General features: G+C 42.5%; 1 protein-coding gene across 1 annotated transcript; it reads right to left on the bottom strand.

Annotated features, from left to right (window-relative positions):
- Positions 1–24,209: 24,209 nt before the first annotated feature.
- Positions 24,210–56,001, bottom strand: TNFAIP3 (TNF alpha induced protein 3). The gene is made up of 9 exons (XM_088453075.1): positions 55,720–56,001; positions 46,529–46,830; positions 39,378–39,568; positions 38,010–38,157; positions 35,649–35,819; positions 34,902–35,082; positions 33,534–34,429; positions 31,873–32,081; positions 24,210–28,388 (listed from the first exon to the last, which is right to left on the bottom strand). The coding sequence occupies exons 2-9, from the start codon at positions 46,824–46,826 to the stop codon at positions 28,146–28,148; spliced, it is 2,337 nt and encodes a 778-aa protein (XP_088309201.1). The 5' UTR covers positions 46,827–46,830; positions 55,720–56,001; the 3' UTR covers positions 24,210–28,145.
- Positions 56,002–72,089: the final 16,088 nt, after the last annotated feature.

Here is a 72,089-nt window from a genome sequence, read left to right as displayed (position 1 = left end):
TCTATTCTGCATTCTGTGGTGATGGATCCCTATTTCTATAGAGTTCTGCTAGCCTATGCTGGGGCTAAGGTGGTAAATGAGAGGGCCCAGCAAAGGAGGATAGCATGCTGGACGACGGAGTGGCTGCAGCAGAGGTATACTCACTCTCACATGTCCCTGCTGATGGAGATTCGGGAGAATAATCCAAATGACTACAACTTCCTGCACATGGATGACAACAACTTTTAGGATTTGCTGAATCTGCGTCCCTATATCCGGAGGCAGGATACTAAGCTGCGGAGGGCCATCCCCGAGGAGAGGCTGGTGGCTACCCTGAGGTTCCTGGCTAAAGGAAGGTTCCTGGCTGACCTGAAGTTTGGGTCCCTCAGCTCCCCTCAAGCTTTGGGCCTCATCATCCCGGAGACCTGCAAAGCTATTGTGAAAGTGCTGCAGTACCAGTATTGCAAGGTAAGAAAAAACACATATTTATTTCTGGTGAAAGAAAATTTTTTTAGTAATACATTTTTTTTATTATTACTGTAGAAAATTTCAAAATACATTTTTTTTTTCAAATTCTTTTTATTGACAGGTTTCTAGCACAAGGTACATAGTACACAATCAAAGTATTTCAATATAACAATCATGTTACAACATAGTAGAAAGAAGAACAATTCTTATATAAAATTTTCACATAGTGGTATGGAAAACAATCGAAATAAATGTAAACAGATAATACATACTGTATATTCATCCAAAAATTTGCCAAATCCGTGTTAAACAAAGTACACAAAAGTAATAAAAAAATATTTCGAAGTTCAAAAAGGGTTCCCAGAGTTTAGTATTTCCATATTATACCAGGATGTGAGAGCAAAACATTTCCTTAGGGCCTCTCATAATGTGGCTGATAGGGTGTGTATATAAGGAAGCCAGGTGTCCCTGCTAGTTTCTCTTTTTGTAAAGTGGTGTTTGTCCAATCCATTGAAAATAGGAATGAGAGCCTAGGATACATTAGTGAGATAGGGATTGGTTCAGGGGTAATCCACTGGGAAAGTATGGTTTTCTTTGTGGCTGCAGCTAGCTTATTAAGCAAGATGCGGTTACCTTTTGTCAAAATAGTCGAGTGAGTACTTGGGTAGATTCCCCAAAAAGCCCAAGTTTTGTCAATATTGAACTGCATTTTTAATTTGCTAGTGATATAGGTTTGAAGTAATTCCCATATTGTCTGCACCTGTGGACAAGTCCACAAACAATGTACAATATCTGCCTCTGGTTATCCGCCTTTGTAGCAGTTAGAGTTGGGAGCATCTCCAATAAGAAATTTTAACTTGGGCGTAAAATAGGATCTATGTAGAATTTTTTTATGGATTTCAGTGTATGAAATAGAAACTAATTGCTTGTCTAATTATGTGTTGGCCTCCAAAATCTTATTTATTGTAAGTTCAGGTAAATCTGACTGCCATTTCAACAGTTCCACATTACCAGACTCTAAATTAAGCAATGGTCGGGAGTGAGTGTAGATGAGAGAAGTGGAAAAGGAAGTCCTTGTTTTATGTCGCACCATCCCATCCAACCAACAATCCCTGTCTTTATCGGTTAGGGATGAAAGAAGAGTTGAAATATAACTGTTAGCTTGTAGAACTTGAAATAGTGGGATAGTTAGTGGAGGATATTTCTCCTGTATCTGGGAGTGGGTGAGCAGGGTCAAGGTCTCGTCTTGTAAAAATTGGTAAGCATAACGAAGACCCCTATTATACCATGTCCTAAAAATCGGAGATTTATACGGGGCAAATTTAGGATTACCCCATAAGGACAAAAAAATAGCGGAATATCTTGATGCCTTTAGTTTTACACGAATCTCTCTCCACGCCATACAGGTAGTTGACAATAACATATTGTTTTTAACATGTTCTGGGATGGCCTGTGGGGGTATGTGTAGAAGTGATACTAAATACCAATGTGGTGAAAAGGTTTGTTCCAGACCTAGTGTTGTATATATATTATAACCTCCTATCCAGTCTAGAGCAATTCTGTAATTAGCTGCCAGCGCATAAGTGCGTATGAAAGGTATGTTAAGGCCTCCCATATCTTTTGATTGTTGCAGCTTAAATAGAGAAACTCTTGGACGTTTCCCTGCCCAAATAAATTTAGATAATGTTTTATTAAGTTGATCAATAGCAGATTTGGGCGGAATTATAGGGAACATTTGTAGTACATATAAAAACCTGGGGAAACAGATAATTTTGTATAAGTGACATCGGCCTGTGTATGTCAGAGGGAGATGGGCCCATTTTATAAAATCAGAATAAGTTCTAGTAAAGAGAGATAAGTAGTTTGAAGTATGTAGCTTAGAAGGGTGGTTAGGAACTTTTATGCCTAAGTAAGTAAGACAGTTGGCAGTGGCCCAATGGAATGGAAAGGAGGCACCCCATCTCAATTTTGCAGACGGAAAAAAGCTAAGGCTTCTGTCTTATTATAATTAATTTAAAATCCAGATACCAAATTGAAAACTTCTAATATCTTTAATAGATGAGGAATAGCGGCCCGTGGATTCCTGAAGTAAAGCAGTATGTCATTGGCAAATGCCGAAAATGTAATTTCTAAATGATTCAATTTGATACCCTGCCATCTATCCTCCTTTAAAAAGTGCCAAAATAGGGGGTCAAGCGCCAAGTTAAATAATAGTGGGGAGAGTGGGCATCCCTGTCTTGTACCTTGGGGTAAATGAAAGTAACTAGTATTCTGAGCGTTTATAGTCAGGAAAGCTCTTGGTGTCTGGTATATTGTGTGAAATACGTGTAGGAATTCAGGGCCAAATTCCTGAAGTTGGAGAATTCTGGTTAAATGGGACCAGGAGATTCTGTCAAACACTTTATCAGCGTCACAGCTGACAACTATATTTTCTTGTTCTTGTGAGTTATGTGTGTGAAGCATAGCGCCCAGCAAGGTGAAGACATTATGTACAGAGTGTCTGTTTTTAAGGAAACCTGTTTGTGCTGGGTGTAATAGTTTAGGTAATATCAACTGGAGGTTAGAAGCCATAATTTTTGTAAAGATTTTTAAATCCTGGTTTAACAGGGAAATTGGCCTGTATGAAAACATAAGTGTTGACTCTTTGTTTGGTTTGGGGATCAATATTACTCTGGCAGTGTTAAAATCTGGGGGAGCAGGATTGCCGGTGAGAATAGAGTTGAATAGCGTAGAGAGATAGGGTTGAATCTGAGAAGAAAGGATTTTATAATAAGCGGCCGAAGGGCCATCAGGACCTGGTGTTTTCCCAGTGGGTAGGGACTTAATAATCGTGTGTATTTCCATTTCCGTAATTGGAGATATGAGTAATTCTCTATCTGCAGTAGAAAGTGTTGTGAGTTCTGCTTGTTCCAGAAATGTTAAACCTTGAATAGGGTCATCAGGGGGAGCAGTATATAAAGATTTAAAAAAATTCCCAAAATAATTTGTTAATGTGTTCTGGGTCAGTTATGGTTACATCTTGAGCTGTCCGGAGCGAAGATATGCATTTATAAACATTAGAGGATCTTGCCATACCAGCTAACAACTTCCCTGGGTGATTACCCCATCTGAAAAAATTGTTTTTCTGGTATGATAAACAAAGTTGAGCTTGTTCAGTGCATAGTGTGTCATAGACAGATCTAGCATCTTTATACAGCAATCTATGAGCCTCTGATGGATTAGCCAATACATTTGAGTATGCTGTTGTTACTTCATGAGTAGCCTGGGAAAGTCTCTGTTGCAATTGCTTCTTTTTTGAAGCCACATAGGACAACAAATGACCTCTCAACACTGACTTTGAAGATTGCCAAAACAGGTTAATGTTCTCAGTGTGAGCTTGGTTATCTTGTGTGTAATTATGAAAGGATTGAAGTAGATGATTTTTAAAATCGTCAGTGGAGGCTAGGTAGTCGGGAAACCTCCAGTTGAAAGAACTATAGTGTGGTGTAGTTAAATAGATTACAAACAAAAATGGCAGCTGCTCAATCAATCTAGCAGTACTAATCAGGTGCATGAAAGGGAGGGGTCAGACTAAGTAGAAAAAGGAGGGGGATTTAACCCCCTATTGTACCTCAGCACACTGAATAATACCTGCAACAATATATGAAGACTATATGGTCATAGAAATTCAGAGATATTAGTTGCATGCATTTGCAAATACATGGGAGGCTGCTGGGCCACGTCACGGCTTCTCTGTTACCAGCAGTCCCTAACACTAAGGGGTTATGTGCCTTTATCATGAGGCCTTATAATTGGTATATTTTACATTTGGGGTGAGCGTTTGGGTGTAGGGCCCCCGGGACTGGTCTGGTTGGGCCTCCTCAGGGCATCACCACTTAATACACATAGTTGCTTTTCACATCACCTTTTATGTTTGTTTATTATTCATGTATTTTTTCACATATATTTTAACCTCTCATTCCACACTTAATGATTACTCACACACAGCTATACTTTACACTGCACTGTCACTCTTTTTCCATTTTCGTGTGATGCCCTGTGGGGGTCCTGGGCTGGACGTTTTTTGGGGTGCACTGTGCCCCGGACGTGAACCCCTTAGTGTTAGGGACTGCTGGTAACAGAGAAGCCATGACGTGGCCCAGCAGCCTCCCATGTATTTGCAAATGCATGCAACTAATATCTCTGAATTTCTATGACCATATAGTCTTCATATATTGTTGCAGGTATTATTCAGTGTGCTGAGATACAATAGGGGGTTAAATCCCCCTCCTTTTTCTACGTAGTTAAATAGATTGTAAGACTAATTGGTGCGTGGTCAGAGAGGAGGATTTCAGCAATCTTTGAATCTTCAACCCTGTGTAACAAAGAGTCTGATATGAGCCAGTAGTCTAGTCTATAGAAAGATTTGTGTGGGTGTGAGAAAAAGGAAAATTCTCTAGAAAGGGGGTGTAAAAATCGCCATGGGTCTAATAATTGTAGTGACTCAATCATTAAAGGTAATGTGGGTGCGGCATTACGAGAGTGTCCTGTTTGTCTGGGACCACATAAGGTATCTAAGGAGGGATCGAGAATGGCATTTAGATCCCCGCCAAAAATTAAAGAGCCCTCTGTCCAACCCTGTAAATAAACAAATAATCTGAAAAAAAAGTGGCATTTGGGCCTGTAGGGGCGTAAACACAGGCCAAAGTAAACATTTTGTGTTCAATATCAACTTTTAAGAATATAAATCTTCCCTCTGAGTCTATCCACTCATCTTTATTCTCATAATGTAAAGATTGCCAAATAAAATAAGTACACCGTGAGATTTTATGACAAAAGATGCACATTTGTATTCACTAATCCAGGTGTCTTTTAATGTGTTAGGATCATCCGCCTTCCAATGTGTCTCTTGCAAGAACACTACATCAGGGCAGAATTTCCTTAAATGTTTTAATATCTTCTTTCTCTTAATTGGGGTATTCAACCCTTATGGAGCATACACACGGTCAGATTTGTCAGACTTGTCAGATTTGTCAGATGAACGATTGAACGATTTTACCAAAGTTTTGAACGATTTGAACGATTGAACGATTTTTGACTGCATTAAAATGAATGGAATCGTCCAAGTCTGACTGCAAACACATCAAATGTCAGTTATCGTTATCTGACAAACGGGAACGCGCATTGTAAATCGTCCATTGTTCAGGCATATGTCAGATTTTCCTTCAGATATGAACGACTGAACGATTTTTAAATCGTTATCGTTCATATCTGAAGGAAAAATCTGACCGTGTGTATGCACCATTACACGTTCCAAGAGACTAATTTAAGAGTGTTTTTGGCAACAGTGTCAGAGACAGCACTATCAGGTGTCACCGACATCAACCAATACCCAATCTATGGAAATAAGAAGGGCAAAGCCACATTATAAACACCGTCCGCCCGTCCCAGCTAGCGAGCGTGAGGTCATTTAAAACTCTAAAAAAGTTGAACGTTAAATTTTGTGAAATAGAATTGTGTACCTTGGTGTGTGCAAATCTATCAGAAATCCAAACAAATTGTAACCTGTCAAAACTTTAAAAACATTTTTTAACCCAAAAAGACGATTTCAAAAATCGTCGTTTCATAAGAAGAAAAATTATTTGTTTAGAAAAAATTAGTAAATAAAGAAAATAGAACAGGAGTGAGAGAACATACCTACCCCACTCAACCATCCAGGGTGGGCATAAAAACATTGTATCTCAACAACATCATCAATATGAGCAATACCATATTGCGCCATAATAGTAATAGCAATATTATAGACAAGAACATAATTAGAAAGGACAAATATATAAACGATACTTATCAATCTTTTATGTGTTCAGTCATTGCCATCCATCTGTAAACCAGAGGAAGCAGAATTCAAAGAGGTAAGGAAGGTCTTCGCCGTGTTGGGGGAGTCAAGGTAATACGGCTTGCCCGCGTTTGTAAGCCGCAGCTTCGCGGGATACAGTAGGGCAAAACGGATTCCCTTAGAGAAGAGTTCCTTACAGATTGGAGAGAATTCAAGTATCCTCAAGAAGACGAGAAAAGAAAAGTCTAGAAAAAGAAGTAATTTATTGCCATCATCGCACGAGTTCCAGTGGGTAGAATGGCTGGAAGCCAGTGCGTATATGTGCACTTTTCTAGGACTTATCCCCAGATGTTTGTCTGACAGTCCCCTTGTGGATCACCAATTCTGGAGCAGGATTAGTGCCTTGGATTTGCTTTTCGCAGGGGAGTGAGTGGGGGGCTCTTTTTAAAATGCAGCCGCTAGGTTGGGTCCGCTCACCAGAAATGTTAAAGAGCAGTGCCTTAGACTCCCTGTTGTTAAAATTCACCACCCACTACCACTTCGGGATTTTCAATACGTCACGCCTGAAATAGGCACCGCTATCAAGTGTCAACGACAGACATCCATTACATCTCCCTGAGATCAGGATATTCCTACACAGTAATTACTGGTAGATTTGATAGTAGTTGTGCTTGTGCTGAAATGACAGCCTGCATTATTCCCAAAATGGTGACCCCACAGCTGTTGATCCCACGGTAGGCTTGATTGTGCTGGGGTTAATGTGCACCACTCAGTTGAGGTTTAGGGATGGGGGACAAACAGGAGGGGAACAATCTCAAGCCCCTCTTGATTCTGAGGCAGCTCAAGTCATTCGCTCACACCAGGCCCTGTTCTCAGCAGCAGCAGCACAGGTCAGCTGTAGGCCTGGAGGGGGTTAACTGCAGGACTCCCGGCCGCACAGATAGCTGTCACCAGGAACCATGTAATCATCCGTCTAATGGGCGGGGTAAGCATCAGCGTTGGGAAAGAGGGCAGCTGCAGTGGGGGGTCACTAGGCAGGAGAATTTGCAGGAAGATGGCGGCTCTCCACGGCTCGTGGGCCCGATCACGGGTGTCTTCAGGGGCCCCCTGGGGTATGTGTGGTCTCACCTGGGGTCTTGGCTAGCCAGTGAAGGTTCAGAGGGTGCCTGGGGATCGCGGCAACGTCCAGCGGCGACCGCGATCGCTCCAGTCCGCGGAACTCCAAAATTGAGGCCGGGGCTTCTGGAGGAGGTGTAGGCCTCAGTATCTCCGGGGCCACAAAACCCCCGCTCCGGGTGCGGACAGAAGGCCAGCGGGGCCGCAGGCGGCCAGGTGAGGTGAGTAGGACCCGTAAAGGCAGCGGGGTCCAGCCCAAATCGGGTAAGTAAAGGGGTAGCCTGGGGAGCTGTAAAGAAACACGGCAGAAGTCACAAAAGCAGATCAGCAGTCACAAAAGCTTTTTCCTTCAAAATACATTTTAAAAGAGTTAAATATTTGCTGCGAACATGGCTACATATAATCAAATTGTCTTTATGACAAAAATATGAAAATTTAATTCCAAACATGGAATATTAAACTTTGCAAATGCATATTTTTTACATTTATTATGCGTAAATAATATAAAAGGCAATTATCAACAAGTTTTATCAGTCAAGTATGCAGCTCTATGATATATGGTGGGTCTGACGCTGATGTGAATAGGCCAAGAAACGAGTGTCACAAGTCCAGATTGTGGCCTCGACATCCAACAATCTACCCTTCTGCCATGTGTTTAGTGACCGTGTTCAATCTGCGTCAGACGCACCATATACCATAGAGTAACTATAGGGAAGGATAAAACTTTTTTTTAAATTGGACAACAGCAGCAATAAAACATTTTTGGAATAAATTATCCATTTCTGGAATATGTGTAAACATAATGTAAAAGGCAATTATCAACAAGTTTTATCAGTCCCAATAGCTATGCAGCTCTATGATATATGGTGGGTGTGACACAGATGTGAATAGGCCCAGAAACACAAGGTGCAAGTCCAGATTGTAGCCCTGGCATCCAACAATCTGTCCTTATGCCATGTGTTTAATGACCGTGTTCAATCTGTGTCAGACGCACCATATACAATAGAGTAGCTGTTGGGAAAGATAAAATTTGTTGATAATTGGACAACAACAGCATTAAAACTTTTATAAAATATAAAAGCCCGGAGTCTCCTCCTGGAATTCTATTAGGGCACTGTAAATTTCCTGGGCTGAGGTGGATGGGTAAGTGGGTGGGGGAATAGGATCTGATAGGGTGGGAGCCATCTCAAAGACGGGAGGGGCAGGTGGGTATGGATGAGGGTCTGCTATGTAGGTGTGGGGAGACAAATTATTTTTTTTGCCCCAGATTACCAGGTCATATAGCAGACGGTCGAATTCCAACTGTACATCAGGCCTCATATGCCTCATAGAGCTGCTGATGTGAGTTACAAGGTGTTCGGAGGGCTTTTTTAATACCTCTTCTGCCTGCCTCAAAATATCGTCAGAGGACTGGGAGGTGTGTTGTTGCTTTTTACCCTGCCAATGCCTTCTCTTCTGAGATGCTGGTGGTGGGCATGGAGGCAGAGATACCTTCCCCTCACTTTCTCCACTGAGGCTTAGGTCTGGTGACTCCGCCAACTCCAGTTCTTGGGTGGCAGTCTGTTGATAAAAAATAAACAAAAAATTAATGAACATGTTTTAACCAATATTTTCATTCATTCTAGTTTCCTACAACCAAGGAGGAGTGGAAAACCATCGCTGAGGAATTCGAAAAGCATTGGAATTTCCCTAACTGCGGGGGAGCCATTGATGGGAAACATATCCGCATAAGCCCACCTGCCAACAGCAGATCCTACTATTATAATTATAAGGGGTACTTCAGTATCATTCTCATGGCGGTGGTGAATGCCAATTACGAATTTCTGTTTGTGGATGTTGGCAAGAATGGTCGTACTTTGGATGATGGGTCCTTTAAATAAATGGCATTCTACAATAGGCTCACCTCCAAGACCCTAATCCGACTGTGGAGGAAACAAAGCATGGCCTAAACTTGTGTTTGTTGCTGACGAGGCGTCGCACTACACGAACACATCATGAAGACATACACGCAAAGGGGCCTAACCAAAGAGAAGCGCATCTACAATTACAGACTTTCCAGGGCACGTCATATTGTAGAGAACGCCTTTGGAATTCTCAGCAACCGGTTCTGCATCTTCCACACCTCCCTAAACCTGCATTGGAACAAAATAGACTGGGTCGTTTTGGCATGCTGTGTCCTGCACAACTTTCTCAGGTGCCAAACCACCCAACAAAGAACATCAGGTACAGCTATGCCAGAAGACCCAGACCAGCCAGAGCATATTGTCCAATTCTCGTCTGTGGCAACATCTGGACTACAATACATGGGGACTGCACGGGCAAAACAGGTGAGGGAGGAATACGTGGCCTATTTTAATGGACATGGGGCAGTGCCATGGCAGGATAACTGTCTCTGATAAGGTGGAGTGGGCATTTGGGGATGTGACTTAAAAAAAAAACAAAAAAAAAAAACATGGTGTGTATACACTGTCTCTACTTACCAAACCTGTCTTGGACATCTTCGCCGCCTCCTTCTCTCCCTGTTGTTCGGCCATCAGGACAACTGACTCTCACTGAGGCTCTTGCTCCAGAAGAAAGGAGATCAGATTATAGTACCACATCCTCAGCGGTGGCTCCAGACCTTTTGGACTCTTCTACCTTCTTTCCTTAACAAAAACGGTCCTGAGGTTCTGGATCTTCCTCCTCACCCATGGAACTGATGCGGCGCTGTAGTACTGGCTACTAAATTTGGCCAACTCCTCCAATGCCAATAGCTTTTTATTTTTGTTGGCGTAATCCCAACAGCTAAACCTCCAGACACATTCGTGGGACTGATACAGCTCCAGGAAGTCAGTAATGAAATCTCGCTCCTTATCCAAAGACATGTCTATGAGAAAACAAAAAAAATTAAGTTAATGGACATTTGTGAAAAATATTTGTAGTAATTTTAAAGAGTTAGATTTTCTATAGTATTTTTAATGTTGCCGTGTGTTGTATTTTTTAATGTTGCTTATAGTTACAGCCTTTTTAATGTTGATTTAAGTTATGGTGTTTTAATGTTATGGTGAGTTAATGGTGTTTTAATGTTATGGTGTTTTAATGTTGACTTTATTTTTGGGGGGGATTTAAAATAAAGTTTTAATTAGAATACATTCATTATTTGAGTATGTTTATAATATGCATTATAATGGTTATTTATATACACGATAGGGCCAGCCACACATTGGTGGTCAGTGTGTCATTGTTACAGATGTCGGGGATCCGACACCCAAGAATCCCTGTGGAAGAGTGGTGCAGACAAGGTGGAAGGAAAAGTCTTATCAATGGTAAGCGGACACTAATAGAGGCCTTTGCGCCTGATTGCTGTAACAGTCGGCCAACCGGTGAAGATGAAGCTGGGGCCGAGGATTTGGCTGAGTAGCTGGGCGGGACAGCTGAGGCCAAGGTAGCAACTTGCGGCCGATGTTTCGGCTTGAGGCGGATGGATCGGCTTGAGGCCGGTGTTGTTACCGATGCAAATATTGCAGTTTGAGGCCGATGTTGTGACTTGAGGCCGATGGAGCGGCTTGAGGCTGGTGTTGTTACCGAGGCCGATGTTGTGGCTAGAGCCCGATGTTATGGCCTGAGGCCGATGTTGCAGCTTGAGGCCGATGTTGCAGCTTGAGGCCGATGTTGTGGCTAGAGCACGATGTTATGGCCAGAGGCCGATGTTGCGGCTTGAGGCCGATGCTTTGACTAGAGCCCGAAGTTATGGCCTGAGGCCGATGTTGCGGCTTGAGGCCGATGTTGTGGCTAGAGCCAGAAGTTATGGCCTGAGGCCAATGTTGCAGCTTGAGTCCGATGTTGTGGCTTGAGGGCCTGGTTCAGAGCTGCTCGTAAGCAGACGCTCGTTCTCTCTGAGCGATGTTCGCACAACTGCGCATGCATACGGCTCGTAATACGCATGCGCGAACCAGTCAGTGCGGTCGAAATTCATGTGCTCGCAAAAGAGCGAATGCCTGCTAATTTGAGTGACAGGACGAGGCGTTTGTGGGTGGTAACAGGGGAAGGTGCTTGAAAACGGGGAGTGGAGATCCGAACGCAGGCGTGCCAAAAGGTCAAAACGGGCGTTTTAAGGGTGTGCATAATTAAAAAAGCAGCGTCATCGACCACGTCACTTGGTTATTTAGGAAAATCCAACCACAAGCACTGCGAGCAGTTCATACGCCTTTCGATGTACTCGATTAATCAAATAAATAGCGGAGATGATGTTGGATGCGAGCGGCCAGGGGGCGTTTTTTACAAAATAGCGAGCACATGTTTCGTTCGCTCGTTCAGACATAGAGGCGTCAACAGACCGCAAAGAGCGAGCGCTCTATTTAAATATCCGGTCCCTTTTTCTGAACGACCGTTTGCAAATAGCGTCCGGCTCTGAATCAGGCCCTGAGTCCGATGGTGTGGCTTGAGGCCGAAGTGCAGGCTGCGGGAGAATGGCTGCTGGAGTGGCTAAGAAGCCGGGTATGCGGGCTGTGGGAGAACGGCTGCTGGAGTGGCTAAGAAGCCGGGTATACGGGCTGTGGGAGAACAGCTGCTGGAGTGGCTAAGAAGCCGGATATGCAGGCTGTGGGAGAACGGCTGCTGGAGTGGCTAAGAAGCCGGATATGCAGGCTGTGGGAGAACGGCTGCTGGAGTGGCTAAGAAGCCGGATATGCAGACTGTGGGAGAACGGCTGCTGGAGTGGCTAAGAAGCCGGATATGCAGGCTGTGGGAGAATGGCTGCTGGAGTGGCTAAGAAGCCGGATATGCAGGCTGTGGGAGAACGGCTGCTGGAGTGGCTAAGAAGCCGGGTAACAGTCCATGGTGAAATAGCTGGAAGAAAATAGCTGACCATGCAGCTGAGCCGAGCGCTGTGAAATAAACGCTATAGCCGGCAAGGCAGTTAGACTCCAGTGTGTAAAAATAGAGGAAGGACTCATCAGGTGACCTGGGAGGAACCCAGTCCAGGTCTCAGCTGTCCTGATCTCCTGGGAGCAGATCCAGTGGAGAGAGGAGCAGGAGAATCTTGAGCCATGTGCAAGTCCTGGACTGGACTTGTAACAGTCATGTATTTATAAACATTGATGGACAGGGGCGGGCACATATTGGTTGTCTGGGTTTGCAATAAGAACACATTTTGGTGTTCAGTGGGTCATGCTTTGACACATAGGTGGTCAGGGATAGGCACACATTGGTGGTCAGTGAGTTATCTATTTATAAACATTGGTGGTCAGTGGGGGGTGTATTTATAAATATTGGTGTGACAGGGGTGGGCACACATTGGTGGTTAGTGCTTTTTTAGACATTGGTGGTCATGGTTTGCAATAAGAACACATTGGTGTTCATTGGGACATGCTTTGACACATAGGTGTTCAGGGACAGGCACACATTGGTGGTCAGTGGGTTATCTATTTATAAACACTGGTGATCAGTGGGTCATGTATTTATAAACATTGGTGGTCAATGCTTTATAGACATTGGTGGTCAGGGTTTGCAATAAGTACAAATTGGTGGTCAGTGGGTCGTGTATTTATAAACATTGGTGGACAGGGGTGGGCACACATTGGTGGTCAGTAGGTCATGTATTTATAATCATTGGTGGTCAGTGGAACATGCTTTAACACATAGGTGGTCAGGGGCGGGCACACATTGGTGGTCAGTCTGTCATGCTTTATAGGGAGGTTAGGTTTAGGCGCTAGGGAGGAAGGTTAGGTTCAGGCACCAAGGAGGGAGGGTTAGGGTACCTACCGACAGGTGTCGGTATCCTAACCCTGACGGGATGCCGGCATAGGGATTGTTACCACCAGTATCCCGAGCACCAGCATCCCTTACCCAACCCTTGTCAGACACATTTGGAGGTGGTGATTGTGTAGGAGGACATGGAGGAGGAACATTTGGTGCAGCAGCAGTGACCACCACCATCATCATCCACAGTTGTTTCCCCTGTGTTGTCCTCCTGCCTAAGGCACTATATAAATTAATCTAGGAATTGGCCAAAAACACATGCAGGGGTTTTTCATAATTTTAAAAAAAGGTAAAACTTTTATGTTTGCCCCATAATGGCTTAATATAGAAAAAGAAAAACTTATTTTTTGAAGTTTATGAATTGTATGTGTCTTTAATTTTTAAAGCTAATATTTACCTGCTGCTGGTTTTGGAACATTACTCCAGGAATTTTTTGGCAATTTTAGAATGGTGCAAAACACATTATGTTTGTGTTTTAATATATTTAAAAAATAAATTGAGAAATGAACTCCATTAGTGTATTTAGAAAATACTTAAATCCATATTTGGGTTTTTGAATAACAAATGTTTGGTTAAAAGGATTTTTGTATTCAGGAATGAATGTATTTTATGTTGTAACATTATACATTTTACTACAAAAGGCTAAAGTGGTACTAATCAATGAGTTATAGACCAAATACTTTAATGTGTAAACTTTTAAATGAGTAGTATCCTTACAAATATATAAACTGTTGTACAATAATTATAAGGAAGTGGTAATCAGGTGAAGATTAAGTATAGAAACATGTTTTTTTTTCTAGAAAAGATCGAGTAAAGTGCAACATGTGGCATTAGAAATGAAAGTAACAATGTTTGTTTAAAAAATAACCAAATAAGATAAATTATATTAAGTGTGATTAAAATCAGTCCCATATGTGGTCATTAAATAGGTTGTTAAAGTAAATAATGTGTACCATATTTAAAAAAAATGCACTATTCCAGAACTTACTGCTATGATCACTTTTAAATCTCAGTAAACAATAATATAGTGCTAAAAGATCTATGCATTATACTGTATGTATGCAATATGCAATAAGATTGCATTGCATATGCATTAGTACTTTAAGCATATGAAGGAGCAGGTATCCACCATCGATGATTTCATGGAGCAATCAGGGACATTAAGAGCCGACACAGGCCCGGAGGCAGGGGCGTGGCCTAACCGTGGGAGGCGGCACGTCCCCTTAGGGAAAAAATGCAGTTGCAGTGAAGCAGCGCTGGGGAGGGGGAGTGCTGTGAGCCCCACAGCCAGGTGCAAATCCAGAAGGGAGCGCTATCAGTGTGATCACTCCCCCCCACAGGCAGAATGCTGGGCTGCAGTGGGAGTAGTCTCTCACTGCAGCCCAGCGCATAGCAGCATGTGCTGGGCTACTGATAGGAAAGAGGGAGGGGAGGCGGCGTTGGACCAGAGCCCCCACCGGGCCCCTCCAGTAAGTCCGGGCCCGAGTAATTATTACTCGCTCCCCCCCTCTCGGCGCCCCTGGGAGCAGTGAAGCACTAGTCATCATTAGTGCTGCTTACCGCAGACCTACTCTAGCTAGGGGTCACAGAAGCTCACTTACATCACTTTTACACTGAAACCCGGGATATTGCCATCACTTCCCTCAGCTAGCGCTTGGAGATTGCATTATCTCCAAGCACCCAGAACGCGGCACTCTGCATGCAGTTAACGGGACCCTTCTCGGCACCTGGGTTGGAATGCTGGGTCACTGGACTCGGGTTAACCCCTTTACACTGAGTAGCAACCTGGGTTACCCCAGCAATAGTCCGGGTTTTAGCTGTAATGTAAAAGGGGTATTACAGAGGCACTTCTTCTGTAACTGTTCCCAGGTGTGATCTCAGACATACCCATGTTGCCGCCCATGTTTGTGTTAAAAATTTGTCTACACCCATCCCTGCCCAGGAACTCCTCTCACAGTAGCTTGTCAGTCTCTGTGCAGCACTGCAGGAATTACGTTTGCTTTTGCATACATCCATTCGCCCATATGTATTCTTCATGCCCTCGCCAGGCCAAGCATGCGCAGGTGATAAAATTGCCCACTTGTGTATATCTCTAAATCAGTCCCTAAATCTGTTTTTTTTTTATACCAGGGAATTAAAGTTATAGTATGACAGATTGGCTAAATGTCACATTTCCTGTTCGCCCACAACAAACATCCCCACCTTCATGTTTAGAAAGAATCAGTCTATTTACTGGTGCGTTAAACATACTTTCCTTCACCCCTGTTCAACTGTTGCTCAGGAAGACAAGAAGGAGGGGGCAGCCTGTAACATTTTCTGTGCTGTACTGTAGGCAGGCTTTCGTTATTAGAAGTGTGGAGTTTTTCAGACTGGAACATTCACCCAGTTACATATTTTAAATTAAATAAAGAAATCCCTTCATTGCCTTTTTACTGCATAGCGCAAAAGCATTTGAATAGAGAGAACAAAATAAAATGTGTTAAGAAACTGAGAAATGAATCCTATTGTAGTTACACAGTATATCAAATACTATTTTTACTTAAAACTAAAAAAAAATAAATGTAGATGTATCCTCTTACATCCTTGCAGATCGTGCTACAAATGTGCGCACACATCCCATCATGCGATTACCCACAGCAGCATACGCTACGGTACGCTATGGCACTGCAATCACACCATGCAATCCTATGGAGTCGCGGGTGCGAAAGCAGTGCGTGTTTCAGCTCGCCCATAGCAACCAATCAGACTCTAGCTATTATCTTCTAGAACATGCTAGTTAAATGTTAAGTAGAATCTGATTGGTTGCTCTCACTTTAGTAAATATACTGCATTGTCTTAAATTAATTAAATCAAAGAGTACATTGTGAATGCAGTGCACCTGAATGCAAGTATAAATGTGAATGGGCAAGCTGATTTTGGAAATAATGGGTTCCATTGGCATACCCGTTTACATTTTTTGGTGTTTAGAGACCTAAACTAATTTAATCAAATACATTAAATCATAATATATGTTTTAGTTGTGTGATGAATAAGTAAAACTCCCAAGGTGTTAGTTTATGGACTTTATAACAACTGTTTTCAGCTTAAAATAATGGGAGCCCTAATATGGAGGCACAGCATAAATAACACAGACACATTTACCAATGAAAATTATTCACTTATGGGCTGATAAACACAGAACTGCACAAGTCTTTATTTTTTGTTACTGTGTAAATATAACTAATTCACTCCCCAGTTACAGTTCTCGCAGGACTCCACGATCCTGCATAAAGAGAAGCCAGCAGCAAGAACTTGGCATACCCACGGATCGTTCGTCACTAGTGTTGGACTGGGATATGAAGGGCCCTCTGGGGGAATGCAGTACCAGAGGCCCATGCTTAAAGGGGTGTGATCAGCCACCCAAGTGGGTGTGGCCAGTCACCACAGAGGATTGACTAAGGATTACAGAATACATGGTCTGGGCCCCTTTATAAATATATATAGTAGAAACATTTGCTAGAAATCTTTAACATTTTCTTGCAAGGACACCTCCGAGATACCCAGCTGTCCCAACGATGCCATCACCTCCGGGGGTATGACCTACGTGATGTAATGTGCATAAGCAGCCATTGGCCTGTGCTAGTAGCCACATTTGGAGAAAGATCCTTCATATCTTTCTCTGGGCCAATTTGCTGAATTGTAACCAATAGGCTACAAAGGCTAATGCCATCAAATAATATTGGGTACAAACTTGCTGCAGACAGGCACATCACAGCCCTATAGAGTCCTATGGGGCCTGCTGTGCCTTGGGACAGCAGTAGATATCTCTGATATGTGCTGCGATCCCTGTTCTTACATATGGGGATGGGAATACAGTAAAACCTCCAAAAACTGCATTTTTTGTAACTTACTGTTACAGCCATGCTTCTCTTCCCCTCCCAAGCAACACAGGTGGGTGATCCACAGGATCACCCATCCCCTACTGGTGACTGCTCTTCCTGCAGGCATATGAAGTCCTACAAGAAGTAGCTATTACATGTACATATGCATAACCACTTTAAAAAAAACTTAAGTATATCAAATTATTGTTTCCAAAAGTGTTTTTTTTAATCAAATTGTATAAATTAGAGCTATTCAAACCTAAATCAGTAACATTTTATTATCAAATCTGCATATTTATTAAAATATATATTGTCAGGTTTAAATAGCTATTATTTACATAATTTGATAAAAAATGTACAATTTTGGGGACATTTTAGAAAGAAATATTAGTCAGTTAAGTGGTTATAGCCACTCTTACTTTACAATAAAGAAAAGTGGGATCTAGGACGGTGGCGTAAGAGGTCTACCTGAAATTCTAGAGTCCCCAAGGCTTCCTACTCTCTTGGACATTACATTACAAGGATGCGCTTATTACTTGCAACAGTTAACAAAGATAAGAAAATGTAATATCAATGTAGACATTAATGTGTAACAGCTATACCAGTGAGGCCAGAACAAGACAAAATACAGTCAGGTGCATAAATATTGGGACATTGACAGAATTTTCATATTTTGGCCTCTATTCACCACCACAATGGCTTTGAAATGAAACAAACAAGATGTGCTTTAACTGCAGACTTTCAGATTTAATTTGAGGGTAATTACATCCAAATCAGGTGAACGGTGTAGGAATTACAACGGTTTCTATATGTGCCTCCCACTTTTTAAGGGGCCAAAAGTAATGGGACAAACTAAACAATCCTAAATCTAACTTTCACTTTTTAATACTTTGTTGCAAATCCTTTGCAGGTAATTACAGCCTGAAGTCTGGAACGCATAGACATCACCAGACGCTGGGTTTCATCCCTGGTGATGCTCTGCCAGGCCTCTACTGCAAATGTCTTCAGTTCCTGCTTGTTCTTGGGGCATTTTCCCTTCAGTTTTGTCTTCATCAAGTGAAATGCATGCTCAATCGGATTCATGTCAGGGGATTGACATGGCCATTGCATAACAGTCCACTTTTTAGCCTTAAAAAACTCTTTGGTTGCTTTTGCAGTATGCTTCGGGTCATTGTCCATCTGCACTGTGAAGCGCCATCCAACGAGTTCTGAAGTATTTGACTGAATATGAACATATAATATTGCCCGAAACACTTCAGAATTCATTCTGCTGCTTTTGTCAGCAGTCACATCATCAATAAATGCAAGGGAACCAGTTCCATTGGCAGCCATACATGCCCACGCCATGACACTACCACCACCATGCTTCACTGATGAGGTGGTATGTTTTGGATCATGAGCAGTTCCTTTCCTTCTCCATACTCTTCTCTTCCCATCACTCTGGTACAAGTTGATCTTTGTCTCATCTGTCCTAAGGATGTTGTTCCAGGACTGAAATGGCTTTTTTAGATGTTGTTTGGCAAACTCTAATCTGGTCTTCCTGTTTTTGTGGCTCACCAATGGTTTACATCTTGTGGTGAACCCTCTATATTCACTCTTGTGAAGTCTTCTCTTGATTGTTGACTTTGACACATGTACACCTACCTCCTGGCGAGTGTTCTTGATTTGGCCAACTGTTGTGAAGGGGTTTTTCTTCACCAGGGAAATAATTCTTCTGTCATTCACCATAGTTGTTTTCCGTGGTCTTCCGGGTCTTTTGGTGTTGCTGAGCTCTCCGGTGCATTCTTTCTTTTTAAGAATGTTCCAAACAGTTGATTTGGCCACACCTAATGTTTTTGCTATCTCTCTGATGGGTTTATTTAGATTTTTCAGCCTAATGATGGCTTGCTTCACTGATAGTGACAGCTCTTTGGATCTCATATTGAGAGTCGACAGCAACTGATTCCAAATGCAAATGTCACACCTAGAATCAACTCCAGACCTTATACCTGCTTAATTGATAATGAAATAACGAGGGAATAGCCCACACCTGTCCATGAAATAGCTTTTGACTTGATAGTCCCATTAGTTTTGGCCCCTTAAAAAGTGGGAGGCACATATAGAAACTGTTATAATTCCTACACCGTTCACCTGATTTGGATGTAATTACCCTCAAATGAAATCTGAAAGTCTGCAGGTAAAGCACATCTTGTTTGTTTCATTTCAAAGCGATTGTGGTGGTGAATAGAGGCAAAAATATGAAAATTCTGTCAATGTCCCAATATTTATGCACCTGACTGTAGGGATCTTTATCATAGTCAGCTATATTACTGTGTAGTATACCTTTTGAGACTGCTGGACCAGCCCATACAGTAGGATCTAGGAGGGTGATCCCTAACAGTGAAGACAGCGCTCCTATTGATGAGAATAACGCTGTTATAACCGTACATACAGGCAGTGGCAAACGCAGGATCTCCAGAGGGGGGTTTCCAAATGCTTAATTTTGGAGTGAGTGTGGCTAGTCCATGAAGAGGGCAGAATTAGTTCTCAACCAGTTTTAATAAGCATCATACAAAGTGTATTGTGTGTCATAATTCCAGCATATAGAGGACAAGAGATCACAATAAGCCATTAGATGCGGCAGTAGGCCATCCTGCCTGAGCTGAATGTATTTATTTTAGATGTGGGCACCATTCCAGAGTATTGGAACAAGTCTGGGAGCCTGGAGGAGCAGCAGAAGAACCTAGCACTGCCCTGGACATACTGTATATGTATATATTGGGCTCTATAGCAGTGCATGTTTTCCAGATCTTCTAGTTGGTGCACAGGTTATTTATTACTAGCTGATACATGTTGAAAGATCCACAGGTGGTGCTAATTATTTCATTTGTGATACTGAGAACAGCATGCAGCACTAGTAACAATCTATTATATTACTATTTCTATTATGGTCATGGTGTGGGCTGGGGAGGGGGGTTTCCAGGCAGACGGAAACCCCCCCTGCGTTTGCCTATGCATACAGGGACAGTTATGTGTAGCTGAAGTGAAAATCACACAGAGCTAGCTAGCTCAGAATATACTGAGAGCGCTATTGAACTGCCATTGAGCAGAAGAAAGTGATATGTTACTGTTGTCATTATTTTTCAGACTGCTAACCGTGATTTGATACATTATAATTCAGTGGTTACAGGACCTGTTGCACTACAGTAGCTGCAGCAGAATGCCCTATTACAAATAAAATATGCTGATACAGTGTAATGTAGATAAACTGACAAACCTGTATGTAATATATAAGTGATATTATAAGGATACTGTGAGCTATTAAACATTAGAAGAGAAATACATATATTTAACCAGTGGTAACAAATATAAGTTTTAAATACACTTTTTCTTTTGTATGCACATATCTATTTATCTTTTGACTATATTTAAAATATTTAGCCTAATTGGTAACCCCATTAGATATAGGCCCTGATTCAGACCCACTCGCGAGCGGCTGTCCGCTCGCAAGTGGGTCGATGTTCTGCACTGAGCATGCGCACGACGGAGGGAACTCCGTCGTGCGCATGCGCCAGACGCGACGAGCGAAGGAAAGTCCTTCGCTCGTTGTGTCTGATCAAAGGGGGCGTGCTGTCGATGTTGATTGACAGCACGCCCCCTTTGGTGGGCGTGCCGGGGGCGTGCCTCCCTGACTGGGGCGTTCCCACGGGAACGCCTCCCGTCAGAAGCCGGCCCACTGACATCACTAGTGATGTCAGTGGGAGTGATTTTGGCTCTGATAGAGCCAAAATCACCCCGGAGCTTGCGGTTGAAAACCTCAACCGCAGGCTCCGGCTCGCAGTTTCGATGGTCGCGATGGTCACGACCATCGCGGCCATCAAAATGCACGCAAATATAGGCTGTGGGTGGTGACCCACAGCTATACGAGCGTCCAGGAGGACGCTCCATTTTTATGGAGGGCGGCCCTCATTCAGAGCGCGCGCTCTGCTCAGAGCGTATGGCTCTGAATGAGGGCCATAGTTTTAATGATAAATCAATAAAGACTGATTAATATTAACAGTACAATTGAATATTCAGTGTGAGCTGAATATATTGCACCAGAATGAAAACTCTTCTTTTCTTGTTAATTTTCATTAATAGGACTATTGCAGATTTTAGCTGTCATTTATCTAGTACAGTCTATAACATTTTAGCTAGTGTCACAATCCAGCACAAGGAACTCAGTTGGAGGACTGGAAGCCGGGAGGGTTAGGGTGGCTAGGAAACAAGTGGTGAGGTAACAGTAATAATGTCCTCCTTAATGGTCAAACCCAGGTGTTGGCTAGACCTAACCAGAGGCGCGGAGTCTAACCCACTTGGTGGTCTTCACCAGTGACTCCTCCTATTGGGATTTGGGTTTCGCCACACCAAGTGAGCAGGTCTGGGCCTCTGGTCAGGTACCTGGGAATGACTATATGGAGCAGAGATGAGTACACAGAATAATGAATGCAAAGAATACTGTGGATTCATACACTGGTCTGTACTAAAGGAAGAGAGAACATTGGGAATCCAAGCCTGGGCTGCACTATGGAGTATGTCTGGAGATCCAGACACAGGACTGGTACAGGAGAATAGCTTTAGAAGTCAGTACACGGATGCTGTACCGAGTACACAAGCTGGTGATCCAGATGCAGGATTGACACAGGAGAATGGCACTAGGAGTCAGTACACAGATGCTGTACTGAGTACACACGCTGGTGATCCAGACGCAGGATACACACAGGAGAATGGCACTAGGAATCAGTGCACAGATGTTGTACTGAGTACACGCGCTGGTGATTCAGAGGCAGGATACACACAGGAGAATGGCACTAGGAATCAGTACACGGATGCTGTACTGAGTACACATGCTGGTGATCCAGACGCAGGATACACAGGAGAATGGCACTAAGAGTCAGTACACAGATGCTATTTAGTGCTGAAGTTGTTTAACTACAGTTTCAGCACACAGACAGGTGCTGAAGTAATCACTGGAGAACCAGACGCTGATTTGTGCTGAAGTTGTTTAACTGGAGTTTCAGCACACAGACAGGTGCTGAAGTAATCACTGGAGAACCAGATGCTGATTAGTGTTGAAGTCTAAATTGGAAACTGGAGTTTAGCACACAGACAAGTACTGTAGAAATCACTGGAAAAGTCATAGGGAATCCAGAAGTAAATTAGCACTGGAATGAATCACGGGAAATAATTAGTATAAAACCTGGAGCAATGTAACAAAATTACAGACACTGGAAAAGCTAAGTTGAACAGCAGCTTCCTGTTTCTGGAGTCAGACTAAATACCCTTAGGTAGTTGGTCATTGGATCAGAAGATCAGCTGAGTGACAGCAGGACTACCATTGGGAGAGACTAGTCAGGTGATAAAGACTAACATGGCTGCGCCCATGACCGCCACCACGGGAACCAGGACACACGTATGGAAGCCCTAGCAGACCACGGGGAGGATACTCACCACACACCACTCACCTCCATGCCCGGCGACTGAACACCTAAGCACAAGGACACAGCGGTGAGTAGCAGCTGATCCCTGGCCGCATCCTAACAGCTGGAATCTGATTGGTTGCTATGGGTCACGTCTCCGCTTGTCCTCTTTAACCACTTGCCTGGCACAGTCGTATCAGATACGACCATACCAGACTGGGCTTTCCCTGACATGGTCGTATCTGATACGACCAGTCAGAAACACACAGTGGGCGGCTTGCTGGAAGTTAATTTCCAGCAGCCGCCCATCTCATAGGGACCTGCAGGTCCCTCTACACCTGCGCCTCCTCCTCCTTTGTGTCCCGATCACTGCTGGCCACAGTGATCGGGCCCCGGCGGCACCCCCCCTAGAAGCAGCAGCCACGGCTCATGTAGCCACTGCTGCTGTGACCCGATCACTGTGGCCAGCAGTGATCAGGCAGCCATTTCAGTAATAGGCAGCAGCGGCGGCTCTGGCAGCCGCCGCTGCTGCTATGTAGCCGGGCCGCTAGCGGGACACCCTCCCGCTGCGGCTCCGGATCACAGTGATCAGTGTGATCACTGTGTGAGAGAAGCAGCAGCGGCGGCTCTGGTAGCCGCCGCTGCTGCTATGTACCCCGGCAGCCCCTCCCACTCCTTTCCGGCCTCAGCTCCACCTCCCCAAGTCCCCATGTGTCCCGATCACTGCTGGCCACAGTGATTGGGCAAAATATAAAAATAGTAATAAAATATGTGTATATATATATGCATATGTGTGTGTATGTATATATATATATATATAGAAAAGACACAATCTGCCGGCACTCAAAAGAATAAAGGGACAACTCGCTCCGGTGCATCCAGTAGCAAAAACAATATCCAGAAGGAGAAAAAACTGGCACTCGGAGACAGCAACAAGGAAAAACGATGTATATTCTCTTCTAACATTTTCGAGGTTACCACCCCGTCGTCAGGACACAATACATAGACAGCAACAAGGAAAAACGATGTATATTCTCTTCTAACGTTTTCGAGGTTACCACCCCGTCGTCAGGACACAATACATACAGCTGTATGTATTGTGTCCTGACGACGAGGTGGTAACCTCGAAAACGTTAGAAGAGAATATACATCGTTTTTCCTTGTTGCTGTCTCCGAGTGCCAGTTCTTTCTCCTTCTATATATATATATATATATATATAAATAATCGATAGATATTGCAGAGCCTCTGTTTAGGGATGGCAACCAACCATCGATGGTTTGCAAACATCGATGGTCGGACTGAAACCAAGTGGTTTGCCATTGCTGGTGGCCATCAATGTTGCACCATCGATGGTAGCCATCAATCGATGTTTATGAAACATCGACAGTTGTTGTCTACACAGATCTTGCCCAATCGCTAAACAATTGATGGCTTCTAACGATGGTTGAACCATCAATGGTACAGCTGTCAATGGCCATCACTACAGTATACCATAAAAATTGCTATTTTTATCATATACTGGGTTTTAAAAAAAAAATTTTTTTCTAATAAAATAGTGATGGATAAGTTTAAAATTATGTTCTTGACCTAATTCAATCATAAAAGAAACCGACAATTTTGGAGCGGTTTTTGGAAAAAGAATTCGTCAGTTAAGTGGTTAAAAGGATTAGTAAATTTTCCTCATAATCTATGAAAACCACTTATTTTTGTGATGTAATCATAACATCACTGGATATTTTTCAGTACAAGAAAAAAAATGAAATAAATAGTTTAAATAATTTATTGGTGTAAAGTGAGTGTCCAAATACAACAATACAATGTGCAAATCTAAAATTCAGTGTGTAAACTGAGCAAATAATTTATCTCACAATGACATTAATTATTTACATTACATATAAAGTATGCTAATATTTTACTACTCACAATCTTTGTCCTGTAACCTTAATTGTAGGTACATAAACTCTGTACACAAACATTCCATATGACTGACTCATAGCCGGATTAGTTTATTTAGGGCCATATTCAACCAATAGAAAGGAGGGGACAAATGGTACATTTAATTGTACCACATATTATATCTAACATGCAGTCAGCTGGGATGAAATGAAATAAATGTGGATGAAAGCTTTGTAGCTAAAATACATCTGTTCCCTGGACTATTCTAAACAGAATAGTGGCAAGTGTTGAAGCAAGATGATGTTAATGACAAATAATGTTGTTTAATGTAGTCCTGTGTTTATTCTAAATTTTGCTGGCCCATTGCAGAGTGTTGGGGGGATTTGTATTTATTCCAAAATGCACAGCTTTACAAAGAGCAAGATCCCATATACCTAGCTAGATGTGGTATTCTTCATGAGGATAAAATCAACATCTAAAAATTATTATTTAAAATAAAACAAATAAAAAACACCCCTTGTTTCACAGATGAATAACTCTTAGTAACATCTAACTTTGTTTGGACAATCACCCTGACACACCTATGACAGTATACAATGTCATTCTCTCTTCAGTAGATGGACTTTGAACAGGAACACACAATTCCATGTGGGAAAACAGGGGTCTACTATTGTACCTATGCCGAACTTCTTCATGAGACTCCTGCAACTATATCTGTTACATTTCACAATCTCAGTCATGCAAAAGCAGAATTGGAGGGGACACGTGCAAGCCACAAGATGGCCATCTACTTCCTCAGTGTGAGTCTAATGTGTATCATTTTATATTCCTTATCATTTAAACATGATCTGCCACCAGGTAGTACAATATTTCTTTTAATTTACTAAATTATTTGCTAAAGAGAGAAATTTCTATTCCGTGTGCCTCCTACAGCCTGCATAGTAGGAAGCAGGGCCGTAGCTAGGGTGGTGCGACCTGTGCCATGGCATAGGGCACCGCAGGGCAGGGGGCGCTATTTGGGCCTGCCAATTTTCCTGTTTATTATCATTCTCACTTGTAGCTTCTTCTTTTATCCCCAGTATCTCCTGGCCTCCCCTATCTCTTCCCTGGCACTTCCCCATGAAGCCATGGCCCTTTTTCAGGTGCACTATCTTACGTCCCTATTTAAAAAATGGGTGAGGAGGGGGCGCCAATGCTCTCTCTGTCATAGGGCACCAGATAGTCTAGTTACAGCTCTGGTAGGAAGAGAGAGCGTAGTGCATTGGGTAAGTCACCACTACTGCTGTGTGGACTGGAGGAAGCCTGGCCTGGAGAGAGAGAGCATAGTTCATAAATAACACAAGAGGACATGGTGACTGATACTTTAAATTACATATTGCTAAGTAGGATATGATTATATTTTTAGATATTTAAGAGCTCCTTACTTTATATACTTCACTGGATACTTTATAAACAAAGTCTGACACTTTTGGCCAAGCAATTACCTCTACTTAAAAATTCATGTCAGTTCCTGAGAGCATTTTCTATACAACTGTCATTTAGGAGAAACTGCATATAGGAGTATTGAGTTTGGATCTGAGCATATTGTGGTTGCCATTTTATTTTAGCATGTTTGGTTCTAGGTTTCTGTAAAATCACATACTCAGGAAACCTGGAAGCACTAATCAGGAGTTCAGTTTCTATTCTCACACTGACTCAATATACATACACTAATACACTTCCTTTATAAAATAAACTTTTTTTATTTGACATTATCCATGTGCAGGTAATCTGATTCTGATTTTTTTGCCAATAATAAAACAAATATCACAATCTAAATTAATAATGGATACATAGTACGATATTTATAAAATTTGTTCTACAGATAACTGTATAAAAATATCAGATATTAGTGTAATTTTCAGTATTTTTAATTCTGGATAGAAAATGAAAACCAAACTCTGGTTATCATGTCGATACCAATTCTTCTGCACGGCAACCTATGGAACAGATTTTTTAAATAGATTGTATTTTAGGTCAGCTTTGCTGCAAATTAGAGTAAGGTTTTCGCATGATTTGGGTGGGAAGATTTCTTTTTTATATATATGGTTGACATTTTTACTTCTATTCTGAATAGATAACATGTCGCACACTCGCTCATATGTAGTGATGTGCTGTGAAGACCATGACATGCTTAGTGGTCCATTAAAAGGTCAAGGTCTGAATGTGTTTAGGATCATCTACATTTTAGGATTATATAGCAAGACGTTTAGGAAGACTAAGCATGAGGTTAATGTGCCATTAGTATAATAAAGATACTGATGGCCAGGGATGGCAAATCTGGACATTTCTAGACAACCAGATCTGTGGCCAATCTGGTTATACCTGTGATGGCCCTAATTACAATCAATTGGCAGTCAAGTTGAATGACCAGTTCCTGTTGCAGGAAGATCAGGTTGAGTACATACACACGATAATGCTGTCACTAGACAACTAAATTAACCTACTGTTATATTCATCTTAATCTGATTGCAAAGATTAGTTTGACCCCAAAAAGTGCTATATTATTAAATCACTCCATTAGGATTCAAAGCACTTAACAATAGGCAGCCATCTTAGCCATCTTAGGCACGGTTGCTGCCCTATGTCATCATTGAAATCAGTGCACGCCCAACAGGAGCACACAGTCTAAACATACACACGCACACACGTCCATTTTTGTCAGACGACATTTAACCTGTAAGTATGTTTTTAGTTGACTAGTGCTGTTCAACACTACAAAACTGTTTGACCAAATAGACGGATACAGTAGGTGTTTAGAATAAAGCCTGAAGAATATTCTATTCTTTACCGGTAGTACTGCAAGTAGCTTCTTCAGCACTGCTTATTTATAACCACCACTAATATATAATATTGTCCAAAGTAAAATGCTTGATCTTTGAAGTGGTACTAAACCTGATTTAAACATATCTACATTTTAAATATTGTAGTTTAGGCTAAACTTAACTGCCTTGCCAGTGAACGCCAGAGCAAATATTAGCTCAGAGAATATTACAAAAAGCTTCTATTCATAAAGCACTGTCTATTCTAAATAAGAGTATCACTAACACTTTTACCCAGTGTGATATTTGCTGGAAGTATGCACTAACCTAGCTTTCCCACTGAGATATACATGTTAGTTGATGCAGGGCCTTCTCCAGGGGTATGAGCACCCTGTGCTGGCCCGTTAGGATGCGCCCTGTGATCGCGCGTGTGGCCTCATTACCATGGCCACACCCCCTAAGTGACATTATTAGGAGGCGTGCCCGCATGGCACGCCTCCAAACAACGTCAGCCTGGGGGTAAAGCCCAGCCCTCCATCACTGGCTGGGCTTCCCCCAGCCCTCTCCCGTCAGTGAATGGATGCCGCACAACTGTAACATAAGAGGATGAGAGGATTATTATGGCATTATGCATATAAACATCATGTATGTGGCAGAAATGCCTTACTCTTGGTTCTACTGGACGCTTCCCAAAATGGACTTCTTATAATCATAAAATAAAATGCATAAATAGTCACACAAAACAACCCAGATAGTATATAAATGTATAAAAAATAAACAGTTTTAAAAGAAGTGAAGAAGTGTAATTTTGTAAGTTTGCAGCACAAGGAATTGAATTTCACACAAAAAATTATTAGACAAAGTTTTTACATGTGTATATACATAAATAAGGGTATTGATAAATAACTAATAACTAAGCTTAGCTTAAAGTAATTTATAAAACAGTTTTTTTCAACATTGTCTTTATTTCTTATGGAGTGTTCAGAGGGTAGCACCGTTTTCTGGTAAATGTGGTGTTCTGGTGATTTCCAGTTATCCATACATCTGTTTAAACTGGTAACATTCATTGCAATAACCACTGCACTTGATGTTACCGTAGTGATCACATCCCGTTGCTCTACACCGCAACTTTGGTATGTCTTCTCCAGACGACTTGTGGTGACCCCCTCTGTGCTTGCACTGCTCACAAAGCTCATTACTGCCTGCCACCGTATTCCTGCACACATCCCTGGCACATATTTTCATGTGATTTCCTGTCCGATTTTGCCCAGATCTCTGCGAATACAGATGATATTTATTTTTCAAACCAAAAGTTGCTTATTAATGGTTTATAAACATGCTACATATACTGTATATGCTCAGTTGCGGCCATTTCTGCTCCTAGGTGCATTTGATTTACAAATTTTAACAAAAAAATATACATTATTGAGCCCTACTTGTCTTTTTTATCCTGATGATATCCATCTATGAAACCATTCCAAGTATTTAATATTTCAAAAACCTTTTGGCAAATTTGTATTATTTTTTTTATTTTAAATCAGATATCTATCTACATTTGCCTGTGTTTCTATGATACCACAATTACAGGCTTATACTACAAGTGTGGTTAGTAAAGTATTGACAGTTAATCTGAACTCTGACCCCTCCCAGCAGTATCAGTGATGTTACAGGACACTCATAAAGGGGGGCATCCACTACAGGATTTTAGCAGGCGATTGAACGATAACGACGTTGTTATCGTTCAATCGTTTAAAAATAGTTTAGAAATCGTGCAGTGTTTGGTCGTTAATGATCAACGATGCGCGCTCCCGCTAGTCGTTTGATCGTCTCGTCAAAAAAAAAGCAGATCAATTTCACTTGATCTATTAAAGATAGTTTGCAAATCGTTCAGACTGAAAGATAAAATTCAAGGGAAAAAATCAAGGGAAAATCGTTTAGAGATTGGACAGGGAGTAGATTGTCTAGTGGATGTGCCCCTTTACAGAGGGTGATCATAGAGAGAGAGTGGGGAAGGGTGATGGAGAGGAGGGGAGAAAGTGTTGGGGGGGGGGGGAGTGAGAGTGGAGGAGAGGAGAAGGAGAGAGATGAAGAGAAAGAGGGATAGGGACAGAGAGGAGAAAATAAAAAAAAAAGCGAGGCATCGCAGCTAGTGTGTCAGGTGACCATGATCAAGAAGCGTTCAGCTTTGAAACATTGGTCAATATATTCTATTCTTTCAACTGCTACAGCCCCTGAGTGCAGTTTTTTCCATGGAGATTTGTGCATTTACATACATAGGCGTGCACAGGAGCCAGCAGAGGCGGTGCCGCAAGGCCTCCTCATCTGCCAAGGTCATGGACAACTACTTCCCAGCCTCCAAGACATAGAGTTCATGTCTGTGCTTATATATATATATATGTATATATATATATATATATATATATATAATGACAATATGTAAAAAACATTTTTTAGATTTTTGCTAATTTAATAAAAAAAAAAAAACCTAAGAAATCACATGTACATAAGTATTCACAGCCTTTGCTCAATACTTTGTTGATGCACCTTTGGCAGCAATTACAGCCTCAAGTCTTTTTGAATATGGTGCCACAAGCTTGTCACACCTATCTTTGGGCAGTTTCGTCCATTCCTCTTTGCAGCACCTATCAAGCTCCATCAGGTTGGATGGAAAGCGTCGGTGCACAGCCATTTTCAGATCTCTCCAGAGATGTTCAATTGGATTCAAGTCTGTGCTCTGGCTGGCCACTCAAGGACATCCACAGAGTTGTCCTGAAGCCACTCCTTTCATATCTTGGCTGTGTGCTTAGGGTCGTTGTCCTGCTGAAAGATGAACCGTCGCACCAGTCTCAGGTCAAGAGTGCTCTGGAGCAGGTTTTCATCCAGGATGTATCTGTACATGGCTGCATTCATCTTTCCCTCTATCCTGACTAGTCTCCCAGTTCCTGCCGCTGAAAAACATCCCCACAGCATGATGCTGCCACCACCATGCTTCACTGTAGGGATGGTATTGGCCTGGTGATGAGCGGTGCCTGGTTTCCTCCAAACATAATGCCTGGCATTGACGCCAAAAAGTTCAATCTTTGTCTCATCAGACCAGAGAATTTTGTTTCTCATGGTCTGAGAGTCCTTCAGGTGCATTTTGGCAAACTCCAGGCGGGCTGCAATGTGCTTTTTACTAAGGAGTGGCTTGCATCTGGCCACTCTACCATAAAGGCCTGATTGGTGGATTGCTGCAGAGATGGTTGTCCTTCTGGAAGGTTCTCCTCTCTCCACAGAGGAATGCTGTAGCTCTGACAGGAGTGACCATCGGGTTCCTGGTCACCTCCTTTCTCCCACGATCGCTCAGTTTAGACGGCCGGCCAACTCTAGGAAGAGTCCTGTGGTTCCGAACTTCTTCCATTTACGGATGATGGAGGCCACTGTGCACATTGGAACCTTCAAAGCAGCAGATATTTTTCTGTACCCTTCCCCAGATTTGTGCCTCGAGACAATCCTGTCTCGGAGGTCTACAGACAATTCCTTGGACTTCATGTTTGGTTTGTGCTCTGACATGCACTGTCAAGTGTGGGACCTTATATAGACAGGTGTATGCCTTTCAAAATAATGTCCAAACAACTGAATTTACCACAGGTAAACTCCAATTAAGCTGTAGGAACATCTCAAGGATGATCAGTGGAAACAGGATGCATCTGAGCTCAACTTTGACCTTCATGGGAAAGGCTCTAAATACTTATGTACATGTGATTTCTTAGTTGTTTTTTTTAATAACATGTAACACGTTGTCATTATGGGGTATTGTGTGTAGAATTTTGAGGACAAAAATGAATGTATTCCATTTTGGAATAATGCTGTAACATAACAAAATGTGGAAAAAGTGAGGTGATGTGAATACTTTTCGGATGCACTGTGTATGTATATATATATATATATATATATATATATATAAACATCCCATGATCCGGCACTCATGGAAGCAAATCAATACTTAGTCAGGTGCCCTCCACAGGTAAACCCCTCCAGGGGTAATCCGTACACAAGCAGTCCAATTGGCGGCACTCCAAACGAGTAAATAATGAACAAAGAATCGCTCTTGATTAGCTAATCTGTTCATTATTTACTCATCTGGAGTGCCGCCGATTGGACTGCGTATATATATATATATATATATATATATATATATATATAATTATTACATTTTATTTATAGGGTGCCACAAGAGGTCCGCAGTGCCGTACATGCAGTAAAGGGTACATAGAACATTACATTACAATACAGTAACCAACTTATAAACAGAGCACAAGTAACAATTAGCAACACAATTCTCCATACACAATACAGCTGGGAAGGTGAAGGCTGTCATAGAAGTGCTAGAGAAGAAGGCTATGATACTGTGGGGAGGAGGACACTGCTCCCAGGAGCTTACAATCTAGGTGAGAGGGGAGACGGACAGATGACATGAGGCATGAGTGTGTACAGGGGGACCTGAGTGCAGGAAGTAGGCGAGGTAGAGATGGCTGAGGTAGGAGGGACAGAGACTTGGTGACGGTTACGTGGTGGATATATATATGAGAGATAGAGATATATCTATGCATACACATATATATATATATATATATATATATATGTGTATAGAAAACATATATATGAATATATATAATATTAATATTATCATTATGTTTTATGTAATAAAAACCCTGTACTGAAATCTTTACAATTTTAGTATAGAAAGATAAACAAAAAAAAAAAACCCTTTAATTACCTCTGTTGGTCGCAGCAATTGGTCATCTGTATTTCGTGCTTTATGATATCTTTGGCTCTGAGCTTCAATAAAACACTTTTGACAGAATCCCTCAAACAGTGTGCTCCCTAATGTACTGCACTCCCTCCCTAAGCACCGGCTCATGTTCCTGAATGCAGCCACGCTGACATTGCCCGGAGACGTCTTGTGGGATCTTCTTGAACCAACTCCTTAAAAGAAAATGCAATAATTTTACAAAAATAATACTGGTGATCAATTACTACTAACTAAAATGTATGTTTTTCCAATTACTACTTATTCCCATACACTTGACACTGGAAGCAAGGAATGTTTTGAGGGTAATGGTACTAATTAAATTAATAAATGAGATAATTTATTATTCATTTTAAGGTAATTTCACTTTTCTAGAACTACAGGATTAGACTACAAAGGTACGGACAATAGTGATGAAATACTGTATGAAGACGGATTTGTTGTATGGGACATAAAGCAGGGTAGACCTACGTCCACAAGCCTATACCCTGAGACCAGAAGCCACAGCGTGTGGCAAGTTGAAAAGCAGTCTATCGATCCATTCCTCTATTATAGAGCTCAAGAGAATGAACCCATTGGGCTTCATATGAAATGGAAATGGACATGGAAAGCCTTGCACTGTTCACAATGGCCAAATGTTATAGGTCTGTAAGTGTTTCCTGTTTTTTTTTTTTTTAAAGTTGTAAATCCGACACTGTTAAAATGCTCTAAATCGCATTATTAACATGTCGGCATTCCAAGTTCGACCTCACAGTGTCCCTGTTGTCAGTGTCAACATTTTGACTTTGAAACTCACATACCAAACCTGTTTACACTGTGCATGCAAATGTTGTGCAAAGCTACAAATAATGCAATGAATGGAATATAACGTAAATATGCATTTCATGCACTACCCATTTGCTCAATAGGACTCTGGCCCTGATTCAGAGCCGGACGCTCTGACAGAACACTCGCTCTGAATCAGGGCCGTCCCTCCTTCATTTTGGAGCGGCCTCCTGGCCGCTCGCATAGCTGTGGGTGACCACCCACAGCTATAGCGAGTGGCCAAAATGATGGTCGAGCTTGCGACGAGACCCTTGCGGTAGGGTCTCGCTGCTGCAAGCCCTGGAGTGCTTTTGACTCTATCAGAGCCAAAAGCACTCCCACTGACATCACTAGTGATGTCAGTGGGGCCGGCCCCAGACGGTAGGCGTTCCCATGGGAACGCCTCCGTCTGGGCAGTCACACCCCCGGCACGCCCACCAAAGGGGGCGTGCTGTCAATCACCATCGACAGCACGCACCCCTTTGGTGCGGGTCTCGCGCATGCGCACAACGGAGCCGCCTCCGTCGTGCGCATGTGCACTTGGGCAACATCGACCCGCTTGCGAGCGCTCAGCGCTCGTGAGCGGGTCTGAATTAGGCCCTCTGTTCAAAGAATTTACAGCATGTGCTTTGACATAGAGCAACAAGTCTATAACATTCCTATACATGAAACAAAATTCACTAAATGGCTTATAACGTAAACTCAAAATTATAAAGAACAAGACATTATAAAACCATTTAATGTACAGTATTTGAATCATAAACAGGGAAGAAGTGTCACAATTTAATAGCTATAATAAAAATGGAAGTATAGAATTTACCCACCTCTATTTTCTTGATACTCAAAATAACATAATGTGCAAAATCCTTCATTTTCTAGTGTCCCAAAAAACTGGCAGCCAGATTTCCTGCACTTTTGGTTAGCTGTCCTCTCCTCTATATTGTAAGCTGCCGCAGAGTGGGACCCAGCAGTTAATTCCCGACTCTCATTGGTGACCTCTAGACCTGTCAGGTTATCCAGACTCCTTGACAAGCTTTCAGGGTCAGAGATGGAGCTGTGACGATGCAGAGGTGGAAAGCTTGAGCTATGGGAATGTTCTGTAGTCCGTTTGAAGCATGAACTGCAAATACCATTAAAAGTCCTTTTGGTATCCTTAAAACAAATATTGCACCTAATTATGTCAGACTTTACAGCTCTTTCCGTGTCACTGCCAGGTGGCAGTAGTCTGGCATTATGACAGCGTTCACATAGTCCATTCAACTCCACATTCAGAGTAAATGGGCAATCGGGTGTTTTACATTTCATTGCATTTGTTTCACTGAAAATAAAAAGGCTGGGTGCCGTGGCTAGAGCAGAAGCAGGACCCGACAAGGACTCCTCTGTCATTTGACGGGATGGATCAAAACATTCCACTCTGTGAGTGTAAGGTTCAACCTTTTGCGTTTGAGTTTTACTCCTGTCGCTTGACTTTTGTTTCTTTTCGTAGCACTCATGGCAGTAAGGTTGTGTACTCACAGACATGTAGAAGGGGCAATTTAATGTTTCACATTTCACTTCAACGAGAGACAGCTGAGGTAGGGACATTTCAAATCTGCTTTTTGCAACATTTTCTTTGCCGGTTTGCTCTGAAAACTCTTGCCATCTCTTGTACTCATGTTGAACTAGTTGAAAGTAATCTTCTACTAAATTAATATCTTTTGGTAAATTGCTTTCATCCAGCCTGCAATAAACAAAAAGGGAGATCACAATTTGTATGTTTTTTTGCTGCAAATATATTACAGTACATTAACAAAGCTGCATAACTCTTGTTTGGGGATGAAACCACCGAGACACTAACCACAAACAAAACAGATTTGCTTTGATTGTCATGCTACAGGATATTTACAAAGGCAAGGAAGGGCATGTGGCTTGTTGAGTCCAGTATTGCATGTTGATGTACATTTAACTGGTTGTGTTTACAATAAATGTTAAATATTAAGGAATCATAAAATATTGGTGACCTAATTAAAAGCTATATTACAAGCAGCACTGATTGCACAATAGATATTAAATACTCACAAAATGTAGTATTTGTATTCTAAAAAACATATTCTATATGTCATTATGATATAATAACTGACAAATTAGCCATTGTCTGAGTTTGTCCATTTCTGTTATATGCAGAGTTCATAACACGACTGAAAGAAACCAACCTGGCAGTGTTTACTAGGTGATTGGTACCATGCTCCCAGGACTGCACAGGCATCTGTAGTACATGTAAATATTCTTTAAGCAGCTTCTCTCTGGATTTCTCTTCATGGTCAGTCAGAAAGTGCACCTTCATATCTTCAAATCTGCCCCTCTCAGTGAACACTAGTGGGACAGCTCGGATTTCTATGTTGGGAACAAGATTTATCATCATCATCAAAACCAGTGCAGACTACAGCTCTGTCCATTGATATCTAGAGAATAATTCATATTCTTGTAAAAAAGCTACATTATGTGTGAACCCATCAGAAACTGCAATATCCATGATTGAGGCTTCTGATGGACTGTCCCACTCATTCTCCGTATCCCCTATAGCACCACAGTCCCAATTTTTTTCAAGATATTATTTAGCCTCTATCATTGCCAAGAGCACTCTATGAACAAGGTCCAATTGAAAAAAATTTTTTTTTAGATAATTAGGTCATCACGTTTGTGTGCGTGTCACACCTAACATGCACAGTGTGCTCCCCGGCTTCCACTTTGTGCACCGTAGACATTAGGTGTGACGTGCATGCGTGCACTGCAGCCGGACAGAAGGGGACTGGAAAACGTTTGGTAAGTTTAATAGAAGGGAGTGGGAAGAGCACTGGAGAGGTCAGGTGAGGTGACCAAGCAGATGTCGGGTCCATTTACTAGTCTTGATATATAAAAGATTGTTGTTAAATCTCATTGCACAGCTCTGACATACATACCTGGACCGGTGTCTTTGATGGTGACGAGGGGTGCAAAGTGCTGGCTGTCATATCCAAGAACAATAGGGTATTTATGGCATTCCTTTGCAGGCCAATGAAGAGGTAGGTAAATTCCACCAACATTAAGTGGCGAAAAGCTAGAGCCGGACTCCAAACTTCGCACCACATTATCTATTGAACAATGAAATATTGTTTATTATCACTATTTGGTTCTTGCAACAAGATGACTGTTCTATATAGTTCTTTTGACATTAGTTTAAGGACATTGTTATTATTTACAGCCATGGCCAAAAGTTTTGAGAATGACACAAGTTTTGGTTTTCACAAAGGTTGCTACTTCACTGTTTTTAGACCTTTTTGGCAGATGTTACTATGGTATAATGAAGTAAAATTACAAGCATTTCATAAGTGTCAAAGGCTTTTATTGACAATTACATTAAATTTATGCAAAGAGTCAATATAACTTCTCCCAACCATCCAAAAACATTTTGGTGACGAACAATGCCTTTTCCAGCATGATGGAGTACTTTGCCATAAGGCAAAAGTAATACATAAGTGGCTCGGGGAACAAAACATCCCAATTTTGGGTCCATGGCCAGGAAACTCCCCAGACCTTAATCCCATTGAGAACTTGTGGGCAATCCTCAAGAGGTGGGTGGACAAACAAAAACCAACAAATTCTGACAAACTCCAAGCATTGATTAGGCAAGAATGGGCGTCCATCAGTCAGTATGTGGCCCAGAAGTTGATTGACAGCATGCCAGGGCAAATTACAGAGGTCTTGAAAAAGAAGAGTCAACACTGCAAATATTGACTCTTTGCATAAACTTAATGTAATTGTCAATAAAAGCCTTGGATACATATGAAATGCTTGTAATTTTACTTCAGTATACCATAGTAACAAAGGTCTAAAAACACTGAAGTAGCAACTTTGTGAAAACCAATACTTTTGTCATTCTCAAAACTTTTGGCGATGGCTGTATATACTTTAAAATGGACTAAGGGCTTGATTTAGAGTTGTACAGTATTGCACAGCCGCAGGGACGCGGCTGTGTAATAAAGTACAACTAATATGCAAATGCAGCAGGAGGCGTAAATAGATGCCTCCTGAACGCATCACAGATCCTAGTTATGCATCCATCGGATCTTCTGCGAGTCCATCGGCAAGCTAAGTAACCTTGAGATTACTCAGACTGCCCCTCGCAGCTCCGTAGTTGATGCTAGGAAGACCCTGGCCTCGGCACTCCCAGAAAACAGGGTCAACAAGTTTTCTGGAATGGAGGCAGGCCCCGCCCCCAAATGGCAGCAGGTTGCCAATCAGGCTACAGCTTAAGGGAACTGGGAACTTTCTCGCAGAGAAAGACCTGCACACCATTGGGTTTACATACAACACTGAATCAGGCCCTTAGTGTTAAGTTGAATTAGATTATCAGTTGCATTGATAAAAATTTCATAACTTATGGATGGACCATTTTATAATTGAAAGTACAGAGCATGACCATCTGTACTGGATAAAATGTAGTAAAACTCAAGAACAACAAAGGATTTTAGTTTAGATAAAATTACTGAAACCAGGATAATTGTTAAAAGCGCATGAATGTGATGCATGGACTGAGACACAATAAATTCTGGTGACCAAGTTAAATCACATACTTAGGGCCTCATTTATCAACAAGTTTTATCACTCACAAGTGATAAAACTTGTTGCATCTGATAAATGGTGCTCCAGCCAATCAGCTCCCAACTGTCATTTTTCATTTTTCAAACAGATGAAATTTAGGAGCGGATTGGTTGGAGCCCCATTATCATATGCAACAAGTTTTATCACTCGTTGTGAATTATAAAACTCGTTGATAAATGATGCCCTTAGAATTATGGCTTAGAGCACAGGTTGTCAAACTTGGTCCTCAGGACCCCAAACAGTGCATGTTTTTCAGGTCTCCTCACAGAATCACATGTAAAATAATTAGCCCCACCTGTGCATCTTTCAAAATGTGTCAGTGAGTAATGAATACACCTGTGCACCTGTTGGGTGACCTGTAAAACATGAACGGTGTGGGGTCCTGAGGTCCGAGTTTGAGAACCACTGGCTTAGAGGGTTAGTTTAGGTCAGCTCATAAATCAGTAATCACCCCCATTTTCTGCTTCATTAATCTTGTGAGTGAAGTTATAGTGAAGTTAATCTTGTAAATGCCACCCCAAAGCAAATTATTACTAATCATTTAGGTTTACCTCTGTTAACAGCCCAAAATAAGTTAAAATATGGATTAATTAAAAAAACAAATAAAACGTCAAGGGTATAAAAAGGCTATCTTTTCTGTGATTGCAGCTAAAATAATTTTATACTAGCTATATATTCACCTGCAAGTACAATAATTGGTCTCCGAAGGATGTTAACCAGGACAAATATGTGTATCTCTTCAAGGCACTTATACTGGAGCCCACTTTGGCCTACTGAGGTTTCTGTAGAGGCCATATTGACAAGGTGTTCCCATTCTTCATCCCAATTCTATGGATCAAAGTGATTTCAAATATAATTGCTTGAGCAAATACTATGACTTGTTACTTACATAATAAAAATGTTGCTTATGAAGCCTGAAGCCCACAAACAGGCACACAGAAGACATCTGAATTAGTAATTAAATATATAATATACTCAGTTAGGATCTAGAGAAGGAAATACAGATCTTTTACTCTCCAAAAGGAGAAACATACCAGATTCATGAATTTATTTGTTTGGCTCCTCATGGTATAAATGAGGTGATATTATATCCTTCCTTATACCCCCTTTACACGACATAAACATCCTGGATTGATGCATGTGAACGCAAATCAACCCAGGATTTTTGTCGGTGTAAACGGATCAATCTGGGTCCAGTGACCCGGGGATCCAACGCAGCTAGCTCACAGGGTTGAGCATGGGTCGTCCCGTACTACCTTGCAGTGTAAACGGCGCGACCCGGGTCACGATGATCCGGGTCGTGCCGCATGCCGCCTGATTGGCCGGCTTCAGTGGCTCTTGGCTCATCATCTCCACACGTCCACTGCTGGGCCGACCAGAACGGAGCAGCACACCCCACCTGCCCTCCCTGCCTCCGGACCGCTGCAGAGAGAGGTAAGAGGGTAGCGGAGGGGGAGGGAGGGGAAGAAGCACTGCTCAGTGCTGACCCGGGTAGGCACCATGGTGTAAAAGGGGGTCTGTCCCAGGTTTGATCCAGGTTGTAAACGTGTTCCAAATCCCGAGTCAGACCCGGGACTTTGGTATAAAAGTGGTATTAGTAATCACTAGAATTATTGTGGTATTTGGATTTGTTTTTGACCAAGTTTACATAATATCCCATATGTACCTGCTATTTCCAACCGCCTGGAGGCAGAAATTAGCACTAAACTTGTAATCACCAACTGCTGGGTACTAGTGCTCTGTCTGTGGTTAGCAACTTCCTGGAGCCAGGCACTAGAACAATACCTGTATCCACCAACTGCCTGGAAATTAGCGCAGTGGCTAAATCTACCAACAGCTCCAATTGTTATTCTGCTAAATTACATATCAAGCTTTCCCCTACCTCTCAAATTGTACGCTTGTTTGGGCAAACCATTATGCTACATCTACCTGCATAACTACCTTCAACACTCTCATTGTAATTAATTGATTAGCATAGGATAAATTAGATCCCTGGCTAGATTATTCAAGCTTAGTCATTTTTTAATGGAAATGGTTTTATTACTTACCCGTGTGTCATAACGAAGTCCTGTTTGTATAAATTCTGTGGATTTTACAGACTCAAGCTGCCAGCGGAATTTGAAGTTACGTATATCTGTTGTCCTCAGAACATTGTACAAGGTCTTTCTCAGAACTAAATCGGTGTCCTGTACACCCCACATATACATGGATGCGGCATGCATTAAACAGTTCCCATCTCCTATACAGAAGTAATAGAAGAGCAATAGAGTAGAGATTAGAGAACATTGCTTACACTGTTAATGGGCCACACAGTAGTACAGTGGTTAGTACTGCTGCCACACAGCACTGTGGTTTTTGGCCACAAACCAGCAAAAAATATAAGTGTCCCATTCAATACAACCAATAACATGGTGTTAACATAAAACTTTGTAATTTTGTGTCTTATGCAAATAATTTATAGAAAGGGCGATTACAATTTTAATTAATGAACCACCAAAATGCCGCTACACTCTGGGCCTGATGCAGAATTGGACGTGCATGGAATCTAATGCGTGCATTTGTCCACATGCAGAGTTGTACACATCTTGCAATGCGCCTTGCCATAATTTGTACACTTGCTTTTCTACTACTTATCATCAGAAGCGTACACTTACACCAGCCCTATGCCAGGTGCATAAGATAGATCTGCAAAAAGGTGGATTTACGCTTACACCCAATGCATAGCCGGCAGCTGTCTCAACATGCCATTGGTGAACCTTGCATACATAAGAACGCCTTTTCAGTCGTAAGTGTCGATCCAAGCCAATAGCATACGACTTTGCTGCATTCTCTCTGCTCCATAAACATCAGTCCCTTTGTCTTTATTGGCTTTGTCCAAGATTTAAGGGTAAATGTAAGCCTGCGCAATGCAGTCAAATGCAAGCTTCCTGCGAGTCTGGCCGATGTTTAAAAGGGGTAATTATTTAAAAGGCAAAACAAACCTATTTTGTCTTTTACATGATTGCCTCATTAGAACATCAGGCAGACCGCCGGGAAACCTGCCAATTCCTGCATCGCGCAGGTTATTACATTTACCCCTTATAATGTGTGTGAGGCAGGTATGTACTTACTTTCCCTGCTGTAAATAACTGACTAGCATTGCGGGAAGTATTATTTATTGATTGATTTTATATAGCTGCCCACACTGATTAATAACAAAACAGGAAAAAGGAATCTTGGGTGGAGATACCCAAAAACCAGTTTGGTCAAGGTATGTAGTCTTATAAACATATCTTTGTAATTGTTACTTGTACAGTATTGCTTTTGCACAAAACAGCATGCAGCCATCATACCACAATAATAAAAAACCCCAAATAGTTGTGATTCCTTTTTATGGGGAAATTCCGAAGAATAGCTTTGTCTTTAATTAAGAAGCAGAAATACCAACAAAAAATTCTTTTTAATGTCAAAGTTCATCTTTGTCAATAATAAAAACAATTACATTCACAGGTGAATGAATCACAGTCACAGGACAAAAAGTTTTCAGTGACTTAAAACTTAAATATCACTTGTTGTGACATTTTCTCATAATTAAAATCATAAGGTGACACAGAGTGAGTTAATCATTTGCTCCATTACAGAGAGATGGAAGAAAAATATGCAGTTAAACAACTAATAATTTATCTTAACATTTCCTTAACTATGAATAACGACACCGACCACAATGTGGCGTTCAAGAAGGTTAGATTTTTATTTTAAAGTATGGTGGCAGAAGAAAGAACGGCCAGCTATCACTGAGCTCCTCTCATCTTATGCTATGATGACATCAACAACAACTTGTCTGGGCCAATTACTCTTTTACTCTATGGCAAGTGATAGGTATCAGACTCCCATACCAATACACGTACAAGTCTACCTAGCTGGATGGTGTTGCTGACCCCAGTAGCTTGAAATGATCCAACCCAGAATATCAAAGGGGAGCACACCTTAACAATGCAGCAAGGTGCCCAACGGACGGCAGTTCTTTCCCGCCAAGGGAAACCCGACAATCAACGAAAAAGGGGGAGGGAGGGCAGCTTGTAGCAAAAGATGCAGAACAGTTACAGCAACACTTATTTAAAACAATAACTTCACCCAGTAACACAACCCAACGTCTGATTGGCACCTGGACTTCTATAGAAAACTAATAGTTAACCCTATTGAAACCTGCACCTGTCGCCAATCTGCCCGAGCCAGGGGTTTATAGGCCATAGAGCCCTCTGTTATCCTTATCATCTTAAATCACCTTTATTAGAAGGATCAATCCTGATGGTATTCAGGCACTGCATCGTGATCCTCACATTGTAATACACAAGATATAGTGCAAAATAAAAACATGGAAAAAAAAACAATCCAATCCAAATACATGTTCAGATCAGTAATGAAAGAGTTATGGGGAATATGTAAGGTGCTCTCAATCCCATAACAATCACACAATTAATGCAATGTCTCTCCACTTCAGTTCTATTTGTACAGTAATTGGCAATAGCTGAGTCATATAACTTGTATATTCTGAACATCTACAAATGTACAAAATGCATTAAGACAAATACACAACTCTTGAAATTGTCATTAAAATACATGGAATATATACACATCCACAAAACCAATGGGCCCCATACCTCTGCAATGGATTGCCCCAATTCCCCATTTTGCCGAATCCAGGAAATCCAACATTTTGAAATCCTAGATTCACCGATCCTGGACCAAAAACTTATTGGAATCAGCAAGTCAGAAATTTTCAACATGCTGTATTTTTCCGATCTCCTGGCGGATCGCCGATTATCGATGGCCATTGATTGGCGGATCGGACTGACAGAACGGGAATTAGGCCCGCAGATGTTTGGCCCACATACGTTACTGTGAACATGGCAATGAATTTACTTCAGCTCAGTCAGTAGGGAAATGTAACTTCAGAGTCTTTAATGCTAAACAAAACATTAGAAACTTGATAGGCAGCCAGATGATGTGAATAATTGAAATGGGGAGCTGGAGCATAAATAGGTTACATCATGCTGGATAGTACCATAATACAGATGACAATGGGGAGTTATAAACCGCTGCATATTAGACCTTAGGTTGGGATATGAAAAAAAAAACGACTGAGCAAGGTCTGTTAAAAAATATAGTTACCCTATTGATTTATATTCCATAATGTACACTACCCTGAAGAACTTTGCTGATGGCTTTTGACAGTAGAGGATGGTAAGTTTAGCACAACCACACTGTCTGTTCATGAAGCTGACAGGTAAATTTTCCTCCTATTGTAAAATGTAGAACAAAGATCGGATTTGTCATGCCTGTACATTGCACTTGTGCAGTGAATAATCAGCATAAAATTCCCTGTCACTTGGAATTTCCCACTGCTCAGCTATGTGACTAGCAATTGGCTGAAGTCTATTGTATTTTTTTCTGTTCTTTCAACACTGAAGCACACAGGACTTTCCAACAGGGCGGGGCACGGCCCAGCAGGAATGCATAATCACCACGCAAGTCAAATCTGCGCAGCCAATTGATGTCGGGATTTTTTCTCTGTCTTGCTCGTATGAAGTTTCAATTTTTATATGACCAACTATCTTCCTTAATTCTGTCATTCTGATATCTTAAATTACACAAGGGGTAAATCAAACAGAAAATAACTTTGCTGCAAGATATTCAACCTCTCAGACTCTTAAAGTCCTCATTATTCTGGTAGGCTATTTATGTTGCAAATATCCCTGACAACTGTGACTATCAAGGTCAGATTACTCTTTAGTAACTAATACATCAAATTTGTAATATGTATCGTATTCCAAAGTTATGCATGTAATTATAATCTCAAGTGTTTACTCAAACTTTCTTTTTAATTTTTCACAAAAAAACACTGTTACATTAATAATACAGATAATGTGCTATAAATATGCATTGCCTTGGCTGTTAAATACTAAATTTTTATTAAAAAATGCACAACAAAGTCTTTTCAAGGATGGCTTGTCTGAGTGAATCAACACTTTTACATTTTTACTGCTGTATAATTGAGAGTGTCTTGACTTATGGCATTACTGTATGGTATGGCAATTGTACTGTTGCAGAGCAAGGTGCTTTTGTGTGTTTGGTAAAGACTGCAAGTAGAGTGATTGGTGTGAAGTTGCCATGCATTTAGGACCTTTACAAGGGGGAACATTTTAGAGAGGACAAAGATTTTTTTATCTAATCTTAGTCATCCTAATAACAAGTTATTTAATAAATTACCATCAAATATACAGTTTAGAACAAGGGTGGGGAACCTTTTTTCTGCCGAGGGCCATTTTGATATATATAAAATTATTTGCGGGCCTGGTGCAGACCCCTATCCATATGATGTCACAAGGGGCGGGGTCACAATCACTGGTGATTTCAGCAATGCCTGGAGCATCCTGAGGATGCTCCGGGGAGCTGTAAGGGCAGCGGTGTGACCGTCTGAAGCATCCAGACGGCACTGCTGCATAGATTCTGGCTGCATGGTGCCATTCTAGGCACCCTGCTAGCCAGATGAGGCTAGCAGAAAAAAAGCTCAGACCAGAACAAAATTGACTCCAAGGGCCTTATACGGCCCCAGGGCCTGAGGTTCCCCATCCCTGGTTTAGAATGCTAGATGCTGACTCGGACAAAGCGTTTACACAATACTGTTTTTCCAATTGATGTACGTATGTTACATTGTCACATTGCACTGATCTGCGTTCTTTTATGTGAGATGGAGTATTGCTTGTTTACTGGGGACATAGTTGGCATCCCGATGGTCAGGATGCTGGTGGTCAGAATCCCGACAGCAGTCGGAATCCTGGCTTCAGAACCCCAACCACTGTCATCCCGATGGTATCAGGCTTGTGGTTAGGGTAGGGGTTAGCGTTAGGCACTAGAGAGAGGTTACGGTTAGGCCCCAGAGGGGGGAGGGGGGGTTAGGGTGAGGCTGCAGGAACGGTGAGTTAAGGTATTTACCTGCAGGCGTCGGGATTCTGACTGTCGGGATGCCGCTGCCGGCATACCGACTGCCGGGAACTCGTACCCAACTTGTTAACTGTTGTTGGGTTGACTTCATGGGATTTCATTGACAATTATTTGTTTTGTTTAATGACAAAAAAGCTGCATTGTAATGTGTTGTTAATAAGCTGTACATATATGCTTGTCAACAACCGCCATACTGGGAAAACAAACATAAAAACTCTATACAAACGAAGACAATTTTTTAGATAGTTGTGGGGATCATTTACAGCAGACCCGCAACGCTTTCAGACTTATGAAATGACAAACTGGGGTTATAGAGTTGTCTTTCCATGCCAAGCAACCAGATTTATATACCCTCAATGCCATTTACACAAGATGGCTACTATAACAGAAAGATTGAATCCAGTGGCGTAACTTCATCCCAGACGCCCGGAGGCAAGTTATAATTTGGTGCCCCCACGTCACAGCCACTGACATTGTAATGTAGCATTTTGCATGCAGATGCACCCGCAGCCGCACGCAGAATATAGGCATGCCACATATCATTTTAATAGATTGTGTGTCCTGTGCAAATGAGATGCATTTGAAGGGAAATATTTGCATGAAAAGACGTCACACTGACATAAGAAGCCTCTGAGGAGCAGCGACACCAATGAGTAGGGACAGGCTATAGATAGATGGACGCGGCAGCTGATGGTCTAACACGGAGCTCTCCACTAGTGTATGGTGGCTTCTCAGGTGCTGAGAAGAGGTGCCATGTATTGGGCGGGTGTGACGGTACACTCCGGGTACATAGTTACAGCCCTAAGTGGGGTGAATATATTGTGGGTAATGGAGGAGGTGCCCCTTCAGTGCTGGAGCCCAGCGGCAGTCGCCTCCATTGTCTCCCACAGTATTGCCCCTGATTGAATCTCCTGCCTAAGTAATGTGCATTCTGTAAAAAAAGCTACAGATACATTAATGCAGTAAAATACATTAAATACATTTATTACACAAACAAAATAAGAGCAACCATATTTTGAATGGGGTATGAGGAGAGTTTAATGTGTTTAACATTGCGCAGTCATAAGCCCATTACAGTACAGATGGGTCCACATACATCTAGCCTCTTTGCACATTAAACTGCCCTTTTAGTCGCGTCATGCCGTGGCGTGACTCGGTAGCTCCCGAGTATGTTTTCGTGCATCTTTTTACATTCAAACGTGTCTTATTTGCACAATGATGCATCTAGATAGCACAAGAAGCTTCTGCTGAGTAAAATGATATTCAGCATGCCTATGTCCTGTGAGTGACTGTGAGTGTGCAGATACACCCGCAGTCGCACACAGAATATAGACATGCCACATATCATTTTAATCAGCAGAAGCTGCTTGTGCTATCTAGATGCATCAATGTGTGAATAAGATGCATTTGAAGGTAAAAAGACACCCGAGTCACACTGAGCTCCCACGTTGTGTGGCGCGACTTGTAGCGCACAGCGGATAGATGTATGTGGGCACATCTGTAGGCCAATTCTGCTCACACCTCTAGGCTGCAAGCAAAATCAGACTTCTATGAGATTACATGTGTAGCTGCCATAATGTATATTTTCACATATTATCAACAGCATCCTGCAGTTACCTGTCCTACCTTCTTTGGTCATCAGACAGATATGAAAAGGGAGCAGTGGGCGTCCCTATGCTCGGCTATGCTTTGGCTGTGCTTTGGAAGGCATTAGCATAGTTTAGCAACTGTGAACCGTGAGAGAATGCAGTTGCGATTGCATTACCGTCCGTCTCTAAATCAGGCCCATAGCCTTTAACTGGCTACAAAAAATGTCCTCAGCTGTGATCATCGAGAATTGTGACTGCATTATAAGTAATATTATAGGTTTATTTGTAAGCGTAATCATCAGTAACATTGTATGTCAAAAGATAATGCACTTATACTTTGGTTTAGAATACTCCATCATTGACCATCAAACACATTACAAACTCTATTAAATGCATGTATATTTATGCCAGCAGGTATGAGGATTCAGAGTGTGACAGACAATACTATTTCATACCATAAATGACATCATATGCCAAAGAAGCTCCATATACATTAACTTTAGGAATATATGCAAAAAAATATTAAACAGTAACAATTCCTTTCTAGCACATATACTTTATTAATGAAATGTTTTAAGCTACAAAACACCTACAGTAAGGCCATGCCAATATAAAATGTTCCTTACCATTTGTCCTTAAAGGGATGAGTTTCTTCACTTCTCTACATGCATTTAGCTTTTTGTGACTTTCCAATGCAACTTGCATGGTTCTGTCAAAAAGATTCTTTTGCAGGATCTCCCGGAATTTTGTGCAAAACTGACAGATCATGAACAATTCTATAGTGTATCGGTGCATTGTTCTAAAGTGATGGATAATTCCATTGCTGGGCTTGTCTATGTCCTGTGGGGTTCTCTCTCGGATTTTAACAGCCTTCAGCATATTACTCATGTACAAGTCCTGTGGAAGGACCTGTTGCTTTGCCATGTCTCTGTGGAAAAGATCAAGGAACCAAGTCAGCTGTCATCTGTACAGGGATTGCATACCTGGATGTTGCAAACGTAGCTTTTTACATGAAGCACAGCTAGAAAAATCCCCAACCATTACAAAAGCGCTAAGGCAAGTTTCCGAGATTTCACAAATTAAAAAACAAACAAAAAAAAAAGATATAATTAGTCATACAGGTCTGATGTAATTGAAGTATTTAGATAGAAGTAAGTCTATAGGGAAAGTACTATGTGAATTACACAGTTATTGATATGTCAGATAGTCTCACAATTTATTGATTTACAACTACTAAATGAGTGCTGGCAATGTTCACATTAATATCTAGAGGCACCTGTCAAAGATGAGTGATAATGGGCATTTAAAGATTAAATATGCACTAGCCCCACCAGCAAAACATTGTGTTATCTTATATAATGCACTTATGTAAGTGTTAAAATAATTAATAGAAAGTATACAGATGCCTGTGTGAATATAAGCAAGACAGAAAATTATCCCTTTACACATTATTTTACTACAAAATAAGAGTACATTTCTGACATACAGGCATGATTAAATATTACAAAAATGTACTTATTTTATTCAGTTTCTAAGCACAATCTATCTATATATTAGTATATAATTATGTGTTAGAGCCAATCAATAGATAAACTCAAGCAGGGAATACAAAGAACAACATTTATCAGAAGGGGCAAGCTGACACCAACACAGTACAAAATGGACACTAACTTATTTCCAAAGAAACAAGAACTGCTCCAGATGAAGTTAAGCCAAAAGCTTACACACACATAAAACGTTGTCTATCACTACCACATCACACTGGTTTTTATATTGAGGACATCTACTTTGCACCACAATCAAACTATCTCCCTATCTTCTGCTCTGACAGCCTGTTTGTCTATTGTATTCTGTCCTCATCATTCCCCAGTAGAGAAGATAGACACATGGAATTAACTTCTGAAATCTCTACAACATATCAACCCACATATAACAAATCAAGTCAATACCACAAGTCTGTACACTATATACAGTGTCACGCTCCATATGCGAAATTGTGGGGCCCGGTACTGATAAAATAGGAAGGGCTCCCCTAAGGAAGGGGGATGGGGCAGAGGTAGGCGGAGCTACACCAAGGGTGGGACATCAATTGGTGTGTAAACCAGTTTAAAAAGTTTCTATCATATATGAAACTATTCGAGAGAAAACTGCTGTAAATTCACACACACACACAAAACCAGAATCTATACTAAATATAGTAACGTCCTCTCTCTCTCTCTACACATGGTTGGCTTGTGGCCGGCGCCATTTTTGAAATGGCGCCAGCTTGTGTATTAATTTTCCTTGTCTGTTTGTTGGTGCAGCATCGCGGCACTGCCACCCGGGCCCCCCTCTCTCTCCCTTCCTTACCGGCTCGGGAACTCGGCCATGTCCATATCAATTATTGCCTGTTCCTTTGCTGATTGTCTTTTCAACAAAACTTTGGGACCTGAATTCAAGCTATAAATGTATGCTTCAATCCAGGATAAAATAATATCTATAGATTGAATAGAAGGTTTTACTACCACTACGTTTTTCACATGTCATTGACATTGGTACAGTCATGGTGGTTGAATGCTCGGTTTTCTTGGGATCACAGATTCCATTAAAAAATGAACACATCTATGAGAGGAAATTCATTTAGCAGCTATGGTCATGAAGAATGATCAGAATGGTAGCACTTTGGTGGTGTTGATGTTCTGTATTCTACTGTGCTGAGAGCAGGTGAACCTCAAGGAGAATTGAATACAGGCCTGTGATTACCATGCTATATCGATATATGTAAATATAACTGTATTTCTACATTTTACTCTCCTTTTTTTTTTACATCTACATTATGGTAGTGAAAACTAAGATGAAATATTTGCCATATTTGTACCAACTTATGTTTGATTCAAACAAAAGCCTAACAATACGTGGTTAAATTTTCACAACCATCCATATATCGTGTATTAAGCTAAGGTTAAAATATTAACTGCTTTGCTAAATACTAGCAAGTGTTAGACAAAAGGCAAAGAAACAACAACAAGGAGCTGACCCTAATGGTTTTGAAATCCAGTGGTTACACAATCTGAAAACCACACCAACACTAAACACACTCACATTATGTCAGATGAACTGTGGTAACCAATGACTTACACCAGTACTTCTGATGGCACATACTACATCCAACCTGTGCAAGATAATTAATATGTAATAAAATAGTGCATTCAAATCTACGTGTGCAGTCCCTAGTATAAAATTATTCCTAGTGCTTCACTAATTACATGACATAATGGATATATTATTTGTCACAGCAAAACCCCACATCTACTATGTACTATATCAACGGAGTTATCTTCAATCTGGTTTAATAACAACTAGTTGCAGCTCTCCATTTATGAACATACGTTGAACTGATCAATAAATGGTTTACATCACCTTAACAAGGCAGCAGCCCAGGGTTCAATTTCCAGCACATCTGGCCCATGTACATAACATTCAATCAATGTTGAAACATTGGCATCACATTATTAAAGGGAAATCCCATTGCCTGTGTTAGAGGACACTTAGGGGTCTATTTACTAAGCAGTGTTAGGAGACAGAGTGAAAAGTGATATGAAAGTGATAAGGTGCCACCCAATCAGCTCCCAACTGTCATTTTTTAAACACAGCCTTTGAGAGGGCAGTTGGGAGCTGATTGGCTGGCACCTTATCACTTTCTTATCACCTTCCACTCTGTCTCCTAACACTGCTTAGTAAACAGACCCTTAAGCTGGGTACACACTTGAGCGAAGGGCATTCGTTCCGACATCGGAAGGTATACCCTTGAACAGGGAATGCCCATACACACTGGAACGAGTTAACGAACGGCAGAACGATCACTGTTCCGTCCTTCATTAACTTACTACAGGTTGCTAGCGACCTGTGCAGCACATCAAACATAGCGACCATGGGAGCGCGCAATCACCCATAGACACTGAGCGATGTAAGCGATTTGTCTCTAAGAAACAGCAATCTCGGCATGACATCGTTCCAGTGTGTACCCAGCTTTACACATCCTCTTGTGGTGTTTGCCCTGCCGGTGTACAGTGGTAGGAGAATGAACCACTAGTGAATGTCAAAGATAAAAGATAGTCTATGTCAAAGATAAGAAAGTCAAAGGAAAAGAAAACAAAATAAAAGCTACTGGAAAGTAACTTGAAGAATCATGAGGCATATAACTTCTACCAACTGTACCAGCAAACTCTTCACTACATTAACCAGCCAGCACACTACAAATGCGTAAGTCAGAGGGGTAAATAGGTATTTGAAGGCCCCATAGCAAAAAAAGTTTGTAAGGGCCCCTATGTACCACCCAATAGTAAAATATGTATATAACACAAGTAACTCTGACAAGGAAGATGGGCCCCCCATAGCTCTGGGCCCCATAGCAGCTGCACCCTATGGTAGTTACGCCTATGACGTGAGTATGCTACTACTGCAGACACACTTACACAGCATGTAATCTCTCAGTGCCAGAGTAATTTCAGCTAATAAAATGGGGGCACAGAATTACATTACAGTGTAGATAGTGTTCATTCTAGCACCCTGCACCTGTCACAACCCTTGCAGTGCCTCTTTCCTGCATGGGGTGTTACTCTCTGCTCTGGTACTTCTAGCACACTCAGCTGATGCAATAAACTTCTGATATACAGACTAGTGTGTGCTAGAAGCACCAGAGCAGAGAGCGACACCCCAGACAGGAAAGAGGAACTGCACGGGTGGTGACAGGTGCTAGAATGAAGTCTAGATAGATAAGGGGAGGGAGGTACAAACTGGCATACGTATGCCAGTGAGCAATTGGGAGCTGGTATATGATGTGTGCTGGTTGGCCCAAAGATGGTGTATCGTGCTGGGAGCACAAAGCTGGTGCAATAACCTATAATGAATCCCAATGTATTATGTAATGGAAATGTTTAATGTTGCATAAACAGCACACTTATTATGTACAAGACACAAGTTCTAGCACTGTTTTGCTGTCATAGCTAATTTAACTGAAACTGCAGCAATAGTAGATTTATATAAGCAGAGTACATCTTAGTAAACAGCATGATGCTATGGTTGTTCTGCGTTTCAGCTTCCTGTTTTGATGACTATGTATACCCTGTTCATAGTCCCTGCTGCCCTGCTGATATTAACACTAGCAATACGTGTGATATGTATAGAATAACAATTGAAGAGAAAAAACACGTGTTAAATAAGCATGTATCTGATGGTAAACAAAGCAAAGTCTAAGTAAAGAAAGCCTATGTTACATTTAACTGTAAAAACCATATTTTTACTGAACTGCAAGCTACATTTTGTAATTGAACCTAAAGGGTAGCCACTATTTGATAGAAAGATGCCAGGTCACAGTGGCCAAATGCAAGCAAAGCCTGAGTTACTGTAGTTCTCAGCAGGGACGGACTGGGGCTGTACATCACGTTCGCGAAGGGTGTGTGGTTTAGTTTCAAGGGGGGCGTGCTGTGAGTCACGGGGGCCTGGCTTCGCGGCACGCCCCACTCTCTTACCGGGCCACTGCTGACACGGCATCCCTCCACCAGAGCTAATAGTCTGTATTCGGCGGCGTGGAGGGCAAGGGTACTTCTGCCCTCCTTGAACTGGCCCAGAGACCATCAGCCCTTCTGGCAAATGCCAGAAGTGCCAGATGGCCAATCCGGCTTGTGCTACCAACACACCTATGTGACATGAAAGACAAATGTTCAAAATGTCGACATGATCTGGATTTAAAAATTCAGAATGTCGACAATGTCATAATTTTTCACCATTTGACATGTTGACCTCCCATCCATGTCAACATTCTCAATGTCGACATTCATACCATGTCAGCATTCTGGTGTCAACATTCTGAATGTCTACTTTATATACCACACCCTTGTCAAGCAAAGTAATGTGTGGTCATTTGATGAATGAACATTAAGAGATTATGGCAATCATGACGAGTAGAGGCCAAGGACCTGATTCGTAGGTGGATGCAGTTGCAGCTGCGACTTTTTGCAGAGTCGCATCGGCGGTAATATGCAGATACTAAAATTCAGCCTTTCCCGGACTGTGCAGGCCCTGAGAGGCCCACTTTAATGTTTGTGGACAGTGTGACTCTGCCGGTGCTTCTGAACACTCCACCATAGTCACACCATCTTGTCTACCATTGCCACTTGCACCAGCCTATGGCTGAAGCAGTGACTCCTTCTGAACTGCAGCTAATCATGACCTCTGTGGCTGCGGCTCTGTGTTTGGGAATGCGGCGCATTCACTGACCACCTGTGACACTCTCATAACACGGCTTTTTTTGTGCTCACTTCAGCCCACCTACCAGGAACACCAAGGGTTTTGCCTCTCCGGTTCTAATACCAGGGCCTCCATACGCAACAGCGGACTCCGTGTACACTCAGGGGAACGCATGCGCCGTTTGCTTTTCAGGACTTCGCGTATGAGCAGTAGCAAATAATTACTCTATTGCGCAAACATCCACATTGCGTCCAACCCTGAACTAGGCCCTAAATGTGATGTCAAAAGCAAAGACCTGGGTTCTTTGGAACACCAGTAAGAATATTGCACTTGTCAGTAGTTTGCATCAGTTCAAAATTCAAAGTGTTTTTGCAGAAGCACGAAGCACCCAGAAAACGAAAAACCGCTGCAAACAATATCTTGCCCCAATGAGCTCCTGCACAGTAGCAGTAAGATAGGTACACCATTGTGTATAACATCACAGGAATTTAGGGCCTGATTCAGAGATGGATACTAATACGATCGCAGCTTCGTTTTTGTGTGCAACGCAGCTGCAAAAATATGCTGTTTGAAAATATCACCTGAGCGATGATGCACACCTGCGTAAATATCGGTACCATAGACGCACATATGCGGCCATCTTGCTTTTGCGGCAGGTCTGACCAGCCGCAGAATCGGGAGCTCTCTTCTCACGCAGAGGGCTCTCATACTGTGTATGCACTCTCAGTGGCTAATTTATGCACGCCCACGAAACTGCCGTTATGCTGTTTTTCAGCTTATCGCGGAGCTAACAGCCTCACGGCCGGCAGTTAAATTGGGGAATGCCAGTTAGCGTGACTAAACACCCAGCTTTAGGTGCGCTAACTGGCATTTTCCGACTTATAATGATTTTAGTCAGACTTAATAGTGCGATTAATTGAAAAGCTCCAGGAACTCCTACCGCGCGCTATTCAGCATCGTGCTGAATTGAATCACCCCCATTGACAGTGAATCTCAGAAATTCACTGAACTGATTCACTTACTTCTAGCTATAAAGCAGCAATATCGGTATGCTTTAAGTATAATGTCCAAAATGGAAAAAAAAATAGAAAATCTATCAGTTTTTTAATTTTATGGTAGTTACCTGCTACAGAAACAATATATAGGAGCGGTAAATGTCAAAAGCAGTAATTATATACATTTTATTCAATGAGCAATTAACAATTAAACGGAAGACCTAGGTCCATTGTGAAGTGTGACGCCCCAGGAATAACCCAGGACCATCACCTAGGTGTAAAAGGGGGTAAGTACTAAAATCCTAGCTTCAACCCGTGTTCAGTGTCCAGGGTTGTGAATCGGTTCGAAGCATTGGTTTATGTCTGAATGGTTATGCTTGTTCTGCAGGGAATGGTAGCAATTCTCATACTACATTTCAACATTTTCCTAGCTCGCTGTGACATTATCTTTTACAAGATCCATATTTCTTCTATTTACTGTAGTTATTGGAACATACAATAATAAAAGTAACGAAAACAGAACTATCAACATCTTCATACATAGCATACAGAGGTATACATAAGAGAAACAAAACAAATAATTGCCCTTTTGACATTCATCTAATTTGTTTATTCAAGCAGGTGAACTTGTACTCATGAGTTTATGCCATAAGCAAGACAGGCAGAATAAAAAGCCACTGAATAACGTTAAGTACACAGGGACTGCTTCATCATATATCAATAGATGTTAATGCATGAACAACTGTATTCTAGTGAGCTCTGTTCAGCTGTCTGAAAAAATGCAACACTGCATGTTAACGTAGAACACTAAAATGAAGGAAACCACTAAACATACAGCGATAGCCTAGGAATACAAGGTTATGGGGGGTGTCTAAAGCACCGAAAAAGTGACAATGTCACTCAATCATTGTTTTCATTTTCCCTATGGGACCCCCATACTGAGATGACATGCTGGGAACGTGGTGGAGGGCTATGATGTCACAGCCCAGGGTACACTTCCACTCTGACAGAGGACCACAAATCATCAACAACACCCAAGGGCGCATGGTGGGGACCCAGTTAACCCCTTCATCTTGGAGATGGTCTACATCGATGGTCCAACTAATTTTCTAACAGTAATGCTACCAGGCCCAGCGACCAGGAGGAAATCCCTAAATACATCACAACAGTGTTGTTACAGGGATTTTCCGCGACAATGTAGAAATACTTCTTGTTTCATGGTAGTTGTACCTAAGTTGTTTGTATCATTATCCCCTGAATGTAGTGTTGTATATTATGATGACACGTAACAAATAAAGAATGATAATAATAATAATGTTTAACAATGGCAGTCTGTGATAGGGCTCTTCCATTTTTAAAATCTCCTTATGTTGGTTTGCATAAATGTTTAATAAGACACAGAACAATAACAATACACATGAAGCAGACGTTTAAACAGCAACATAATTTAACATATGTTTTATGGATCAGTCTAACTTTGGAAATTAGACAACTTCAAGGCAGGTATAAATATATTAATACCTGTATTAAAGTGAGTGAACATATATTAAATTACTCCTGAGAAATACTCTGTCACATAATCATACTAGGCATAGCATGAGATAAATCAAACCTTTAAAATAGATAAAATGGAGAAGTTGCCCATAGCAACCAATCAGCTTCTGTCATATTTTTGAAATTGTACTTGATAAATGATAGAAGCTGATTGGCTGCTATAAGAAAAAACTTTCAGTAGAGGCTCCTGAATATACATAGGAGTAATGTCACAGTACTGAACATCACACTATAATCAGCGGGCAGTACAAATAGGTTGGGTACGGGATGGCGGCGTTTGGGATCTCTGCAGTCAAAATCCTGCCGCCGGTATTTCGACAGGGTTAGAATACATACACCTGTCGGTAGGTATCCTAACCCACCCCCTCTCCCTACCCTAACACTGCCTCCTCATTGCCGGAACCTAATCTCCCCCTTAGTGCTTAACCCTAACCCTACCACTAACCCTGCTACTTACATTCGGGATGCCAGCGCCGGGATACTGACAGATGTCCGGATTCTGGCCCCGGCATCCCATGTGCCGAAAAATTGACCATATCCCGTAAAAACAAAAGCTCCAATACATCTGCACTGCATGGGTTCTGCACACCAGTAAGCAATACAAACCTTTTCTAATACAAAACTTTATAAACGTACACTGTCACAGCTGATCTTGACTCATTTTAGGCTCGTTCTTACAAAATATTGGAAATTCAAATCCATTGGATAACAGATGAGTCAGCGATAGTTATATAGGAGCTAAAGAATGATCACTGACACTAGGTCGCCCAAGGAAACAGGACAGTCTATAACAAGTGACACACAGTGAAAGCTGGCCTTGCTGAGCATGCTCCCTATGGCACCTATCAGGGATCGCCAAGCTGCACAGGGCGTCTCTATGGGACAGAAAACACATTTTTAACATATAGCTTTTACGTGCAATTACACTTATGCATGCATGCCTTAGTAGGGATTAGTATTTTTACGAATTCCATCCACAAGGCAAGTTCATACGTCTCAAAATACTGCATTGCATATCATAAGGCTACACACCGTCTTACCTGTAAGCTGTGACTTTGTTGCTGGAGGACAGTGAGATGTATGACAGGATGCGGTCAGTGCTGGCAGGATTTCACGGTGAGGGGACACAGAGCTCCATGGGAGAGACCAAACTGTGGAGACCGGTGGTGCACTCCCCGCCGCCGCCTATGGTACCGGTTTCCTAGGGAGAGCTTTGCAGAATGTAGCAGCCGGCTATCTTCCTGACAAGCACAGTCCCCGCTTACCTAGCATTGGGGATTTCCCAGGCCTGGGGACTTTCCCAACATACATGCTGCAAGATGCAGGATCTGCGTTTGTCCAGCAGGGGGACAGGGTAGCGTAATACACTTATTTCACTTCAGGTTTCATTTTGTTTCTGCACACAGTGGGCTTGGGGCCTGATTCACAGATGTCCGCAATGACGATATTTATGCAGATCGAGCGATTGTTTGCCCTTGCGCATGTGTAAGCCGCACTGCTCATGCTCAGCGATTGTTTTGCAACTATGCTAGAGGATTCAATCGCAAAGTGACAGGTTGTCAGCGTTTGGGGGAGGTAACGGGGGTGGCTAGGCAAACGCAGGCGTGTTTGACCGTTGAAATGCACATGCATAAATTAGCCATTGCGATCGCCTTTGCTCTCTGCTTGTCAGGAGAGACGCTGTGTGTGAGACGGGTAAGACTTGCCGCTTATGCAGCATGGCTGCCCGATCTGCGTCGATGTTACCATTGTTTACACTGGTGCGAGACGTCGGAAGGATATGAGATGTCAGCAATGAGCCTCTGTGTTCGGGTAAGTTTTGGAAACAGCATATTTTCACAATTGCAAAGCGTGCAAAATCGCAGCTGTAATTGCATTAGCATAAATCTCTGAATCAGGCCTCTGAGGGGGACAAGAGTATACATCTTTATGCAAACAATGGAATCAGCGTCTTCACATGCACCAGATCAGGTATACGTACACGGGCAGAGTTCGCTAGTGTGTATGGATTGATCCATTCATCGACGGAGCACACCCTCCATAATGTGGACGGTAACCGGGAAGCGTCCATGTAAACCCTTGGAACTGTTCCGTCTCGTGGAAGTGTCATGGAAGCATGTGTTTGGATTGTGAAGCATGTGTGTGCTGGCTTTCGTGCTCGATAGTAGCGTGCAGATCTTTTACACCCTGCATGGGGTTAGTGCAAGTCCATATACTAATGATGACTTTGCATGTAAAAACAGTGGGTGAGATACGCTTCCATATGCATATACACAGATTTTTGTGCTGTTACATATATTTTATTGGTTTAAAAGCATTTCGAAGCACCCATTTTTTTTCATATTTGCTTTGTATTGCCTATTACCCATATACTATTTAGGAGGCTATTTATTAAACATAATTATCTAATTTTTCCAGCATAAAAAGCTAGAATGTGTGATATTTATGTTCTCTCCATATTTAAGTATAGTGAAAAGTATGGAGAAATCACCGATGTCACATTTCCTGAGAACACTCCCTCCCCCATATAATCTAATGGGGATTTTCTCCTGGAGATATTTATATTAACTGGAGAAGAGATATATATCTCCAGATGGTGATAAGTAGATTTTCCCCTTCAGTACCTGAACTGTCAGCACTACATTCCCATGCACACATAATGGGCCTTGATTCAGACGTGGATGCAGCATCGATATTGGACGCAAACGGCCAATGTTTTGCATCTGCACGTGCGTCTGAGTCGCACTGCGCATACATCCCGACTGTTACAGCTGGCAGCCGCAGAACAAATTTGGACGCAGAGAGAGACAATTTTGGGGGCATTCCTGGGGGGTGGCTAGTCAAGAAGCAGGCGTGTCGTGGCCAGCGACTACACCCAAAGACGCAATTACAATGGCTTCAGCGGCCATGTTCTGACTGACATTCTGTGCCTCCATAGGGCTTTTCTTGTTTCAGATATTGTGACCAATGGTATGTCGGTGTGGGATTTTGCGATGCAGCAGGTAGGCGTCTCGGTAGGAAGCATTGTTGTGGCATTAACATAAAGTCGCAGTCACACTGCTGCAAAAGAATCAGGTAGATAGATAGAGACAGGAATGTGTTCCTACATATTAGGAGTATAGAGACCCATTAGTTCAAGAATCAAGCGGGAATCCACAGATTTTAGAAAGGAATATTTTCTTTGTGCAATATATATATATATATATATATATATGTATATTAAAGTATATATATACATATATATATATACATATATACTGTATATATATGTATATGTATATATACAGTACCAGTCAAAAGTTTGGACACACCTCATTCAATGGTTTTTGTTTATTTAAATTATATTTCAACATAGTAGATTAATACTGAAGACATCAAAACTATGAAAGAACACATATGGAATGTTGTAAACAAAAAAGTGTTAAACAAATTAGAATATGTTTTATATTTTAGATTCCTCATAGCCGCCTTTTGCTTTGACCACTCAACTCAGTAAAGAGAATCGACAGTCCATCATTACTTTAAGACATGAAGAAGTTGATACAGAAAATTTCAAGAACTTTGTATCCTCAAGTGCAGTTGCAAAAACCATCAAACACTATGATGAAACTGGCTCTCATGAGGACGGCCCCAGGAAAGGAAGACCAAGAGTTACCTCTGCTGCAGAATTATGTTGTAACAAAAAAAGTTAAACAAATCAAAATATGTTTTATATTTTAGATTCCTCAAAGTAGCCCCCTTATGACAGCTTTGCACACTCTTGGCATTCTCTCAATCAGCTTCATTAGGGTCTCGTCCTGGAATGGTTTTCCAACAGTCTTGAAGGAGTTTCCAGAGGTGCCGAGCACGTTGTTGGCTGCACTCCATCACTTTCCTTCTTGGTCAAGTAGCCTTTACATAGCCTGGAGGTGTGTTTGGGGTTATTGTCTTGTTGAAAAACAAATGATGGTCCCAGTAAGCGCAAACCAGATGGGATGGCATGGCGGTGTAGAATGCTGTGGTAGCCATGCTGGTTAAGTGCCTTGAATTTTGAATAAATCACCAACAGTGTCACCAGCAAAGCACTCCCACACCATCACACCTCCATGCTTCAAAGTGGGAACCACACATGCAGAAACCATCCACTCACCTTCTCTGCGTCTCACAAAGACACAGCGGTTGGAAACAAAAATCTCAAATTTGGACTCATTAGACCAAAGTACAGATTTCCACTAGTCTAATGTCCATTCCTTGTGTTTCTTGGCCCAAACAATTCTCTTCTTCTTCTTGTTCATCCTCAGTAGTGGCTTCTTCGCATCAATACGACCATGAAGGCCAGATTCATGCAGTCTCCTCTGAAGAGTTGATGTTGAGATTTGTCTGCTACTTGAACTCTGTGAAGACTTTGGACCTCATTCAGTCCCGGTCGCAAGCGCTGGGCACTCACAACAGGATTAATGTTTAGGCCATGCGCACGTGCAGCGGCCGCACTGTGCGTGCGCAAGCCCTGCAGCGAGAGAGAAATTCTCTTGCTCCGTAGCTCACTATAAAAGGGGCGGCTGTCGATATTGATCGACAGCTCGCCCCGTTTTGTAGGCGTGGCGGGGGGTGGTTTCACAAACGGAGACGTTCCTTAAGGAATGCCTGCCGTTTTGTGGGCGGTCGCACTGACATCAGCAGTGATGTCAGTGGGGAGCTTCCTGCTCGATCAGAGCAGGAAGCTCCCTGGGGCTTGTGGTTGCCAAGACCCAACTTTAGGGTCTCGTCGCAAGCCCCGATGGTCGCGATGGTCTTGACCATCGCGACCATCAACCTGGTCGGTCGCTAAAGCTGTGGGTGGTAACCCACAGCTTAGCTAGCGAACAGGAGGTCGCACTTGAAAAATCAAGCGCCCGCCCTCATTCAGAGCGAGAGCTCACTTTTTGCGACCGCCTCTGAATGAGGGCCTTTATGTGGTCTCTAATCTGAGGTGCTGTTAAGTAGCGGTTTCTGAGGCTGGTAACTCTAATGAATTTATCTGCAGCAGAGGTAACTCTTGGTCTTCCTTTCCTGGGGCGGTCCTCATGAGAGCCATTTTCATTATAGCGTTTGATAGTTTTTGCAACTGCACTTGAGGATACATTCAAATTTCTTGAAATTTTCTGTATCGACTGACCTTCATGTCTTAAAGTAATAATAATAATAATAATAATACATTTTATTTATATAGTGCTTTTCTCCTAAAGGACTCAAAGTGCTTTACATTTACAGTACAAACTACAAAATAAGCTTAAACAAGGGACATTAGTGAAATGCTTGGGTGAATAGGTGAGTCTTGAGTCTATTTTTGAAGGATTCTAGAGTGGAGGCCTTTCGAACTGTGTGGGGAAGCGAGTTCCAAAAGGTTGGAGCCACAAAACTGAAAGCTCGACCCCCAGACGAATTCCGTGAGATTCTAGGTACTGTTAATAGTCCTTTGTCAACGGATCGCAGTAATCGAGTGGGACAGTAAGGAATCAGAAGCTGCTTCAGGTACCCTGGGTCATGGTCATGAAGGGCTTTGTAAGTTATTAATCCAATCTTGAAAGCAATTCTGACAGGCAGCCAGTGAAGGGAGTAAAGAATGGGTGTTATGTGGCTGGAACGGGGCTGGTTGGTTAATAGCTTGGCAGCTGCGTTTTTTACCATCTGCAAGCGGTGTTATTCTTTTGCTGGAAGACCGAGGTAGAGAGCGTTGCAGTAGTCTAGGCATGATGATATAAATGCATGTATGACTTTGGGCAGATCTTCTGAGGGAATTAAGTGCTTGATTCTAGCTATGTTCCTCAGATGAAAGAATGAGGATTTGATTGTGGCTGATACCTGATGTTTAAGTGTCAAGCCACTATCCAGACAACACCAAGATTCCGCACATGTTTAGTGTTTTGTAATTCTGAATCCCCAAGTGTAAGTCCTGTTGGTTGGCTATGCTGTAGCCCTGTCCTGTGACCTATCATAAGAACCTCTGTTTTATCAGGGTTCAGTCACAGCCAACAGGCACACATCCACTCCTGAAAGCTCAGCTAGGCAGCCATTTAGGGTTGTTATTGGGTCCTTTGTACCTGGAGCAAAGGACAGGTACAGTTGTGTATCATCTGCATAGCAGTGGTAGACCAGGCCACCCGATGGTAGCATGTATACTGCGAAAAGCATGGGAGATAATATAGAACCCTGTGGGACACCGCATGGAAGTGGCACTGGTGATGAAGAGGTTACTCCGGAGGAAACTCTCTGTGACCTGCCAGTGAGAAATGATTTGAACCATCTAAGGACTGTGCCATCCAGTCCACAGAAATTTTTCAGGTGCTCAAATAGAATCCCATGGTCCACAGTATCAAATGCTGCTGAGAGATCCAGAAGGATTAAGATTGAACAATCACCTCTGTCTCTTGCCATCAGAAGATCATTAAGCACACATACCAGGGCTGTTTCAGTGCTATGTCTTCTGAATCCTGACTGGAATGGATCATAACTATCATGGGTAGACAGGTGGGTTTCCAGTTGCATTGCCACCCTTTTCTCAATGACCTTTCCTAGAAAAGGAAGGTTTGATATTGGTCTATAGTTGGTCATGCAGTTGGGGTCTAAATTAGGTTTTTTAAGAAGTGGTCTAACAATTGCTTCCTTTAGTGGTTCTGGAAAAATGGCTGTTTGCAAAGAGCATTGAACTATTTTTGCAATTACAGGGCCAATAATGTCTATACACCCTATGAGAAGCTTGGTTCAGGCAGGGTCCAGATCACAGGTGGTGGGGCGCAACATTCTGATAATTTTAGCAATGTCTTTTACATCCATTATGTCAAAGCTGTTCCAGGGAGACAGGTGGCTTACCTTTGTAGTTTGGAACTCCTTTGATGGCACTGTGGGGATTCCAGCCCGGATGGAGGATACTTTATTTGCAAAGAATTTTGCAAACTCATTGCATATTGACTGGGAGAGGGTTTCATCATGCTGCAGGCATGCTGGTTTGCAAAGCATCTCCACTGTACGGAAAAGTTGAGCCGGCCAATTGTTTGCTGCCTTGATCTCATTTGAAAGGAACTCTGTTTTCTTATGGGTGATTGTTGATTGATATTCTCTTATATGTTTGATTAGTGTTAACTTATCCTCTACCAGGTTCGTCTTCATCCATCGTCTTTCAAGTCTACCGCCCCCTTTTCTTGAGTTCACTAACACTATTGTCAAACCAAGGGGCTTGACGGTGTGGTATGAGGGGTCATATACGCACAGGGGCAATAATATCCATTGCAGCTGTCACATCCCTGTTATAGTAATGGACAAGGGAACAAGGATCTTCACAGGTCCCCATTACCACAGAAAGATCCAGGTTTGCTGCAAGAGCCTGGGGAGTCATGCCCCTCCTTGGACGATACCTTGTCAACTCCATGGGTAAAGTTCTATTTTGAGGGGTTGCAACTGAGATGTGAATTGAGTGGTGGTCTGACCACGTGACTGGGTTTATATTTAGGTCAGAGACATCTAATCCAATCTGGAAGACAAGATCAAGAGTGTGACCACTTATATGAGTAGCCTAAGGAATAACTTGTGTGAGGCCCAGGGCATTCATTGTGCACAGGAGATCTTGGCCAAGGTGTGAGAGCTCATCATCAACCCATGCATTGAAATCCCCAAGGATCAGCCATCTTTGATGCTCCAGAACTAGTCCAGCAACAATATCTGCAAATTCTTGTAGAAATATCTTTCCATCTCCAGGGGGGCGGTAAATGAGAAGTACTCTGATTCCTAATTCTGTAGAACTCCGAGCAGCGATGCACTCAAATGAGTGAGTCATTTCCATTGGGTGGACCCTAAGTTTAAGTGCTTTTCTAAAGCAGATGGCCACTCCCCCTCCCCTGCGGTTAAGTCTTGCGTTGTGAATGACAGAATAATTTGTTGGAACTGCAGCTTCCAAGATAGGTGCTGCATTTTCATCTAGCCAAGTCTCTGTAATACAGGCAAGATCTGCAGATTCAATAAGGTCAGCAATTGTGGCAGTCTTGTTTCTTATAGATCTGGCATTACAAAGGACAGACCTGATTGGGCATACCGGTGTGCCTGTAGTTTTCTGTATATTGAGTGTGGGAGCTCTGGGCATGTCAGTCACAGAGCGGGAGTTTAATGATCTGTTCTTCCAAGCACAGGGCCATTTGATAGGTACAACTTCTATTTGTCTCCTATATGAAACTGGTGAACCTGAAGGCAAGGAACTTACGTGGTTATGGCGGATAAGAGATTTGATTTTCGTCCTCGCTTCCCACGACTGCCCCGTTGAGTTTTTTTGAAAATGCCAAGGGATTAAAGAATGGAAGCCTGTGCTGGATCAATAGGAACTGCTGCTCGTGGTGGGCGGAGTGAAAGCATAAGCTGGAGGTGTAAAAATACATTGGGTCATCGATGAGAGAGCAGGAATTGCATTTGATGATGAGAGAAGATCAAGTAGTTTTTATTTTTCTGTTTTCTCAAAAGGTATATTTTGAATAAGGAGTTTCTAATAAGCTAACTTGTCTTTTCAGTTGATGATTTAGTTACACAAAGTATTCCAGGGCAAAGCAGGCTTGTGGAAAGGTGTTGGAAACCATTCCTATTGTATAGGTGTGAAAATCCCAGGGTGAGACTCCTTTTGAAGTAGATATTCTGTGCAAGGGTAAAGATAACATGTCTCCAGGGGTAAAAAAAAAATGGGATCCTGTGTTTTAAAATGACCAGACTTCCACATTTCAGAGACTGGGGATACTGTATTTTAGATTATTAATGCAAGAAATCAGAGTTATTTGCTGAGCAGAGAACAGCAGTGAATGATGTCTTAGGGAGAAGCTGGAGCCAAAGATAATTTGTATTCCACAGTACCTTGCTCTGGGGTGTCCACTGCAGAGGTAATGCCAGTCTGGGTTCTGGTGGAGAGGGCAGAGGTTTCAATCCAATCCAATGTGAATCTCAGTGCAGGAATGCAATCCGTTGATTTTGGAGAGATGTCCATGTAGTGAAGTACAAGTTTAAGGTAAGTCCTTGGATATTTATTGTGCTTCTAATGTCACTTTTGTAGAATTTAAGCTGTTTTATGGAGATGTTCAGGAGCATGTAAAAGGTGAGGCAGCCATCTTGGGCGCCTGGACTGTCGTTTCTCTTTGAGTTGAGTGGTTGGTGCCATAATATGGATTACAACAATAGTCAAATAGTGGTGTCCACTGTGTACTAACCCTACCTCAGCACAACATAACTGATGGTCTCAAACACATTAGGAAGGCAAGTAATTCCACAGATTGACTCTTGACAAGGCACACCTGTTAATTCAAAACCATTCCAGGAGACTACCTCATGAAGCTGATTGAGAGAATACCAAGAGCGTGCAAAGCTGTCATCAAAGCAAAAGGCGGCTACTTTGAAGAATCTAAAATATAAAACATATTTTAATTTGTTTAACACTTTTTTGTTTACAACATAATTCCATATGTGTTCTTTCATATATGACTTCAGTATTAATCTACTATGTTGAAAATAAATTAAATAAACAAAAACCATTGAATGAGAAGGTGTGTCCAAACTTTTGACTGGTAATATATATATATATATATATATATATATATATATATATTTAGCAGGAGAGCACAGTACATATATAATATTTGGGTATATAAAAAAAATAGGCAATGGGCGTCCCCCCAGTACACAGTGACAGCAGCACCACCTCTTTCCCCACAGTACAGCAGTGTCCCCCCTTCTATACCACTCCGTCAGTACACAGTCACTCCTTCTAACCCACTCCCCCAGTACACAGTGCAGCAGCCCCAACTCACCCAGTACATAGTGCAGCAGCCCCCCCTTCCCTCCCACTCCCCAAGTACACAGTGTAGTGCCCCCATTTCCCCCCCTCCCAGAGTAAACATTTCCCCCCCTCCAGCTCTCATCAGCATGGGCAGCACAGCATATGGCCGACTACTGCTCCAGGATCCCTGGCGTAGAGTAGCCTCCTGCCCTAGCCCAGCACAAATCAGCATGGGCTGGAGAGGGTGCCTGCTGCAGCATCTGGCCAGGAAAGGACGCTGGAGCGGTAGCCAGCAGGTAAGAAGAAAGCGCTGCACATGCGCAGTGCAAATAAACTAAAAACTTGCAATAACAGATGACCTCACCGGGACAGCGCGTCTTCTCCGGGGGAATCTGACACTGCGCATAGGCAACAGCATCAGCTTCCGGGGCCAGCCAGGGGCCTTCCCTGGGAGCTCCAATAGACAAACAGTAGTTTATGGTGTAAACTACTGGGCAAAACTGCAAAAAGCTTTGCTTTTTGGAGTTTAGTACATAGGGTGCAGATCGTAGTCCCCACTGATAATAATGGGGACTGCTCTCTGAAGTGCAAATTAACACTTTGCCAGAGATTTCTGTGAAATCTCTTGCAAAGTGCTATTAGTACATAGGATCGATATGTAAAATTATGCAGAAATTGCAGTTTCTGCATAATTTTATGTAAAAATAAGAGTTATTGTAGACTTACCTTTGTTAACTCTTTTACTTCGAGGTCCACAGGGATATCATGGGGATAATGTGGTTGAAGTGATCCAGGCACCAAACAGATAAGCTTTCAGCTCCCAGGATGCCCCAGGTCCTCCTCCACATTTACCTCGCCCCTGGCCACAGGCATTCAGTTTTGTAAACAAGCCTAAGGCAGGAGAAGGAGAAGTAAGAACAATCGTACACCGGAAACACAGATAAAGAGGGAATCCGTGAGCGAAAGAAAAATTACCTAATGCAGCCAGGTGCGTCAGGGTGGGTGCCCAGTGGACCCTATGGACCTAAAAGAAAAAGTTAACATAGGTAAGTCTACCATAACTCTTATTTTTTTCTTCAGGTCTATAGGGATCCACAGGGATACCATGGGGATTTCCTAAAGCAGTTCCCCTAAGGGTGGGGATGCTCCTGAGCAGAAAGGAGAACCCGCCAAACAAAGGAAGAATCCTGACAGGCAAAAGTATCAAAGATGTAGAACCTAAGAAACATGTGGACAGAAGACCATGTGGCTGCCTTATACAACAGTGTTTGGGACAGGGAGATCAGCCTGTGTGTAAGCCTGAGCTATAGTCGTAACAATCGAGCCAGAGTTTGTTTGTTAGCCGACCATCCTCGTTTGTGAAAACCATATAACACAAAAAGAGCATCTGATTTTCAAAAGAGTCTATATGATCCACATAGATAAGGAGAGCACGAAACACATCCAGGGAGGCTTCACCTACAGAAAGGTCTGAAGACTGAAAAGCTGGAACCACAATCTCTTCATTCACATGAAAACGGGACACTACCTTAGGGAGGCAACCCGCCGGTGTATGGAGAACAGCTCTATCCTGGTGAAAAATTAAAAAGAGGGAGCGACAAGAGAGTGCTGCCAAATCAGGGAGACAGCATGCAGAAGAGATAGCGAGGAGAAAAGTGTCTTCACTGTCAACCATTTCAAATCTACTGAGTCCAGAGGGTCAAATGGGGGAACTTGCAGCCTGTTGAGAACCAAGGACAAATCCCACGGTGCCACCGGTGGGACAAAGGGTGTCTGAATTCGGAGAACTCCCTGTAAAAAAGTTATAACTTCTGGCAAGGAAGCAATCCTTCGCTAAAATCAAACTGACAATGTAGAAACCTGTACTCTCAGGGTGGCCAGGCAGAGACTGAGGTCTAACCCAGCCTGGAGAAAAGCACGTACCCAAGAAACCCTAAAAACCATAGGGTCATACTTGGTGGGAACACCATTGACCAAAAGAATGCCAATAGATGTGGGCAGAGGAAGGTTTTCGTGCCCTAAGCATCGTTTGAATCACAGAGCTGAAGAAACATTTGGTTTTTAAGATGGAAGACTCAAGACAGATGGGGTAAGTTTGGATGTAGGCAGGGACTCTGTGCTAACAGATCCGGCCATAGAGGATTAGGAAACTGAGTGTCTATGGATAGATTCCGTATGTCGGTGAACCAATGGCATCTTGGCCAAGCAGGAGCTACTAGTATCACTGTTCCGCATTGCTTTGTATACTGCTTGAAGCTCCAGAATGTTTATGGGCAGATGACTTTCCTGATTTGTCCATCTTTCCTGAAAGATGTGATGATCTGTCACCTCCCCTCATCCGAGAAGACTGGCGTCCATGGTGAGGAGCATCCAATTTGGAATCCAGAATGGGCGACCTTTGTCCAGATGATTCTTTTGTAGCCACCACGAGAGAGAGAGCTGAACCTCCGGAGTAAGAAGGATCACCCTTTGTGAATCCAAAAGTGCCCCCAGATGTACCATCTACTGTATTGGAGACAAAGAAGATTTCTTTCAATTGATTATCCAGCCGTGCGTCTGCAGGCAGGCAATGGTCAGTTGGAGATGGTGTTGTAGAACAGCCGGAGATTGTGCCAATATCAGAAGGTCATCCAGGTATGGCAGTATTCTGATTCCTTAACACCTGAGGTAGGCCTTCATCACCGCCATTATTTTGGTGACTACACGAGGGGCTGTTGATAAACCAAAGGGCAGTGCCTACAATTGGTAATGTATTGCAGTACAGCAAACCATAAAACTTGTTGGTGGGATGGCGTAATAGGCACAAGCAAGTATGCATCCTAAATGTCCAGGGAAGCCATAAAATCCCCAGGTTCCATTGGTAAAATAATTGATCGGAGAGTCTCCATACGGAACTTGGGTACACAAATAAACTTGTTGAGAGTTTTCAGATTTAAAATAGGACGATGAGACCCATTTGGATTCTGAACCAAAAATAGATTGGAATAATAACCGTTTCCTTGTTGAACCACAGGAACCGGGCTGCAGCAGGGAGTAAATGGCCTCCTGTAGGGCCAAGTCCTTGATAGGCTCAGATGGGGGAGTTGTACAAAAAAAATTCTGGGGAGGATGAGAGCATACCCCTGAGAGGCCACTTCTCGGACCCAGGCATTGGTTGTTGTTTGATGCCAGTAGTTCACAAATTGAAGAAGTCAGCCTCCCAGGAGGAGGCCCACCCCATCAGGCAGAAGGTTTGTTGTCCGGCATAGAAGCTGGACGTCTGGCCGGCCAGGAGCTTTTAGTTTGCTGCTTGATGGTCCTGTGCGAACTATATGGTCTGGAGGAACACTGTACTCTTGCTCGTCCCTGAGGATGAAAGGACTGAAAAGAAGACTGCCTACACTTGATGTAGCTGTTGATGGCAGACCTGCATATTTTGAAGCTGCCAGAGTAGCCACTATCTTATCTAACTTTGTTCCAAAAAGTATATTTCCAAAAAAAGGTAAGGATTCCAGAGCCTTCTTTGACCCCATATCTGCTTTCCAGGACCTTAACCAAAGGGCTCTACAAGCCACAACCGAGGCTGCAGATGCTTTAGAAGCTAGGAGCCCTGCATTTATTGCAGCTTCTCCCCAATAGGAGGCCAATTCCCATATGTGGGAGATATATGTCAGCTGTTCTCTGGTAGCATTTTTTAGAGTATCTTCCAATGCCCCCATATATTCTTCAACAGCCCAAGCCATAGCCGGCCGAATAACAGCTCCATACAATGAAAATACTGCTTTAAGACATGTTTAAATGTTTCTATCTGTAGAATCTTTAAGAGAAGATGCTGATAGAATAGGCATCGTAGCACTCCTGACTAAATGCGTTACATGAATATCCACAATAGGAGGGATTTCCCACTTATTACATTCAGTGGCTGGGAAAGGATACAAAGATGCTAATCTTTTCCTAACATGGAACCGTTTATCTCTTCCTTAAGTTCAGTGAGCCGCTCAGATTTAGGAAACTCAGCTTTTACCACCTTCTGATGTTTAAACACTGGAGCCTTCCGTCTAGGAGCCAGCTCATAATTCTGTATATTTAGGATTGATTTGACTGCCCTCGCCAAAGAAGGGACATCCAATGTAGAAGGATGGTCCTCCTCTCCCGAGATAGACCCTGGAGAAGAACCTGGCGCATCATCTGATTCCTCTGATGATGCATCTGAATATACATGTTGAGCAAACTGATAAAAAGATAACACCAGTTTAGGTTCCTTAGTGATGGGATGTAATTAATAGACTGGCAGATGCGATGCCGCTGTTCTAAATCCCACATCCCCCTACCCAACAAGGGACTTAAAATAGGCGTCGATATGCCGACTCCTATCTCAATCACGACGCTTCAACACCGACCCCCGCCATCCCAATCGTCCTTGGACAAGTAAGTATAACACTTAGCCCGGGGATGGGGGGGTTAGGTTTAGGGACCCCAGGGGGGAGTTAGGGTTAGGCACCCCCCTGGGGAAGGTTAGGGTTAGGCTAAAGGAAGGTTTAGGTTTAGGCACTATGGGGGAGGTTAGGGTTAGGCACCCCCCCGAGAGGGTTAGATTTAGGGTGTGGGGAGGGGGGGTTAGGCACCTCTATAGGAGGGTTAGGGGGGGAGAGGGGAGGATTTGGTTACTTACCTTTAGCTGTCGGAATTTTGACCCGCCGGCCTGCCGCTGTCGGTATTTGATCTGGCAGCTAAACAGCCACTGGCATTACATACCGATCCCTTAGCGACTACCGGTCTGTTTGCAACAGCCCACTGAGCCATATTCTGATTAGAGTGGGCATAAACATCCATCCAGGAAGGATGTTTAGGGGGAGCAAACATACCATGCTGAAACTGCTTTGGGTATCCCATTAAAAGAGGCTGCGTGGGAGTATCCAAATGATCCACTATCTGCTTCATCACCTGACACAAGGAGGACAGCCAAGATAGCTCCTGTACAGGGACTGGTAGACTGGGCTGGGGAGGTGGTTCTTTATAACAGCAGCACACAAACCATCTTGTATGAAGTCCTGAGTGGACAAAACCCTGCAAACAGGATTTACATGAAACCAGCACAGGGGCTTCCACCTCCGTTTTCCCTTAATTTTCTTACATATCAATTGTAAAGGTACAATGCAATGTAATGTGACAGCCTTTGAAAATAACTAGTAAATATGAAGTACCAAGAAAAACCCTACCCACCTTTAACAGAGGGATGAGGAGAGAGAAAAACTGTGATAGTTATAACTGTCAGAAATAAAAGGCAGTATCAACACAGCAGCTAGCAAAAAAGTCACATACAATGCATACAATTCAGTTGCAATGGACCCTGAATCAACTACTCAAATCTTGGTAGGATGTAGAACACTATATACCTGACCCAGGGGAGAGATACAGGGAGACTGACTCAAAACCTCCTGAGACCAAACCGCGTCAGCTTCTCATATTCACAAGGAGGGTAGGAGGAGTGACCCAGACGAGGGAAAACCTTTGATGGATCTGAGTCGGGGGAGGAGCTGACGGGGGAGAGCCTACCTCCTCTAAGCTGTGTCAACTGGCCATGTACGCTGGCCTCATGGCAGTGAAGTGTCTGCTGCCGATCCCCAGCATCAGACAATAAGGCCCTGGTGGTCTAGTGAGAAAGTGAACGGCCCTAGGCCCTCACTGCAGCGGTATTGGGAGTGCGCATACCCATGATATTTCAAAATTGGGCGCGAGGGGCGCAAGATTTTTGACTTGCTAAACCTCGTGCCCAATTGGATATGCCCCAATGAGGGTAAGGTGCAATCAGGTAGATAGTTAGATTCTTCAGAGAGTCAGGGAGATTGTCACGGACGCTCCCTCAAATAGTAGCAATCAGGGAAAGTTGGCAAGTATGGGTTGTATATGGTAACACCAAATACTGTAGGCACTGCAAAGGGGCATGTCCAGCTCTTTTGATAGGCTCCTATGGCCTAGCGACTACTACTGAGTCCTGGCAGACACCCCTTTCAACGAGTCGGCACCCACAAGAGTAGCAGACAGGCAACTTGGGCAACAGCTGTGTGGCTCGCAACTAATCCACTTTATCTCTCTCCAAGGCTTGATACATCTCCCTGTATGCGAGTTTATATTTCCCATAATGTACACTTTAGGGAGTAAGGGGCACCCCTGCGGGTAGTAATCATGCACTTTCTGAGAAGGGGTTATGTTAAAAGATAGTGGACCTCATTCAGAGTCGGTCGTTGCGGCCGCACGGTCGTACGCCACCGATGTTCACTAAACTGCGCATGCGTAAAATTCGCAATGCGCATGCGCAAACTAGCTATTACGATCAGAAATTGCTCTCTCCTTCAACTTGGCCAGGTCGTTAGTTTGAGTGACAGGATGAGGCGTTTGTGGGTGGTAACAGGGGAAGGTGCTTGTGAACGGGGGAGTGGAGATCCGAATGCAGGCGTGCCTGACTATGCAAACAGCGTTTTATGGGAGTGCATAATTAACTAAATATAACACATAGAAAGCTATCCCAGCCGACCAAACTATCTGTGGAGCCTGGCGGGGAGTCACATTGCCGCGTTTTCATCTGTCGGCTTGTCCGCTCGTGCCTTCCACGTTGATCACCCCACTGAGTGAGGTAATACAGCTGACTAAGTTATCCGTAGAGCCTGGCGGGGAATCACACTGCCGTATCTTCTATCAGCAGTGTGTATATGCTGAATACTAGACTTTCCCCTCTGTCCGCAGTTCCAGATAACAACACGGATTTATCCAATTTTTCTAGCAAGTTGTGGACACAGTGGGCCTGATTCAGAGCCACTCGTAAGTGGCTGCTCGTTCGCTCCGAGCGATGTTTGCCCAACTGCGCATGCGTACGGATCGTTATACGCATGCGCGAACCAGTCAGTGCGGCCGAAATTCATGTGCTCGCAAAATAGCGAATGCCTGCTAATTTGAGTGACAGGATGAGGCGTATGTGGGTGGTAACAGGGGAAGGTGCTTGAAAACGGGGAGTGGAGATCCGATCGCAGGCTTGCTTAAAGGTCAAAACGGGCGTTTTATGGGTGTGCATAATTAATACAGCAGCGTCATTGACCACGTCACTTGGTTTTTTTTAACTCAGAACTGCTCGCAAAATTGTGGTAGCAAAAACCAACCACAAGAATAGCGAGCAGCTCATACCCTGGTCGATGTACTCGATTAATCTAATAAATAGCGGACATGACGTAGGATGCGAGTGGACAGGGGGCGTAGTTTCCCAAAAAACGACCGCAAGTTTTGTTCGCTCGTTCAGACCTAGAGGCGTGAACAGACCGCAAACAGCGAACGGTTCATTTGATTAGCCACCCCTATTTTCTGGACGAGCGAGCGCAAATAGCGACCGGCTCTGAATCAGGCCCAGTGTTTCTTGCTCTATAGGTATTATTGACTTATCAAAAGAAAAGTGCACTTTATTGCCTCAAGTAAAATATTATCCTACATGAATTCGGGATATAGCATCTTCTCAAACTTATTTAGAATATTTGGTTTATTTATGATATCTAATTTAATTAATTAATTGTCTGTGCAGATTAATTATGAATTTTATTTACGTTTTTATTTATTATATTGCCTTATTGTGTTATTATCATTGACTATTATTCTGTTACTTGTCATTTTTATATTTTATTGTTT

This window comes from Taudactylus pleione, unplaced genomic scaffold (assembly GCF_031769625.1).
Source record: "Taudactylus pleione unplaced genomic scaffold, aTauple2 ptg000006l, whole genome shotgun sequence".
Taxonomy (NCBI): Eukaryota; Metazoa; Chordata; class Amphibia; order Anura; family Myobatrachidae; genus Taudactylus; species Taudactylus pleione.
This window is presented reverse-complemented; position numbering and strand designations above follow the sequence as displayed.

What these genes read in the sequence shown, in the direction of transcription:
- TNFAIP3 (XM_088453075.1), bottom strand. Translation starts at nt 46,826, where the DNA reads ATGGCAAAGCAACAGGTCCTTCCACAGGACTTGTACATGAGTAATATG. An exon ending in ACCAATTATTGTACTTGCAG is followed by an intron (nt 35,820 to 38,009) that starts GTGAATATATAG and finishes ATTGTTCAATAG; the next exon opens with ATAATGTGGTGCGAAGTTTG. An exon ending in TGAGTATCAAGAAAATAGAG is followed by an intron (nt 32,082 to 33,533) that starts GTGGGTAAATTC and finishes TTTTCTTTTAAG; the next exon opens with GAGTTGGTTCAAGAAGATCC.